The following is a 72,089-nucleotide window of genomic DNA, read 5'->3' as shown; positions in this document are numbered from 1 at the left end:
CATAAAGATGGACATAACTACTGTGAAGGGGCCACAAGAAGGACATATCTACTGTGAAGGGGCACAAAGATGGGCATAACTACTGTGAGGGGGCACAAATGTAAGCATTACTACAGTGAGGGGGCATAAAGGTGGGCATAACTACTGTGAGGAGGCACAAAGGTGGACATAACTACTGTGAGGGGGCACAAAGGTGGGCATAACTACTAAAGGTGGGCATAACTACTGTGAAGGGGCAAAAAAGGTAAGCATAACTACTGTGAAGGGGCACAAACATGGGCATAACTACTGTCATGGGGCAAAAAGGTGGCCATCACTACTGTGAAAGGGCATAAAGATGGACATAACTACTGTGAAGGGGCCACAATGTGAAGGGGCCACAAGAAGGACATATCTACGCTGAGGGGGCATAAAGGTGGGATTAACTACTGTGAGGGGGCACAAAGGTGGGCATAACTACTGTGAAGGGGCCACAATGTGAAGGGGCCACAAGAAGGACATATCTACACTGAGGGGGCATAAAGGTGGGAATAACTACTGTGAGGGGGCACAAAGGTGGGCATAACTACTGTGAAAGGGCATAAAGATGGGCATAACTACTGTGAAGGGGCCACAAGGAGGACATATTTAGAGTGAGGGGGCATAAAGGTGGGATTAACTACTGTGAGGGGGCACAAAGGTGGGCATAACTACCTTGAAGAAGCCACAAGGAGAACATAACTACTGTGAAAGGGGCACAAAGGTGGGATTAACTACTGTGATGGGGCCACAAGGAGGACATATCTACAGTGAGGGGGCACAAAGGTCAGCATTAGTACTGTGAGGAGACACGATGTGGGCATTACTATGAGGGGGCAAAGTGTGGGCATTAGTACTGTATGGTAGCACTAAGAGGAAATGCCCTAGATTGCCCTGTTATACATTGGGATAGCGAGGTCTTACAGGGCCAGCACAGACAGCGCCCCCTGCTGGGAATTTCACAGGTACAGTCACCATCCCTTCCTTATGTGAATATTCTTTTTGCGCTATCACCACAGCGACCTTGTTCCGGATCCAGCGGACATTACACCGACGCCAGCGACGCCCTGGATGAGGTTGGACTAGTTGGTTCTTTCATTTATTGCACGGTGTATTGGTACCGCTGTGTGCCCTGCCCTATGATAGATTTTATTAAGTAAGTAGGACTGGGTGAGTATAGCTATGCATTGGACGGAGTTAGCAGAGCGGCTTAGCGTTAAAAAAATGTGTGATGATGAATCCTTTCCCCAAGGTGCTGGAAAGCCTACCCTAGCTGCACCTCTTCCCTGGGGCCATGCAGCAGTGACTGGTGGACTTTTGGTAAATGGCCAACGATTGGTAATCCCCTATTTTTTGCGGAGCAGAGGCACAGATCGGAAGGTTTTAAGGTCCGTGCCTCCGCATTGCAATAGATTTCCTATTTTTTGTCGTATTTTGAGGATTGCGGACCCATTCATGTCAATGGCTCTGCATCCACACCCGGAGTGCACATGGCTGGTGCCCTTGCATTGCACACCGCTATTTGTACGTTTGTGGACATGAGCCCTTAGTCTCCTGGTGCAATTGCTTTTGCTCTGCCAGCTTCTGCAGTCCATACGAATGGCGTTCTCCTGGGGAAACAGACTTTCTTTTTTCACACAGGCTTCAGCCAGATTCAAAGGCCTCAGTCGCCAACAACAGGCAGAGCCAGACTGACGCTAAACTAGGAGAAAACTAGCTGGACAGGGGCGTGAGCAGTACATCACCCTGGCAACTACATCGAGAGGCTGCCAGATTAACTACTTCCTTGCCTATTTTCAGCCATGTGGGATACATAATGCTTGAAATAAATGACATTAACCCGTTTAGCAAGAATCAACCCATTCAGTAGTCCTCTGGGACACTGCACATGCAACATTGGTATGATGGACACATGATGTTCATTCAATACTGGCATGCTGTGTACATTCTGTACATTTTTTTGGGACATTTTTTAAGGATACAAAGCGGACGTTAAAAACAGGTATAACGGACAGAAAATGGATGAATGGATGGATACAAGGATGCAAAATGGCCGTGAAAAACTGGCAGTTTGTCCAATTTTAATGCAACGTGTGAACATGGACTAGCCCTACCGCTAGGGCTACATGGTGACACAATATTTTGACCCAGTTGCCGTCGTGTCACAGTGAAAGTGATTTTGGGGAATCTTCGTTTTTCTGTGCCATCCATCGCCCATCTTTGCCATGTCACAAAAAAAGTCAAGCCTGCCTATCATTGAAATGTGACCGAGTGTGACCACAACAAAATCCCAGATAATAGGAGGTGCACAAGGATTAGGAGCCTCAAATATGGGGACACTATTCATAGTCGCCCTGCACCCCTTTGGCTATGCATGTGTCAGTAAAAATCAGAACTGCACCTCATTCACAGCACACTAGATAACTAAAAGCTCTTAATATCAATACTCAGTCAACAGCAGCATGTTGTCTTTTACCAGTAGTAACATGACGGGAGCCCTGTATATGTAATCCAAATAAGGTCGGCACTGCTCGAAGAATTTGGCGGTGCACGTGTCTGTGGGCAGGAATCCCAGTAGATAATTCACGAAGAATAAAGACCGGCACTCGCTTGATGAATAATCTTGTTGATTTATTCAGTCACATATTACATCATAGTGACGCGTTTCAGCAACTATGTGCTTTCATCAGACTGGTGTATACATCTTACCACTAGCTCTGGTATACAGTACAGACCAAAAGTTTGGACACACCTTCTCATTCAAAGAGTTTTCTTTATTTTCATGACTATGGAAATTGTAGATTCACACTGAAGGCATCAAAACTATGAATGAACACATGTGGAATTATATACATAACAAACAAGTGTGAAACAACTGAAAATATGTCATATTCTAGGTTCTTCAAAGTAGCCACCTTTTGCTTTGATTGCTGCTTTGCACACTCTTGGCATTCTCTTGATGAGCTTCAAGAGGTAGTACCCTGAAATGGTTTTCACTTCACAGGCGTGCCCTGTCAGGTTTAATAAGTGGGATTTCTTGCCTTATAAATGGGGTTGGGACCATCAGTTGCGTTGAGGAGAAGTCAGGTGGATACACAGCTGATAGTCCTACTGAATAGACTGTTAGAATTTGTATTATGGCAAGAAAAAAGCAGCTAAGTAAAGAAAAACGAGTGGCCATCATTACTTTAAGAAATGAAGGTCAGTCAGTCAGGCGAAAAATTGGTAAAACTTTGAAAGTAAGGGCTATTTGACCATGAAGGAGAGTGATGGGGTGCTGCGCCAGATGACCTGGCCTCCACAGTCACCGGACCTGAACCCAATCGAGATGGTTTGGGGTGAGCTGGACCGCAGAGTGAAGGCAAAAGGGCCAACAAGTGCTAAGCATCTCTGGGAACTCCTTCAAGACTGTTGGAAGACCATTTCAGGGGACTACCTCTTGAAGCTCATCAAGAGAATGCCAAGAGTGTGCAAAGCAGTAATCAAAGCAAAAGGTGGCTACTTTAAAGAACCTAGAATATGACATAATTTCAGTTGTTTCACACTTGTTTGTTATGTATATAATTCCACATGTGTTAATTCATAGTTTTGATGCTTCATAGTCATGAAAATAAAGAAAACTCTTTGAATGAGAAGGTGTGTCCAAACTTTTGGTCTGTACTGTATATGCAAGGGAAGTGACATCACATTGTTGCAATAAACTCCTCCCACAACCAGGTATCTGGGGAGTGTGTGAATCAGCTTAATCTGTTCCGAAATGTATTATCGGAAACATCTAGTTTCGCTATAGAAATAAACAAAAAGGGAAACATAGTTACAGATAATCGCATCACATGAAACTACTGACATTGTAATCTCGATTGAGGCCTTTCGGATCCATGGTTTGTAACCGATGGATCCAATATGCCTCTCTTTTTAAGAGCAATTTATTTCTATCACCACCGCGTCGAGGTAATGTGACACCTTCTATGACCTGATAGCGTCGTTGTGATATAGTATGTCCCTTTTGATGGAAGTGGTACGGTAGTGGGAGTAACAAATTCTCCTTTCTAATTGTCGATTTGTGCTTGCTCAATCGAACTTTAATTCTCATGGAGGTTTCCCCCACATACAATAAAACGCAGGGGCATTTGAGGATATAAATTACAAACCGACTATCGCAGGTGAAGACCCCTCTAATAGGGTTTTGTTCACCAGAATGCGGGTGTGAGAAATAACCACCCTTAATGACACTCGAACAATTCACACAATTCAAGCATGGGAATGTGCCTTGTCTCGGGGTGGATAATGTAGTCTGTCTAGGGCTAATCTTGCTACTACCTAGCACATCATCGGGGGTCTCTGAAATTCATCAATTTGGGGATAGGATCTTAAAACTATCTGCCAATGTTTATTGATATTCAACCACCAGTGGAATCCGTGATGGATTTAACCTCTTGTAGACCTTCAAGTCTATTCCTCTGTTCCTCCAGTAGTTGTCTAGGGCAGTGGTCGGCAAAGTGCGGCTCGCGAGCCACAAGCGGCTCTTTAGACCCTTGAATGCGGCTCTTTGGTGCGGGCTCCCACGGCGAAACCAACCCATCCTGCACTACAGAGGAATCTTGCCTGTGGGACGCATTTGCGTTCCACAAAGCAAGGGAGGGCGTGTTGCTCCTGCATCGGGTCCAGAGTCCTGCCCTTGCACCTCTGTCACTGACCTGACATCAGTGACATTGCTCCGCCTCTCCCTCTCCTCAGTTCTTATGATGGACAGTGACCAGCCACAGGACGGCCAGATGTGGGCGGAGCTATAATAGCCCCGCCCCCTTTTCTACCCGCGATTCCTGCAACCTGAACCTTCCATGCTGCCCAGCATGCTGAACATCAGGTGTATTGCCACAACTGCACCAGTGATGTGAGTGGCAGGGGAACTGGGGTTATATTCAGCTTTCCCAGACTAGGCACATGTGACCTGCAGTACAGTAGGAAAGCTGGGTGAATTATATCATAAAATGTCACCCAGCTTCCCTGCTATCCTGCATGGCACAAGTGCAGAGGCATTAGAGTATGGGGGAGAGGCACAGCAGGAAAGCTGGGTGTCTATATATGTGTATTGTATATGTGTGTGTCCATGTATGTGGTGACTGTGTGCATGAGTGCGCCCCTGTATGTGGTGAGCGCATGTATGAGTGCGTCCATGTATGTGGTGACTGTGAGTATGACTGCGTCCATGTATGTGAAGAGTATGTGTATGACTGCATCCATGTATGTGTTGAGTGCGTCCATGTATGTGGAGAGTATGTGTTGACTGCGTCCATGTATGTGGAGAGTGCGTGTATCACTGCGTCCATGTATGTGGAGAGTGCGTGTATGACTGCATCCATGTATGTGGAGAGTGCGTTTATGACTGCGTCCATGTATATGTGAAGAGTGCGTGTATGACTGCATCCATGTATGTGGAGAGTGCGTGTATGACTGCATCCATGTATGTGGAGAGTGCGTGTATGACTGCAGCCATGTATGTGGAGAGTGCGTGTATGACTGCGTCCATGTATGTGGAGAGTGCGTGTATGACTGTATCCATGTATGTGGAGAGTGCGTGTATGACTGCGTCCATGTATGTGGAGAGTGCGTGTATGACTGCATCTATGTATATGGTGAGCGCGTGTATGAGTGCGTCCATGTATGTGGAGAGTGCGTGTATGAGTGCGTCCATGTATGTGGAGATAGCGTGTATGACTGCGTCCATGTATGTGGAGAGTGCGTGTATGAGTGCATCTATGTATATGGTGAGCGCATGTATGAGTGCGTCCATGTATGTGGAGAGTGCGTGTATGACTGCGTCCATGTATGTGGAGAGTGCGTGTATGAGTGCGTCCATGTATGTGGAGAGTGCGTGTATGACTGCGTCCATGTATGTGGAGAGTGCGTGTATGACTGCGTCCATGTATGTGGAGAGTGCGTGTATGACTGCGTCCATGTATGTGGAGAGTGCGTGTATGACTGCGTCCATGTATGTGGAGAGTGCGTGTATGACTGCGTCCATGTATGTGGAGAGTGCGTGTATCACTGCGTCCATGTATGTGGAGAGTGCGTGTATGAGTGCGTCCATGTACGTGGAGAGTGCGTGTATGACTGCGTCCATGTACGTGGAGAGTGCGTGTATGACTGCGTCCATGTATGTGGAGAGTGCGTGTATGACTGCATCTATGTATATGGTGAGCGCGTGTATGGGTGCGTCCATGTATGTGGAGAGTGCGTGTATGACTGCGTCCATGTATGTGGAGAGTGCGTGTATGAGTGCGTCCATGTATGTGGAGAGTGCGTGTATGACTGCGTCCATGTATGTGGAGAGTGCGTGTATGAGTGCGTCCATGTATGTGGAGAGTGCGTGTATGACTGCGTCCATGTATGTGGAGAGTGCGTGTATGACTGCGTCCATGTATGTGGAGAGTGCGTGTATGACTGCGTCCATGTATGTGGAGAGTGCGTGTATGACTGCGTCCATGTATGTGGAGAGTGCGTGTATGACTGCGTCCATGTATGTGGAGAGTGCGTGTATGACTGCGTCCATGTATGTGGAGAGTGCGTGTATCACTGCGTCCATGTATGTGGAGAGTGCGTGTATGAGTGCGTCCATGTACGTGGAGAGTGCGTGTATGACTGCGTCCATGTACGTGGAGAGTGCGTGTATGACTGCGTCCATGTATGTGGAGAGTGCGTGTATGACTGCATCTATGTATATGGTGAGCGCGTGTATGGGTGCGTCCATGTATGTGGAGAGTGCGTGTATGAGTGCGTCCATGTATGTGGAGAGTGCGTGTATGACTGCGTCCATGTATGTGGAGAGTGCGTGTATGACTGCGTCCATGTATGTGGAGAGTGCGTGTATGACTGCGTCCATGTATGTGGAGAGTGCGTGTATGACTGCGTCCATGTATGTGGAGAGTGCGTGTATCACTGCGTCCATGTATGTGGAGAGTGCGTGTATGAGTGCGTCCATGTACGTGGAGAGTGCGTGTATGACTGCGTCCATGTATGTGGAGAGTGCGTGTATGACTGCGTCCATGTATGTGGAAAGTGCATGTATGACTGCGTCCATGTATGTGGAGAGTGCGTGTATGACTGCGTCCATGTATGTGGAGAGTGCGTGTATGACTGCGTCCATGTATGTGGAGAGTGCGTGTATGACTGCGTCCATGTACGTGGAGAGTGCGTGTATGACTGCGTCCATGTACGTGGAGAGTGCGTGTATGACTGCGTCCATGTACGTGGAGAGTGCGTGTATGACTGCGTCCATGTATGTGGAGAGTGCTTGTATGAGTGCGTCCATGTATGTGGAGAGTGCATGTATGACTGCATCCATGTATGTGGAGAGTGCGTGTATGACTGCGTCCATGTATGTGGAGAGTGCGTGTATGACTGCGTCCATGTATGTGGAGAGTGCGTGTATGACTGCGTCCATGTATGTGGAGAGTGCGTGTATGACTGCGTCCATGTATGTGGAGAGTGCGTGTATGACTGCGTCCATGTATGTGGAGAGTGTGTGTATGACTGCGTCCATGTATGTGGAGAGTGTGTGTATGACTGCGTCCATGTATATGGTGAGCGCGTGTATGGGTGCGTCCATGTATGTGGAGAGTGCGTGTATGAGTGCGTCCATGTATGTGGAGAGTGCGTGTATGACTGCGTCCATGTATGTGGAGAGTGCGTGTATGACTGCGTCCATGTATGTGGAGAGTGCGTGTATGACTGCGTCCATGTATGTGGAGAGTGCGTGTATGACTGCGTCCATGTACGTGGAGAGTGTGTGTATGACTGCGTCCATGTACGTGGAGAGTGCGTGTATGACTGCGTCCATGTATGTGGAGAGTGCTTGTATGAGTGCGTCCATGTATGTGGAGAGTGCGTGTATCACTGCGTCCATGTATGTGGAGAGTGCGTGTATGAGTGCGTCCATGTACGTGGAGAGTGCGTGTATGACTGCGTCCATGTATGTGGAGAGTGCGTGTATGACTGCGTCCATGTATGTGGAAAGTGCATGTATGACTGCGTCCATGTATGTGGAGAGTGCGTGTATGACTGCGTCCATGTATGTGGAGAGTGCGTGTATGACTGCGTCCATGTATGTGGAGAGTGCGTGTATGACTGCGTCCATGTACGTGGAGAGTGCGTGTATGACTGCGTCCATGTACGTGGAGAGTGCGTGTATGACTGCGTCCATGTACGTGGAGAGTGCGTGTATGACTGCGTCCATGTATGTGGAGAGTGCTTGTATGAGTGCGTCCATGTATGTGGAGAGTGCATGTATGACTGCATCCATGTATGTGGAGAGTGCGTGTATGACTGCGTCCATGTATGTGGAGAGTGCGTGTATGACTGCGTCCATGTATGTGGAGAGTGCGTGTATGACTGCGTCCATGTATGTGGAGAGTGCGTGTATGACTGCGTCCATGTATGTGGAGAGTGCGTGTATGACTGCGTCCATGTATGTGGAGAGTGCGTGTATGACTGCGTCCATGTACGTGGAGAGTGCGTGTATGACTGCGTCCATGTACGTGGAGAGTGCGTGTATGACTGCGTCCATGTATGTGGAGAGTGCTTGTATGAGTGCGTCCATGTATGTGGAGAGTGCATGTATGACTGCATCCATGTATGTGGAGAGTGCGTGTATGACTGCGTCCATGTATGTGGAGAGTGCGTGTATGACTGCGTCCATGTATGTGGAGAGTGCGTGTATGACTGCGTCCATGTATGTGGAGAGTGTGTGTATGACTGCGTCCATGTATGTGGAGAGTGCGTGTATGAGTGCGTCCATGTATGTGGAGAGTGCATGTATGAGTGCGTCCATGTATGTGGAGAGTGTGTGTATGACTGCGTCCATGTATGTGGAGAGTGCGTGTATGAGTGCGTCCATGTATGTGGAGAGTGCGTGTATGACTGCGTCCATGTACGTGGAGAGTGCGTGTATGACTGCGTCCATGTATGTGGAGAGTGCGTGTATGACCGCGTCCATGTATGTGGAGAGTGCGTGTATGAGTGCGTCCATGTATGTGGAGAGTGCATGTATGAGTGCGTCCATGTATGTGGAGAGTGTGTGTATGACTGCGTCCATGTATGTGGAGAGTGCGTGTATGAGTGCGTCCATGTATGTGGAGAGTGCGTGTATGACTGCGTCCATGTACGTGGAGAGTGCGTGTATGACTGCGTCCATGTATGTGGAGAGTGCGTGTATGACCGCGTCCATGGCTGCAGTATGAAAGGTACAGAGGCTAAAATACTTGTGGATATGTAGAGGTAAATCAGACGGGTCTATTACAATTGCGGCGCATGCAGTACTTTTTTGCAGAAGCACCACGGAAGCACTCTGTAGCACTCATATCCTGGATCCTGGACCCATTCACTTCAGCATGCGCTTCCTTCCTATATATTTTAGGTTTTAAAAATGTGGCTCTCCAAAAAAATTTCAATCGTGGTTTTGGCGATATTTGGCTCAGTTGACAAAAAAGTTTGCCCACCACTGGTCTAGGGTAACCCCTCTCTAGTCATTTCTTCTAGTCGTGTTGTCAGGGTATCCGGATTACTGACAATCCGCTTTACCCGCTGATATTGTGAGAAGGGGATAGATTTCTTTCTAGACTCTGGATGACTACTAGTGAAGGAAAGTAGACTGTTCCGATCAGTGCTTTAGAAGGAAAGGTCAGTTTGAGTATGCCCATCTTCCCCTAGTAGGACCCAGGTATCTAGAAATGAAATCTTATTTTTATCAAAGTGTATAGTGAACTGTAGTTCCTCCCGAATGGAGTTAAGATATGTGGTGAAAGCCGTGAGGGATCGAACGTCGCCACACGCAAAAAATGTCATCGATAAGTCGACGCCAAAAGACACAGTGTTGCTGGTATAAGTCATTACGGTAAATAAAATTACTCTCAAAATAAGACATGTAGCAATTTGCGTATTGGCGGTGCGACGTTCGATCCCATCGCGGTCCCACAGCGCTGCTGGTAGAAAGAATCCTGGAATAGGAAATAATTTCTCTCAAGTACAATTTTAAGAAGTGATAAGAAGAATACCTTTCCAGTTGTGTGATATGGAGTAGTATTTGGTAATTCCCTAACCGCTTCCAGGCCCTTCTCCTGTGTGACCGAGGTATATAGACTGCATACGTCAAATGGGACAAGTATGCAGTCATTATCAGTCACTAATGTGCCTACTTCAGGCAAGAAATGTCCCCTGTCACGTAGATAGGAAGGAGATTTCTGAGTCAGAGGTGTCAATACCTTCTCTAGGAAAATCGCAGGGGGAGAGAGGATGGAGTCAGTGGCTGCTGGGATGGGACGGCCCGGAGGCTTTATAAGAGATTGTGGGAGCCCTGTATAGTCTGATACGAGAGGGGTAAATTCTGGTATCAGGTGTAAATCATTTGAATTGCCGTTTACAGCGCACTAGATAACTAATACTATATAAGAATAACAGATCCGTCAACAGCAGCATGTTGTCTTTTCCAGTAGTAACATGACGGGATCCTCATACAGTCAGTGAAGAAACTGGTGTAAGGGCTCTTTCACACCTGCGTTCTTTTCTTCCGGCATAGAGTTCCGTCGTCGGGGCTCTATGCCGGAAGAATCCTGATCAGGATTATCCTAATGCATTCTGAATGGAGAGAAATCCGTTCAGGATGCATCAGGATGCCTTCAGTTCCGGACCGGAACGTTTTTTGGCCGGAGAAAATACCGCAGCATGCTGCGCTTTTTGCTCCGGCCAAAAATCCGGAACACTTGCCGCAAGGCCGGATCCGGAATTAATGCCCATTGGAAGGCATTGATCCGGATCCGGCCTTAAGCTAAACGTCGTTTCGGCGCATTACCGGATCCGACGTTTAGCTTTTTCTGAATGGTTACCATGGCTGCAAGGACGCTAAAGTCCTGGCAGCCATGGTAAAGTGTAGCGGGGAGCGGGGGAGCAGTGTACTTACCTTCCGTGCGGCTCCCCGGGCGCTCCAGAGTGACGTCAGGGCGCATGGATGACGTGATCGCATGGACACGTCATCCATGCGCATGGGGCGCTCTGACGTCATTCTGGAGCGCCCTGGGAGCCGCACGGACTGTAAGTATACTGCTCCCCCGCTCCCCACTACTACTATGGCAACCAGGACTTTAATAGCGTCCTGGGTGCCATAGTAACACTGAAAGCATTTGGAAGACGGATCCGTCTTCAAATGCTTTCAGTTCACTTGCGTTTTTCCGGATCCGGCGTGTAATTCCGGCAAGTGGAGTACACACCGGATCCGGACAACGCAAGTGTGAAAGAGGCCTAAATTATGATATCAGGTGTAAGTCACTTGTATTTCTGCTTACAGCGCACTAGATAACTAACAGCACATAGGAATAACAGATCCGTCAACAGCAGCGTGTTGTCATTTACCAGTAGTAACATGACGGGAGCCACATACAGGCAGGGAAAAGACTGTGTGCGACAAGAGAGTGTCAATTCCGCTATCAGAACTTGAATTGCTGTTTACAGCGCACTATTTAGCTAATAGCACAGAAGAATAAGAGATCTGTTAACAGCAGCATATTGACTTTATCCATTAATGACATGATGGGGGCCCCATAGTCAATGAAGAGACTGTACTGAAACAAGACGGTGGAAGTTCTAATATCAGGAGCATTGCTGTTTACAGCACTTTCTTTTTTGGAAAACTGTCAATAAAGTGGCCAATCCCTTTAAGTTCAATCTACTTAGGTGGCCCTAGGAAATCCAGGGTTCGGTGATGTAGCAGAGTCAGATATGCGGTAGAGAAGCAGTGGTGAGGAGAGTAGGGTTTTGTAATGTGATGTGCAGAGGTGGATTTTTTCCGATCTCACTGGACTTTCCCTTTAAGCCAGGCTGTACACACTGTATACAGACCTCCACAATACAAAGCACTTCAGGACTATTCACAGAATTTTTCTCCTATATATAAAGATTTTTCTTTCCAGACAGAGTCAATATTTGCGAACTCGGCTTCTGTTGTATGTTAGGCAAACACAAACCTTTGATCGAAGCCACCTACCCCTCACCCTCGCGTCTGCCGGAAACATGAGGAGTCCAGTTCATGCACTTCTATAAAGCTTGTGAGTAAATGAAGCAGCGCTATACGTTCCACCTATTGACTCAGTGACGCCTCCGTCAGGCGTCATTAGTAGCGGCTTTACAGAAAAGATCAGAGAATGACAATGAGTGAAAATCCACCCTGATATAGCAGTCACCACTAGAGGGAGCTCAGGAGCTTACCGCATACTGATATAAAACACAATAATAAAGCAGAATGCAGGAAGCTCCCACTAGTGGTGAGTGAAGGCATAACTCTATGTATACGTAGAAACTCTCCTTTTAGACTTTGATGTATTCCACCTGCACACACAATGCAGTCTCAAAGGCTTAAAGGGGTATTCCATCTACACAAGCAATGCAGCCTCAAAAGCTTAAAGGGGTATTTCACTTGCAAACACAATACAGCCTCAAAGACTTAAAGGGGTATTCCACCTGCACAAATAATGCAGCCTCAAAAGCTTAAAGGGGTATTTCACTTGCACACACAATACAGCCTCAAAGACTTAAAGGGGTATTCCACCTGCATACACAATGCAGCCCTCAAAGACTTAAAGGGGTATTCCACCTACACGTACATAGCTGCCTCAAAGATTTAAAGGGGTATTCCACCTGCACAAACAATGCAGCCTCAAAAGTTTAAAGGGGTATTTCCCCTGCATACACAATGCAGCCTCAAAGACTTAGAGGGATGTCCCATGTACACATACAATGCAGCCTCAAAGGCCTAAAAAGGGGTATTCCACATGCACAGACAATGCATCCTCAAATACTTAAAAGGGTATTCCACCTGCACAAACAATGCAGCCTCAAAAGCTTAAAGGGGTATTTCACTTGCACACACAATCCAGCCTCAAAGACTTAAAGGGGTATTCCACCTGCATACACAATGCGGCTTTAAAGACTTAAAAGGATGTCCCATGTACACATACAATGCAGCTTCAAAGACTTAAAGGGATATTCCACCTGCACACACAATGCAGGCCTCAAAGACTTAAAGGGGTATTCCAACTACACGTACAATGCTGCCTCAAAGGCTTAAAGGGGGATTCCACCTGCACAAACAATGCAGCCTCAAAAGCTTAAAGTGCTATTTTACTTGCACACACAATACAGCCTCAAATACTTAAAGGGGTATTCCACCTGCATACACAATGCAGCCTTAAAGACTTAAAGGGATGTCCCATGTACACATACAATGCAGCCTCAAAGGCTTAAATGGTTATCCCTACACACACAATGAAGCCCTCAAAGACTTAAAGGGGTATTTCACCTGCACACACAATGCTGCCTCAAAGGCTTAAAGGGGTATTCCACCTGCACAAACAATGCATCCTCAAGGGGTATTCTAGAGGTGAGAATGTACCACCTGTCCATGCAACAGGGTGACACTTGTTAGACAGGGACAAGTCCAACTACTGGGACTCCTACCAGTCGATGAATTGGGGGACCCAAGTCCACACCAATCCAGTGGAATACCCCTTTAAATGATTAATTTGGCTCTGCAGCTGCTATAGGGCCCGACAGCTAAGGGGCCCAGCCCTAGTAGATGCTCATCGTCATCATGGTAACGTGGGGCCCCATTTCATGTTATGGTATGGGGCCCCGCAGTATTTGTTACACCCCTACTCAAGAAACCAGTAATTCCTTGGGAGAGCATTAAAGGATCTTATGTGATCCTGTCCCCTGAGGTTGTAATCAATCATCCGGGGGATCTGAGACCCCTAGATGTTACCACCGCTCTCTTCTTACACAACAGATTGGGGTGTGAGTGGAGTAGATGAGGGAGCTCACCAGGCTGTCAATCTCATCAGCGCCCTCTTGTGGTCAAGAATCTAAACACAATCTGCTGGTGATTGTAAAAGCTCAGTGGTGGGGGTGCAATTATTTCTGATCCCGAGTGATCGCACCGATCAGTGATCAATGTATGATCAGAGTCAATATATTCTCACATACCAAAAAATGGCGCAGGCTTGTTTAGTCTCTGGCTTCTCGTCTTTATAAAAATACAAATGACCGTCTGAACTACACTGGCTGAACTCCGTACATGATACACTGTTACCTGCACTGATACATTGTAGCAAACTATCAAGACGGAGCCACAACTGAATGTGGAAGAGAGCAGCCATGCTTGTGTAAGGCCCCTTTCGCACGAGGCAGTTTTCCGCGCGGGTACAATGCGTGACGTGAACACGTAGCACCCGCACTGAATCCTGACCCGTTCATATCAATGGGTCTGTCTACATGAGCGGTTTTCTTCACGCATCAGTTCTGCGTTGCGTGAAAATCGCAGCATGTTCTATATTCTACATTTTTCACGCAGCCCTGGGCCCATAGAAGTGAATGGGGCTTTAGTGAAAAACGGAAGCAAGTGCGGATGTGATGCGTTTTTTACTGATGGTTGCTAAGAGATGTTGTTTGTAAACCTTCAGTTTTTTATCACGCGCGTGAAAAACGCATCAATACGCATTCTACCCGCGCGGAAACAACTGAACAACTGAAGGCAATCGCAGACAAAACTGACTGAACTCGCTTGCAAAATGGTGCGAGTTTCACTGAACGCATCCGGACCTAATCCGTCACGGCTCGTGTGAAAGAGGCCTAAGGGAATGCCCCCATAACAGAACTGTAGTGTCCCATAATAATAACACAGTGCCTCCATAATAGTGACAGACACAGTGCCTCCATAATAGTGACAGACACAGTGCCTCCATAATAGTGACAGACACTGTGCCTCTATAATAGTGACAGACACAGTGCCTCCATAATAGTGACAGACACAGTGCCTCTATAATAGTGACAGACACAGTGCCTCCATAATAGCGACAGACACAGTGCCTCCATAATAACGGCAGCCACAGTGCCTCCATAATAGTGACAGACACTGTGCCTCCATAATAGTGACAGACACAGTGCCTCCATAATAGTGACAGACACTGTGCCTCCATAATAGTGACAGACACAGTGCCTCCATAATAGTGACAGACACAGTGCCTCCATAATAGTAACAGACACAGTGCCTCCATAATAGTGACAGACACAGTGCCTCCATAATAACGGCAGCCACAGTGCCTCCATAATAGTGACAGACACAGTGCCTCCATAATAGTGACAGACACAGTGCCTCCATAATAACGGCAGCCACAGTGCCTCCATAATAGTGACAGACACAGTGCCTCCATAATAGTGCCAGACACAGTGCCTCCATAATAGCGACAGACACAGTGCCTCCATAATAACGGCAGCCACAGTGCCTCCATAATAGTGACAGACACAGTGCCTCCATAATAGTGACAGACACTGTGCCTCCATAATAGTGACAGACACAGTGCCTCCATAATAGTGACAGACACAGTGCCTCCATAATAGCGACAGACACAGTGCCTCCATAATAACGGCAGCCACAGTGCCTCCATAATAGTGACAGACACAGTGCCTCCATAATAGTGACAGACACTGTGCCTCCATAATAGTGACAGACACAGTGCCTCCATAATAGTGACAGACACAGTGCCTCCATAATAGTGACAGCCACAGTGCCTCCATAATAGTGACAGACACAGTGCCTCCATAATAGTGACAGACACTGTGCCTCCATAATAGCGACAGACACAGTGCCTCCATAATAGTGACAGACACAGTGCCTCCATAATAGTGACAGACACAGTGCCTCCATAATCGTGGCAGACACAGTGCCTCCATAATCGTGGCAGACACAGTGCCTCCATAATAGTGACAGACACAGTGCCTCCATAATAGTGACAGACACAGTGCCTCCATAATCGTGGCAGACACAGTGCCTCCTTGTAATGACTGGTAAAGTACCTCTATAATAGCCACAGTGCCCTCATGATAGACGACCACTCTGCCCCTAACTGCGACAGCTCCAGTGCTTCCATAGTGGTGACAGCCGCCCAGTGCCCAGAGTACCCCCATCTTTCCCACTCCTGACCTGTGTGACATTCTGACACCTAAAGCTCAAAGATGATTGGCTGAACTGAGTGAAGCAGCACTAGTGGTACCCCGTGACTGGTGCACCCCCCAATGTTAAAGCGTAGTGAAATATTTATCCATGAGATGCCAGTGTGTGCCTGATGTGCCACCTCACTACACTTCCCACCACTGCTACATTCTATACATGAGCCCCTGTGTGTTCTGCACCCTCAGCCCCCTGGCAAACAATGGGCATAGTAGAGGTACCCGGGTATCACCATATAAGAGTCTGAGAGAATCCGCAGCCCTGTGCTGCCATGCGTCAGCCCCATTGTGTCCCCTGCATTATCCCCAGCCCCTGCTAGGTTGTATGGGGAAGGGGCAGAGGGCAGGCGGCCCTTGGTGCACCAGTGCCAGCCCTCTGCAGGGACACAGGCTGCTCCCACTGGAGCTGTTTGTTCTGGGCCAGGAGCCTGTGGGTGGGAGGGATCACGTGATCCTGTGGAGTCAGAGCAAAAGTTTTCCCTGCAACTCTGAAAACTTTGCAGAGATCATCAGTAGCAGCAGAGAAGGGTCAGAGACAGGAGCCACCTGCCCTGCTGCTCCAGCTACTGACCACCCAGCTCTATGGGCACTGCCCTGCCTGGATGGGCACTCAGCACCACAGGGGCTGTGACCTGGAATAAAATCCCCCTGGCACCGGAGGGATCTGGAGACATGATCCAGGCTTTCCTGCGGAGTTCCTTGCACTGATTACTTAGAGGAAAGCTGGTGAGTCCCACAAGTGACATCTGTAGCCGGCAGCACACCACCAGGTGGGCTGTATACAGGAGCAATGCAGATGTAGCAGAGCTGAATTTGTCCTTGACCTGTTTTGCTTCTGCATAATGCAGTAAGTTTACCATGTGTTACCGGGAGTTGATTACAGTCAGCACCTACATTGCAAATGTAGTAGAGCTGAGTTTGTCATTGACTGATTTCTGTCATGCATAATGCAGTATGTCTACCTGGTGTCACCTTGGGTTGACTGTTATCAGCAGCTAGATTTCATGTGTAGCAGCCCAGAGTTTGTCATTGACTAGTTCCCGTGGTGCCCAATGCAATGAGTCTGCCTGGCGTCATCACTATGATTAGCATCTACATTTCAGATGTAGCAGAGCTGAGTTTATCATTGACAGGTTTCTTTTGTGCATAATGTATACAGGTCACCTGGTATCCCCATAGGTTCACTATGGTCAACACCTACATTTCAGATTTAGCAGAGCTGAGTTTGTCATTGACAGGTTACTTTTGTGCTTAATGCAGTAAGTCTACCTGGTGTCTCCATGAGTTGACTATGATCAGCATTTGCATTTCAGGTGTAGCAGAGCTGAGTTTATCATTGACAGGTTACTTTTGTGCATAATGTATACAGGTCACCTGGTATCCCCATAGGTTCACTATGGTCAACACCTACATTTCAGATTTAGCAGAGCTGAGTTTGTCATTGACCACTTTCTTTTGTGCCATATGTGGTTTCCTTGGTGCCCAATGCAATGTCTACCTGGTGTCACCATGACTTGGCTGTGGTCAACATCTGTTATTTCAGATGTAGCAGAACTGAGTTCATTAACAGTTTTTTTTTTTTGTTTAGTTTTTTTTTGTGCTTAATGCAGTAATTCTATCTGGTGTCGCCATGGGTTGACTCTGGTCAACATCTATATTTCAGATGTAGTAGAGCTGACTTTGTCATTGACCAGTTTCCTTGCTGCCCAATGCAATCAGTCTGCCTGGTGTCACCATGAGTTGACTGTGGTCAGCATCTATATTTCCGATGTAGCAGTGCCAAGTTTGTCATGATCCGCATGATGCAGTAAGTCTACCTGGTGTCACCGTGAGTTAACTATGACGTCTACATTTCAGATATAGCAGAACTGAGTTTATCATTGACAGGTTTCTTTTGTGCGCAATGCATTAAGGACACCTGGTATCACCATAGGTCGACGACGTTGTTGATCAGCATCTACATTTCAGATGTAGTAGAGCTGAGTTTATTATTGACCACTTTCTTTTGTGCCTAATGCATTAAGGCCACCGGGAGTTGACTACAATCAGCATCTACAATTCAGATGTAGCAGAGCTGAGTTTGTCACTGACTGTTTTTCTGTTGTGCATACTGAATTAAGTCTTCCTGGTGTCAAAGTGAGTTGACTATGATCAACATTTACTTTTCAGGTGTAGCACGCTGGGTTTGTCATCTGTAGTTTAGCAGAGGGCTGCAGGTAAGCGTATTGCGTTATCGTCATAGGATTATTCAATTTGGACACCTTTCTTACACCGCTGTTCCTCCCTCCAGCGGCTGATAGCAGAGGGTCTTGAGCCCCACCGGATCAGCTGACATTGGTGAGGGGCGACGGTATAGGGAAAACAAAGCATGGCTGGACGGACACACATTGAAATCCGTGTCCTTTGTTTCTAGTGGACGCCTGTGGTGCTGCAGAGAAGCCAAGCTCTCCTGGGGCATGTGAAAGCAGGGGCTCCACATCGGACCCCCATTCATCTCAGAGAGGGATGCAAATGACCTGGCAACAATGCAGCCCCAAAAAGAGTTCAATGACCAATTCAACTCTGCTACATCTACAGCTTTAATTATGGCGCTTATATAAAAATAGTAATGCTGACTGGTTGACTGACAGAAATTTTTAAGATCCGTTTTTATCACTGCACAGGAAGCAAAATGCATCTGTGTGCAGATGTAGCAGAGCTGACTTTGTAGCCCTCTCGTTCAGGTTCATCATAGCTATAAGACCTTATGGACCCGACGATATCCATTTCCACAAAACACGGATCTGCAAAATATGGAGACCGTGTGCATCCCGCAATTTTCTCATTGCAAAAGCGGCAGGGATAGGACATGTTCTATCATCGGAGGAACAGCCGCACGGATGCGGACACATAACATGAGTGTGCTGTCCGCATTTTTTGTGGACCCATAGAAAAGAATAGGTCCCAGAGCGGTCTGCAAAAAAAATGCGGATTGGATGCATACCAAAACTGTCCATGAGACCTAAAACAAATGACAAACTCAGCGCTGCTATATCTTTTTGGCAATACAGGAGGAAACACCTTGTTGAAGGAATGCTGGTGAGGGCCACAAGAGAAGGGCCTATACATTAACCCGTGCATCTAGTATAAAGGTCACAGTCCTCATCTGAGGAATTTCTGAAGGATATAGATAATGTATGAACACCCAGCTGCGGACTGTACGCATGTAGCAGAGCTGGATATGTTGCCATTGAACTGTGGCCATGGGGAATATTTAAAAAAGAAAAACGTTCACATCAACCAATCACAGCGCAGTTTTTCGGCACTTGAAAAATGAAAGCTGAGCTGTGATTGGTTGCTGTGGTTGCCTGGAGTAAAAGGAGAGGCACAGGCCCCTTAAAGGGGTTGTATGATCTTGGATAATGGGGGTATATCACTAGGATATGCCCCAATGTGTAATAGGTGCGGGTCCCACCTCAGGAGCCCGCAAAGTGAAGGAGGGCGCATTGCACATGTGTGACCACCCGCCTCATTTCTATGGGACTGTGCTCGGCTATTTCCGTGAGCCCCATAGAAGTGAATGGAGCGGTGGCCGCTCTTGCGCGGTACAATTCCCATTTATTTCAATGGGACTTCCGAAAAATAGCCGAGTGCGCCGGTTAACTATTTTCGGCAGTCCCCTATAAATGAATGGAGGGGGCCGCACTTGCGCAGTGCGCCCTCTTGCATATTGCGTGCTTCGTTATAAGGATAGGTGAGGGCCCCAGAGGTGGGACCCACGCTTATCAGACATTGGGGGCATATCCTATCCTAGCGATATGCCCCTAATGTCCATGATGATGCAACCCCTTTAATACATTTTCCGCGACTGTGCCTGTCCGTGCGCCAGGAAATTTAATCTATTGTCCGCCAGCTACATTCTGGGGTTGATTTCCGCTATAATTGATTCCAGTTTCTGGATTAAATTATAATAAATCTGTCGGCCGAAGGCCAAGCCCTTGTGCTAGTCCATTCCCACTTTTCAGGAAAAATGCCAAAAACTGCATAAACGGACAAAAGTCGCAAATTTTGGGGCTTGCATCACCAGTTGTATACCTCAGTTTTCTGGTGTAAAGCCTTCAAAAAATTTACCCCTGTGTGTTTTCCTAATAGTTAAGCAAATTTGCCTAAATTTGAAAATAAAACTAGGACAGAAAGGCAGACAATCTATCACAGTAAGTGGCAGCAGGCCTCTGTGTAACCAGTAGGCCTCAGATCCTGTTGCCCATAGAACCAACCAGAGATCAGCTTTCATTTCTTAAACTGCTCTGGAAAAATGAAAGCTGAGCTCTGATTGGTTGCCATGGGCAACAACGTCAGCCTTACTGTTTTGATAAATGAAGTTTGATCTGGCGCATCCACATAGACATTAGAGCCACCTACCGACTGGAATACTTTAAACCAATGTTTTGCGCCTAATTAACGGCACATGATCTGGCGTATTTTATGGCTCCACTTAGCCACACCCCCTTTTTCTTGAAACTCTTCAAAATCATCTTGCGAGCCATAAAAAATGTCTAAAACACATAAACAATTTAGTGCATGGTAGTTTTTCATGCCATTTTAGCCACAGTTTTCACGACTTTGCTCGGTCTCCCTCGCTTGCTTTGTCTTTCTCTGCAGTCCCATGAATTGTGCCAAATGGCAAACTTGACTCTGCTATAGTACATGCCTTTGTTATGAAAGAATCTGTTTAAATGCAGATGAAGCAGAGCTGAATGTGCGTCACATGTATCTTTTCTGGGTTGTAATAGGTCTCAGTTACTATATTTTTAAAAAAGTATGTCACATTGTGATATCACCTCGAATCGTGTCAAATGCCATACTCAGCTCTGCTGAACTTTAGCCTTTATGCAGATGAGGCAGGGTTCGAGTTTAGGATTTCGAGTTTGTCATAAGTAACATCATGACAAAATGTGCCAAATGACAAACTCTATTTTTTTACATCTGCAAATAATAAAAAGAACTGGCTAGTATGCAGATGCAGCAGATCTGAATTTGTCATTTTTAACTCTTTGGGCTGCATTTTTGGTTTTCAGTGTATGGCTATAAACTATGTAATAGCACTAGAAAGTGTGGCAAATGGCAGCACTGCTAGGTTCCTGCATTGGTAACACATCATAACAAGATGTAATAGATGTTTATGGTGTGCAACACAGATATTAATATGGATTGTGCCAAATGACAAACTCAGCCCTGCTCCAGGTTAATAACCATCTGAAATGGCTGGCAGTGCATGTGTAGCTGCTGGTAGTAGATGGTTGGCTCTACAGCTGTAGGTGCTGGTAGTAGATGGTTGGCAGTGCATGTGTAGGTGCTAGTAGTAGATGGTTGGCAGTGCATGTGTAGGTGCTAGTAGTAGATGGTTGGCCGTGCATGTGTAAGTGCTGGTAGTAGATGGCTGGCAGGGCATGTGTAGGTGCTAGTAGTAGATGGTTGGCAGTGCATGTGTAGGTGCTAGTAGTAGATGGTTGGCAGTGCATGTGTAGGTGCTAGTAGTAGATGGTTGGCAGTGCATGTGTAAGTGCTGGTAGTAGATGGCTGGCAGTGCATGTGTATGTGCTAGTAGTAGATGGTTGGCAGTGCATGTGTAGGTGCTAGTAGTAGATGGTTGGCCGTGCATGTGTAAGTGCTGGTAGTAGATGGCTGGCATTGAAAGGTATAGGAGGTATAGGTTGTGGTAGTAGATGTTTGGCAGTGCATGTGTAGGTGTTTGTAGTAGATGGTTGGCAGTGTAGGTGCTGGTAGTGTAGGGTTGGCAGTATATATGAAGGTAATAGATGGGTGGGCAATGTATATGCAGTATTCCTGGTGGTGGTGGAGCAGTATATATGAAGGTAGTAGATGGGTGGGCAGTGTATATGGAGTATTCCTGATGGTGGGGGTAGGGTTGGGCGATATACCGGTATCACGATATACAGCAAGTATTAGAAAAACGGCGATATGGCGATATCGCTGTTTCCTAATTACCGCAGTATTTCGTGACATCATAGAAGAGGTCATGTGCGCTGACCGCTTCTATCTGCGTCCGCGGCCGCCCGCCCCAGCATGAACCGATACTGGACATTTGCAGAGTACTTGTACTCGTGCAAATGTCCCCAATACCTGCTGGCCGCCTGCGGCGGCGCTCTTAGCAGTTCGGCGTGGGGGAAGGAATTCTGTGACTCGCATTCCCGGCACCCGACCTCTGAGAGGACGCTGTGATCCGCGCAATTAACCCCTCAGGTATGGCACCTGAGGGGTTAATTGCGCGGATCACAGCGTCCTCTCAGAGGTCGGGTGCCGGGAATGTTCTTCAGTCTCTGACTCTGCATTGGTGGCAGTGGGCAGTGCGCCCCCCCTCCCCAGTATTAATCATTGGTGGCAGTGGGCAGTTCCGACCGGAGTCCCAGTAGTGTAATGCTGGGGCTCTGATCGGTTACCATGGCAGCCAAGATGCTACTGAAGTCCTGGCTGCCATGGTATGTTAGTGAGCAGCATTATACTCACGTGCGCCGTGGCCGCCGGGCGCTCCTTCTTCTCATAGGTCTGTGCGGCGCATTGCTAATGCTATAAGCATTAGCAATGCCCCGCACAGACAGAAGAAGAAGCGCCCGGCGGCCACAGCGCACGTGAGTATAATGCTGCTTACTAACATACCATGGCAGCCAGGACTTCAGTAGCGTCTTTGATTAATTTCAGTAGCGCCAATGATTAATACTGGGGGTGGGGGGGTTGAGTTACCAGAGGGGGCTAATAAGAGGGAGAGGCTGGGGGGCACATGAGAGGCTGATTAGAGGCTGTGGGGCTGATTAGAGGCTGGGGGGCTGATCAGAGGCTGGGGGCTGTTTTTTGGACTTTTGGTTGGTCAGTGGTCACAAAATAAATGTGTTATTTATTTAATTGTTATAATTGGTATCAGTAATTAACGTCTCCTTGTGGCTGCCTGGCTGCCCCCATACAGTATAATGTCTCTTTGTGGCTGCCCCCATACAGTATAACGTCTCCTTGTGGCTGCCCCCATACAGTATAACGTCTCCTTGTGGCCCCAAGTGATTTTTTCTTCTAAATGGGCATTTATCGCGATATATATCATTATCGCGATAAATTTCTTAATATCGTTATCGTGGGAATATTTTTGATATCGTCCAACCCTAGGTGGGGGCAGTATATAGGAAGGTAGTAGATGGGTGGGCAGTGTATATGGAGTATTTCTGGTGAGGGGCAGTATATATGAAAGAAGTAGATGGGTCGGCAGTGTATATGCAGTATTCCTGGTGGTGTTGGTGGGGCAGTATATATGAAGGTAGTACATGGGTGGGCAGTGTATATGGAGTATGGAGTATTCCTGGTGATGGTGAGGGCAGTATATATGAAGGTAATAGATGGGTGGGCAATGTATATGGAGTATTCCTGGTGTTGGTGGGGCAGTATATATGAAGGTAGTAGATGGGTGGGCAGTGTATATGGAGTATTTCTGGTGGTGGTAGGGCAGTATATATGAAGGTGGTAGATGGGTGGGCAGTGTATATGGAGTATTTCTGGAGGTGGTGGGGGGCAGTATATATGAAGGTAGTAGATGAGTGGGCAGTGTATATGGAGTATTTCTGGTGGTGGTGGGGCAGTATATATGAAGATAGTAGATGGGTGGGCAGTGTATGCGGAGTATTTCTGGTGGTGGGGGCAGTATATATGAAGTTAGTAGATGGGTGGGCAGTGTATATGGAGTATTCCTGGTGGTGGTAGGGCAGTATATATGAAGGTGGTAGATGGGTGGGCAGTGTATATGGAGTATTTCTGGAGGTGGTGGGGGGCAGTATATATGAAGGTAGTAGATGAGTGGGCAGTGTATGCGGAGTATTTCTGGTGGTGGGGGCAGTATATATGAAGTTAGTAGATGGGTGGGCAGTGTATATGGAATATTCCTGGTGGTGGTGGGGGCAGTATATATGAAGGTAGTAGATGGGTGGGCAGTGTATACGGAGTATTCCTCGGGGTGGTGGTGGGGCAGTATATATGAAGGTAGTAGATGGATGGGTAGTGTATATGGAGTATTCCTCGGGGTGGTGGTGGGGCAGTATATATGAAGGTAGTAGATGGATGGGTAGTGTATATGGAGTATTCCTCGGGGTGGTGGTGGGGCAGTATATATGAAGGTAGTAGATGGATGGGTAGTGTATATGGAGTATTCCTCGGGGTGGTGGTGGGGCAGTATATATGAAGGTAGTAGATGGATGGGTAGTGTATATGGAGTATTCCTCGGGGTGGTGGTGGGGCAGTATATATGAAGGTAGTAGATGGGTGGGCAGTGTATACGGAGTATTTCTGGTGGTGGTGGTGGGGCAGTATATATGAAGGTAGTAGATGGGTGGGCAGTGTATATGGAGTATTCCTCGGGGTGGTGGTGGGGCAGTATATATGAAGGTAGTAGATGGGTGGGCAGTGTATATGGATTATTACCGGTGATGTTTGGGGCTGTGTATGAAATATGCTCTTGGTAGTAGCTTAACCCGTTCCCTCCCCCCACAAATACATATATACTTCTCTTTTATCTCTTTTTGCTCTTTGTTAATTACATGACTGCTACCATGTTGGTATACCGCGGCTGACACGATCGGCGTCCTCATCCACCATTGATGCATCTTTCAGTCCTTGGCCTTGTGTAACTTTACTCGGTAACACAAGACACAACGTCTTTCTTCTCCGCCCGTCAGATGACAGCTTGTAATCCCGCCTGGAGGTGAATTGCTTTTTATTGTCATTTTGAAGGTTTTGACGAGTGCTATTCCGTGCCGCATCCCTTCACTCATTTCAATGGGTCTGTGAAACGCATCAAAACGAATTGCACCCGCGCGGAGACAATGAACGCAATCGGAGACAAAACTGACTGAACTTGCTTGCAAAATGGTGCGAATTTCACTGAACGCATCCGAAGCCAATCCGTATCGTTCATGTGAAAGAGGCCTTGCAGACGAGCGTGTCCGGATTAGATCCGGATGCGTTGCGTCTGCGATCAGGGAAAATTGTGCCAGTAGGTACGCAATTGCAGTCAGTTTTGACTGCGATTGCGTTCCGATGTTCAGTTTTTATCGCACGGGTGCAATGCGTTTTGCACGTGCGTGATAAAAAACTGGCTGTGGTACCCAGACCCGAACCCGGACTTCTTCACTGAAGTTCGGGTTTGGGTTCGGTGTTCTGTATATTTTATTATTTTCCCTTATAACATGGTTATAAGGGAAAATAATAGCATTCTGAATACAGAATGCATAGTAAAAATGTGACTTTCATTTCTATGGGGCCTGCGTTGCACAAATAACGCAGAATATAGAACATGCTGTGATTTTCACGCAACGCACAAGTGATGCGTGAAAATCACTGCTCATGTGCACAGCCCCATAGAAGTGAAATGGTCCGGATTCAGTGCGGGTGCACAGCGTTCACCTCACGCATTGCACTCGCACGGAATTCTCGACCGTGTAAAAGGGGCCATAGGGTTGCATATCACTAGATTTCTGATCTGATTCGACACCCGGGACCCCAGCTGATCAGTACAGCGCCATCTATTGTATAGTGGCCGTACTTGGCATTGCAGCCCATTCAGTTGGATAGGACTGAGCGGCGCCTAGGCCTAAAGTAAGTTGTGCAAAGGCCTCCACAAATGGCTGATCATGGGGGTCCTCTGGGTCAGACCCCCACCGATCAAATACTTAGGATAAGTCATCAGTATAAACCAGTCTGAAAACCCCTTTGAAAGGATTTTCTAACATTCAAAAAAAAATTGCTGCTTTTTCCCAAAAATGGCGCCACACCTGTCTTCAGGTTGTGTGTGGTAATACAGCCAGGAAATCTTCTCTACTTTGTGATAACTATTAAATTGACCATCGGCTGACGGTTTCTGCAGACGACATGGGGCCTAAAAAAGGCCCTCCAGGGCTATCCAGTGACAGTACCCGTCTGGGTATACCTTACATATGTCCAATGAAATATCTGCCATTGAAATATATAAAGTACACCAAAACGCTTGAGCTTTTGTACAGCGTTTTTTTTCTGGTTCGATTAGAAAAAAATCATGGCTTCTTTCCTCCAGAAACAGCGCCACATCTGTCTACAGGTGGTGTGCGATATTGCAGCTCAGCCACGCTCACTTCAAAGGATCTGAGCTGCAGTACCAGACACAACCCATAGTCCGGGGTGGTGCTGTTTCTCAAAAAAAGCCATGTTTTTTTAATCTTGAACAACACCCAACCAGGTGTCCTATAAAAACACCCAACCAGGTGTCCTATAAAAAATATTCTACATTTTTTTTTTGTAAATACCTTTGTAATTGCATGTAATTAAAAATGTTTTATAGCCACTGAGTTATTCAGTAAAATGTATCTGTATAGCGCCACCTGCTGTTAGTTTTTTTCTTATTTCTCTGTTCACTTTGCTGCAGTAGTCGCACATGCTCAGTTCCATCCAGCTGCAGCCATATCTACTGTTAGTAACTGTGACAGTTATAGGGAAGAAGCTGCAGCAGAAAGGAAACGCACACTGAGCTGTGGTAGGGAGAGAGCTGCTGAGGAAAGGACTCACCCCCTGAGCTGTGGTAGAGAGAGAGCTGCTGAGGAAAGGACTCACCCCCTGAGCTGTGGTAGGGAGAGAGCTGCTGAGGAAAGGACTCACCCCCTGAGCTGTGATAGGGAGAGAGCTGCAGAGGAAAGGACTCACCCCCTGAGCTGTGGTAGGGAGAGAGCTGCAGAGGAAAGGACTCACCCCCTGAGCTGTGGTAAGGAGAGAGCTGCAGAGGAAAGGACTCACCCCCTGAGCTGTGATAGGGAGAGAGCTGCAGAGGAAAGGACTCACCCCCTGAGCTGTGGTAGGGAGAGAGCTGCAGAGGAAAGGACTCACCCCCTGAGCTGTGATAGGGAGAGAGCTGCAGAGGAAAGGACTCACCCCCTGAGCTGTGGTAGGGAGAGAGCTGCAGAGGAAAGGACTCACCCCCTGAGCTGTGGTAGGGAGAGAGCTGCAGAGGAAAGGACTCACCCCCTGAGCTGTGGTAGGGAGAGAGCTGCAGAGGAAAGGACTCACCCCCTGAGCTGTGGTAGGGAAAGAGCTGCAGAGGAAAGGACTCACCCCCTGAGCTGTGATAAGGAGAGCTGCTAAGGAAAGGACTCACCACCTCAGCTGTGGTAGGGAGAGAGCTGCAGAGGAAAGGACTCACCCCCTGAGCTGTGGTAGGGAGAAAGCTGCAGAGGAAAGGACTCACCCCCTGAGCTGTGGTAGGGAGAGAGCTGCAGAGGAAAGGACTCACCCCCTGAGCTGTGGTAGGGAGAGAGCTGCAGAGGAAAGGATTCACCCCCTGAGCTGTGGTAGGGAGAGAGCTGCTGAGGAAAGGACTCACCCCCTGAGCTGTTGTAGGGAGAGAGCTGCAGAGGAAAGGATTCACCCCCTGAGCTGTGGTAGGGAGAGAGCTGCAGAGGAAAGGATTCACCCCCTGAGCTGTGGTAGGGAGAGAGCTGCTGAGGAAAGGAGTCACCCCCTGAGCTGTGGTAGGGAGAGAGCTGCAGAGGAAAGGACTCACCCCCTGAGCTGTGATAAGGAGAGCTGCAGAGGAAAGGACTCACCACCTCAGCTGTGGTAGGGAGAGAGCTGCAGAGGAAAGGACTCACCCCCTGAGCTGTGGTAGGGAGAGAACTGCAGAGGAAAGGACTCACCCCCTGAGCTGTGGTAGGGAGAGAGCTGCAGAGGAAAGGACTCACCCCCTGAGCTGTGGTAGGGAGAGAGCTGCAGAGGAAAGGATTCACCCCCTGAGCTGTGGTAGGGAGAGAGCTGCAGAGGAAAGGACTCACCCCCTGAGCTGTTGTAGGGAGAGAGCTGCAGAGGAAAGGACTCACCCCCTGAGCTGTGGTAGGGAGAGAGCTGCAGAGGAAAGGATTCACCCCCTGAGCTGTGGTAGGGAGAGAGCTGCTGAGGAAAGGACTCACCCCCTGAGCTGTTGTAGGGAGAGAGCTGCAGAGGAAAGGATTCACTCCCTGAGCTGTGGTAAGGAGAGAGCTGCTGAGGAAACGACTCACCCCCTGAGCTGTGATAGGGAGAGAGCTGCAGAGGAAAGGACTCACCCCCTGAGCTGTGATAGGGAGAGAGCTGCAGAGGAAAGGACTCACCCCCTGAGCTGTGATAGGGAGAGAGCTGCAGAGGAAAGGACTCACCCCCTGAGCTGTGGTAAGGAGAGAGCTGCAGAGGAAAGGACTCACCCCTTGAGCTGTGGTAGGGAGAGAGCTGCTGAGGAAAGGACTCACCCCCTGAGCTGTGGTAAGGAGAGAGCTGCAGAGGAAAGGACTCACCCCCTGAGCTGTGGTAAGGAGAGAGCTGCAGAGGAAAGTACTCACCCCCTGAGCTGTGGTATGGAGAGAGCTGCAGAGGAAAGGACTCACCCCCTGAGCTGTGGTAGGGAGAGAGCTGCAGAGGAAAGGAGTCACCCCCTGAGCTGTGGTAGGGAGAGAGCTGCAGAGGAAAGGACTCACCCCCTGAGCTGTGGTAGGGAGAGAGCTGCTGAGGAAAGGACTCACCCCCTGAGCTGTTGTAGGGAGAGAGCTGCAGAGGAAAGGATTCACCCCTGAGCTGTGGTAGGGAGAGAGCTGCAGAGGAAAGGATTCACTCCCTGAGCTGTGGTAGGGAGAGAGCTGCAGAGGAAAGGACTCACCCCCTGAGCTGTGATAGGGAGAGAGCTGCAGAGGAAAGGACTCACCCCCTGAGCTGTGGTAGAGAGAGAGCTGCAGAGGAAAGGACTCACCCCCTGAGCTGTGGTAGGGAGAGAGCTGCAGAGGAAAGGACTCACCCATGAGCTGAGCTGTGGTAAGGATAGAGCTGCAGAGGAAAGGACTCACCCCCTGAGCTGTGATAGGGAGAAAGCTGTAGAGGAAAGGACTCACCCCCTGAGCTGTTGTAGGGAGAGAACTGCAGAGGAAAGGACTCACCCCCTAAGCTGTGGTAGGGAGAGAGCTGCAGCAGAAATGACACGCTCACTTGAGCTATAATAGGGAGAGCTGCAGAGGAAAGGACAAGCCACCTGAGCTGTGATAAGGAGAACTGCAGTGAAAGGACTCACCCCCTGAGATGTCAACTTGAAATAAATCTAGCAGAGCAATTGGAGCAATGCATGGGGAGATCTCTGTTTCCATGTGAGGTGCAGGGCTGGTTCTAGCTTTGTTAGAAAGAGGTTGTCATGTTCTATATGATGTTAGATTTTTATTTTTTACAATAATCCTGGGATGACCCTTTAATTCCGAAGAACTGCGTTGCTCTTTAAGGGGTTATAGCTTTCCCATGCTAGAAAGTGATATTTTCCTTTAATCCCTAAATAATCCTAGTTCAAGGACTTCGTCTATAGGTGTGACCCTAAGACCTCTTTCACACAAGCGAGCGTGACGGATTAGATCCGGATGCGTTCAGGGTACGTTCAGTGAAACTCGCACCATTTTGCAAGCAAGTTCAGTCAGTTTTGTCTGCGATTGCGTTCAGTTCAGTTTTTTTCCGCGCAGGTAGAATGCATTTTAATGCGTTTTTCACGCACGTGATAAAAAAATTGAAGGTTTACAAACAACATCTCCTAACAACCATCAGTGAAAAACGCATCGCACCCGCACTTGCTTCTGGATGCGATGTGTTTTTCACTAAAGCCCCATTCACTTCTATGGGGCCAGGGCTGCGTGAAAAACGTAGAATATAGAACATGCTGCGTTTTTCACGCAACATTGAACTGATGCGTGAAAAAAAAAATTTGCTGGTATGAAAGGGGCCTAAAGCTATCCGTTCCACCTTGTCAGATTTCAAAGGACAATCCGGCACGCCCTGTCTCCTTCAATTACCCATTAAAAGCTCGTAACATCGCTGAGCGCTTTTCTTCCCCCTGCAGCTGTTTCGCTTACCTGTAAACTTCTTAAAGGGCAAGTCTGTCATCAAGTCTGCCCGGCGGCAGGCTGCCCCTTCTGGCGGCGGCACTGCTGAATACCTTGTGCAGAGTGCGCGTCATTCACACACAGCGTAATACACCAGAACTGTATTTATCAGGGACTGGGTGCAATTGAGCGGCCATTGTGAGGACCATTCGGCTTCACTTCAGCAGTCGGCCCCCCGACAAAGGGAGCTGCTTCGGTTATGTGGCTTTTGTGTTTAAAAGACTCTTGTGCGGTTTTCTTGTTTGCGGAGTCTCCGTCAGTCAGTCTCTTTGGCACCTTTTATACTTTTGCTTTTTGTTGTCTTATATATCCTATTGTATATCGTTATTGAGTCTACTGGACTGGTCTTTAACTTAGGGGAAAGCAGCCAAAATAAATAAAAGACCCTTCTAGACTGGGGCACATCAATGAGTTCTATAAACTTATCAGAAAGAATTATAGCTGCTTGGATTTTAACAAGCCTCATCTGCACACTGTGGAAAATTTCCATAAGACAGACCATGCTACACCTTGGAGAAAGGGGGGCCCGACTCTGAACTCTTTCTTCTGTTCCCGACATGAAAACACTACATTTTCATGCAGCCGCCACTAGGGGGAGCTAGGGGAAACAGATTGTTGCAGCTTCCATTGCATTCAAAAATTCATATGCACTGAGCTCCCCCTAGTGGTGGCTTTAGGCAAACAGTTTTTGAACACATTCTAGGAGGGAGGCTGCAGACATAGAGCTGTATGGGGAAATTTATTAATGTAATTATATCCGTTGTCTGGTGTAAATGCATTGAGAAATACACTGCTCAAAAAAATAAAGGGAACACAAAAATAACACATCCTAGATCTGAATTAATTAAATATTCTTCTGAAATACTTTGTTCTTTACATAGTTGAATGTGCTGACAACAAAATCACACAAAAATAAAAAAAATGGAAATCAAATTTTTCAACCCATGGAGGTCTGGATTTGGAGTCACACTCAAAATTAAAGTGGAAAAACACACTACAGGCTGATCCAACTTTGATGTAATGTCCTTAAAACAAGTCAAAATGAGGCTCAGTAGTGTGTGTGGCCTCCACGTGCCTGTATGACCTCCCTACAACGCCTGTGCATGCTCCTGACGAGGTGGCGGACGGTCTCCTGAGGGATCTCCTCCCAGACCTGGACTAAAGCATCTGCCAACTCCTGGACAGTCTGTGGTGCAACGTGACATTGGTGGATAGAGCGAGACATGATGTACCAGATGTGCTCAATTGGATTCAGGTCTGGGGAACGGGCGGGCCAGTCCATAGCATCAATGCCTTTGTCTTGCAGGAACTGCTGACACACTCCAGCCACATGAGGTCTAGCATTGTCTTGCATTAGGAGGAACCCAGGGCTAACCGCACCAGCATATGGTCTCACAAGGGGTCTGAGGATCTCATCTCGGTACCTAATGGCAGTCAGGCTACCTCTGGCGAGCACATGGAGGGCTGTGCGGCCCTCCAAAGAAATGCCACCCCACACCATTACTGACCCAATGCCAAACCGGTCATGCTGGAGGATGTTTCAGGCAGCAGAACGTTCTCCACGGTGTCTCTAGACTCTGTCACGTCTGTCATATGTGCTCAGTGTGAACCTGCTTTCATCTGTGAAGAGCACAGGGCGCCAGTGGCGAATTTGCCAATCTTGGTGTTCTCCGGCAAATGCCAAACGTCCTGCACGGTGTTGGGCTGTAAGCACAACCCCCACCTGTGGACATCGGACCCTCATATCACCCTCATGGAGTCTGTTTCTGACCGTTTGAGCAGACACATGCACATTTGTGGCCTGCTGGAGGTCATTTTGCAGGACTCTGGCAGTGCTCCTCCTGTTCCTCCTTGGACAAAGGCGGAGGTAGCGGTCCTGCTGCTGGGTTGTTGCCCTCCTACGGCCTCCTCCACGTCTCCTGATGTACTGGCCTGTCTCCTGGTAGCGCCTCCATGCTCTGAACAGTACGCTGACACAGCAAACCTTCTTGCCACAGCTCGCATTGATGTGCCATCCTGGATAAGCTGCACTACCTGAGCCACTTGTGTGGGTTGTAGACTCCGTCTCATGCTACCACTAGAGTGAAAGCACCGCCAGCATTCAAAAGTGACCAAAACATCGGCCAGGAAGCATAGGAACTGAGAAGTGGTCTGTGGTCACCACCTGCAGAACCACTCCTTTATTGGGGGTGTCTTGCTAATTGCCTATAATTTCCACCTGTTGTCTATTCCATTTGCACAACAGCATGTGAAATTGATTGTCACTCAGTGTTGCTTCCTAAGTGGACAGTTTGATTTCACAGAAGTGTGATTGACTTGGAGTTACATTGTGTTGTTTAAGTGTTCCCTTATTTTTTTGAGCAGTGTATGATGTTTTCAATGAGTAAATGAGTATGGATCACCAGCTTTTCCAATAAAGTGGGTGAGGTGGAGGACGATGTTTATTACAATTTTTTTTTTTTTTTTTAAGATTTCAATTTTTTCTGCTTAATAAAAAAAAAAATCCCGGACATTGCGCTGCTTCAGAGAGTTTACCGAAGGTGAACTGGACAACTGGGTGGGGTGCGGCGACCCAATGGGGTCCTATAAAATCAGTGTACACCCCTTTATGCAGCACGTCAAATTCTGCTGTGGATTCTCACCATAGATTTCACCCCTTTGTCCTCATGCAGCTGAACAATCCACCACAAATCCAGTGGCGGCCTTTGCTGCCAATCCGATATGAATCGTCCTGCTCTGTGCCTGCTGTTTAAACCCAACATACAAGTCCTTAAAGAGCCCACACCCTGCTCACATAAGTCTGCAGATTCCAAGTGAATAGTGCAGGTGTCAGATTTTATCTACGTGTCTAGAATAGAATGGACCATTTGTCCCTCTTCTCCCCAAAATTTCCCTTTTAAAATTACAAAAATTCCCAACAGAAAACCTAAAGGAACATAAATGTTATCATGTCAGAGGCACCTCATAGATGAGTTATCTGCAAAGGATCAGCTGCACCTAACAAAGACATGAGCCAAATAACTGCAAGAATATCTGTAGAATTCTTTAAAAAATTGCACCAAAAACAACTTTCAAAAATATCTCCAAAAATAATTTCAAAAGTATCAAAAAAAATTTGCAAAAAACATTTCTAGAACTATCATTAAAAATAAAATCATCCAAAATTATCGAAACTATTGTCACAGTCAGGCCTCATACACACGACCATATGTAATTTGCAGTCCACAAAAAAAGGATCTGCAAAAAAATACAGATGACACCCGTGTGCATTCTGCATTTTGCGGAACGGAACAGCCGGCCTCTAATAGAACAGTCTTATCCTTGTCCGTAATGCGGACAATAAAACGACATGTTCTATTTTTTTGCGTAACAGAAATACAGACATACGGAAATGGAATGCACACGGAGTAACTTCTGTCTTTTTTGAGGACCCATTGAAATGAATGGTTACGTATTCGGTCCGCAAAAAAAAACGAACGGACGTGGAAAGAATAATACGTTCATGTGCATGAGGCCTCATAGAATAAAAAATGTCTCCAAAAAGGATACCAAAAATATAATAAAAAGTATTTTCAAATAATATCTCCAGAAATATCATAAAGATATCTCCAAAGTTATCAGCAAACATATTATCACAGTCCTAGAATGAAAAATATCTCCAAAACATCATTTCAAAAATAACCTCAAAAGTATGTATTAGGCTACATGCACACGACCGTTCCGTTTTTTGCAGTCTGCAAAACACTGATGGCGTCCCTGCGCGTTCTGCAATTTGCGGAACAGTACGGACAGCCTTTAATATAACTGCCTATTCTTGTCCACAAAGCGCAGACAAGAATAGGACATGCTATATTTTTTTTGCGGGGCCACGGAATGGAGAAACGGATGCGGACAGCACACGGAGTGCTGTCCGCATCTTTTGCGGCCCCATTGAAGTGAATGGGTCCGCATCCGAGTCACCAAAACTGCGGCTCGGATGCGGACCAAAACAACAGCCGTGTGCATGAGGCCTAAAACATATAGTAAGAAAAAAAAAAGTCACCAAAAAAATTTCAAAACCAACATCAAAATATCTCAAACCATGGACAAAAATGTCTCCATAAGGCCTCTTTCACACGGGCGTTGCGGGAAAATGTGCGGATGCGTTGCGGGAACACCGCGCGAGTGCAAAACATTGTAATGCGTTTTGCACTCGCGTGAGAAAAATCACGCATGTTTGGTACCCAAACCCGAACTTCTTCACAGAAGTTTGGGTTCGGTGTTCTGTAGATTGTATTATTTCCCCTTATAACATGGTTATAAGGGAAAATAATAGCATTCTGAATACAGAATGCAAAGTAAAATAGGGCTGGAGGGGTTAAAAGAAAATAAATAATAATTTAACTCACCTTAGTCCACTTGATAGTGCAGCCGGCATCTCCTTCTGTATTCTTTCTTCAGGACCTGGGTAAAGGACCTTTGATGACGTCACTCCGGTCATCACATGATCCATCACCATGGTAAAAGATCATGTGACGTACCATGTGATGACCGGAGTGACGTCACCAAAGGTCCTTGACCTATAATGAATGCTCACCACAGGTCCTGTTCAGTAAAGGAGACAGAAGGAGATGCCGGCATCGCGATCAAGTGGACTAAGGAGAGTTAAATTTTTTATTATTTTTTTTTAACCCCTCCAGCACTGTTTTACTATGCGTTCTGTATTCAGAATGCTATTATTTTCCCTTATAACCATGTTATAAGGGAAAATAATAATGATTGGGTCTCCATCCCGATCGTCTCCTAGCAACCGTGCGTGAAAATCGCACCGCATCCGCACTTGCTTGCGGATGCTTGCGATTTTCACGCAACCCCATTCACTTCTATGGGGCCTGCATTGCGTGAAAAACGCAGAATATAGAGCATGCTGCGATTTTCACGCAACGCACAAGTGATGCTGTTCGCCCCATAGAAATGAATGGGTCGGTATTCAGTGCGGGTGCAATGCGTTCACCTCACGCATCGCATCCGCGCGGAATACTCGCCCGTGTGAAAGGGGCCTAACAATCAAACACACCACCACAGTCATACCATAAAACAAGAAACAATTCCAAAAATATCACAAAAAATATTTTCAAATAAGCTCTAGAAATATCATCTAAAATATCTCAAAGATTATCTTAAAAAATATAGTCACAGTCGGAGGATAAAAAAAAAATTATCCAGACATAATTTAAAAAAAACAACCTCAAAAATATCTCCAAAGATATAATAAAAAAATCTCCAAAAATAATTTCACAACAATTATCAAAAATGACTCCAAAATGTAATAAAATATCTTTAAAAATAATTCACAAAATATAAACAAAAATATCTCCAAATAGAAAACAGAAACTGTTTTACATAAATATTTCCAACTAATCACTTTTTAGGCCAATGATCCAATTTTTTTTACTTCTCTAATAGTTCTTCGAGGATGTCCATACTGGCCAATGTTTTCCCACAGTAAGTACACAGACTGGTAGGGCAAAAGTTGAAAGAGGTGAAAGTGTGAAAAAACGGCTAGAAATACCTTTTCTGGTAATGGAAACAAAGGCTGGAAATTCTTGATGCTAAGAAAATATTCTGCTTCCTTTTATTAAAGCGTCTCGTGCCAAACTCGACTCTTTCCATCTCATCAAAGGTCCCAAAATACACCCTTACAAACCTGGAACTCGACAGACTTTTGTCACTGAGTGCCACTGTTTGTTGTACCTATTTGGAATATGTTGGCGAATAAAGATCGGGATTGTTGAAACGTCTACGCCTGGTGCTGGAGCTTTTTTTCTATTTATGTAGACTTTTTAATGACACTATTTATGCCAAAAATATCCAACGCACTGATAAAAGGCTAAAGATATTTAATATATTTCTATGTAGAGAAGTTCCACTTGCTACGAAAGCCTATTATACCGGGTTTTTGTATTCTAAAGAGGAGTAAACTTTGGTGTATTTCAATGGGGTCCATGACCAGAATCGGCCCATGTCCCCTCTGTCAAATACAGTAAACACAGTACAGGTCAAAGAGAAATGTTCTGCTGCAATGCGTTGTTTTGACTCAGCGCCATTGCATCATGACTATAGTGGTTGGTAAGTGACCTCTGACCTTTGTTGATGAAGGGCCAGACCACCCCCAGATCTGAATATTTTGAAGAATTTTTCATGCCCATCCATTAGAAATGTGGTCCAATCAGGAAACCGGACATTCACTTTAAACAAGGTTTTCCATAATGTATAAACACTATGTGAAAGTCTTTTTAAGAAGAGTTCCCCTTTAAACGTGTTTTTGCATTTTAGTTTACACGCTAGGGAGAGGCATGTGACTCATAACAAGGAGTCGGAATGTATTATTTCAGAGAATATGTACTCTGCCATGCCACATTTTTTATGTCTTAGCAATGGATTTCCACATTTTAGGTAACAGCGCGACCTGTCTCCCCAAAAACCTTTGTTCTTTGCTAAAGAATTGTTCAGTTCCTTGGCTGCTAATCCGATCCTCAGTGAAGCCTGCCAAAAAAAATAAAGTATATGACCGCATTGTTTTAAACTTTCTTTTTAGACTTATTTCAATTGTTCTTGATAGAAATTTGATGAAATGTTTCAGACTTCAAATTGGACATTGATCGGATATTCTGTAGTTACATCAAGTGGATGATGATAGCAGCAGAAGAGGAGGAAGCTGATTTTGCCAAAGGCAGTGACCTAGGTTCTCATGAGATTATAGTTGTGAAGTTTACTAAGAACAGGACTGTGAAAGATAGGAACAGCGTCATACAGTAGACCGCAAAAGAGCTGTAACCATTTAGATGATGGGAATTATGGCAGCAGTAGTAGATGAGCGAGCTGATCTTGTGGGAGCCAGTGACCTGTCCACTATTATGTTGCTTAGGTCAAGACTGTACGAAAATAGATGATGGTTTAACACTCTGTAGTCATACAGATCAAGGTATTGATCACAGCAGAAGGAGAAGAGTGAGCTGGTCTTGTGGAAGGCAGTGACTTATGTTCTCATGAGATTATTATAGTGAGGTTTCGCGGGGATAGAGCTGCATGACATATGAACAGTGTCATAGAGTGGTCATGGACAAAACTGTTTTTGCCAAATGCGATTGTGGGAATGATTACAGCAGCAGAAGAACATTTTGCTGGTCATTGGGGGTGGCAGTGACTTATGTACTCATGATATTATTGAGATAAAGCTTTATGAGGACAGAGCTACATGAGACAGGTGCAGTGTCAAAGCATGGGCATGGACAAAGCTGGTTTTCCCAAATAAGATTGCGGGAAAGATTCTAGCAGCAGGAGAGTAGTGAGCTGTTGTATGGAAGACGGGGACTTTTGTTATCATGAGATTATTATTGGTAAGGATTTGTGGGTATAGCGCTGCAGGAACAGTGTCATAGACTGGTCCACAGTGTCATAGACTGGTCATGGACCAAACAGCTTTTGCCAATTGAGATCATGGAAGTTGAGACAGCAGCAGGGGTAGAGTGAGCTGGTCTTGGGGTAGGCAGTGACTAATGTTCTCATGAGATTATTGTGGTGAGGTTTTGCATGGACATTGCTGCATGAGACAGGAACGGTGTCATAGCATGGGTATGGACAAAACTGCTTTTACCAAATGAGATGACCAGAATGATTAAAGCAGCAGGAGAAGAGTGAGCTGGTTTTATGGAAGGCAGTGACTTATGTTCTCATGAGATTGTTATGGTAAGGTTTTGTGGGGACAGAGCTACATGAGATTGTGGGATTGATCACAACAGCAAAAGCGGTAGCCATTTACATTATGGGAATTATGGCAGCACTAGTAGATAAGTGTGTAGATCTTTTGGGAGTCCGTGACCTGTCCACTTAATGTGATTACATTACTTAGGTCAAGACTGCACATAGTAGATGAGAGTTCAACACTCTGTAGTCATATTGATCAACGTAACGATCACAGTAGCAAGAGAAGAGTGAACTGGTCTTATGGAAGGAAGTGATTTATGTTCTCATGAGATTATTATGGTGAGGTTTTGTAAAGCTAGGATCGCATGAAACAAACTGTATTGAAGAGCATTCAGCAATGGAATTACCTATAACCAACTATGGAAATGATGACCGTTGGGGAGGAGTGTGTTGATCTTGTAGGCAGCAGCGACCTGTGCATTCATCTGATTATGGTACTGAGGATAACACCTTGAAGCCACTTGGAAAATAGTAATGATTAGAGTATCAGGTAAAAGTGGGATTATCTTGTGGAAGGCAGTGACCTATCTTTTCATGATTTTATCATTGTGAGGTTGACTGCATGGGACAATGTAATAGACAGAGTAGTTATAGAGCAACCATTAGCTAATGGGATAATGGAAATGAGAACAACAGCAGGAGAGGAGTGTTTTGATTTTGTGGAAAGCAGTGACCTGTCCACTTGTGATTATGTTACTGAGGAAAAGAAAGCATGAAGTGGACAAGATATAACACTCTGTAGTCATATAAATAATGGAATCTATAATAGCAGGAGAAAAAAGGTGTGCTGATTTTGTGGAAGGCAATGACCAATTTTCTCATGAGAACGGTCCCATAGATTGAGCAGTGAAGGAGCAACCTGTAGGCAATGAGATGATGGAAATGATAGCAGCAGGAAAGTAGTATGCTGATCTTGTGGATGGCAGTGACCTGTTCACTATTGTGATTATGCTACTAAGGACTATACACCATTAATAGACAAGGATAGAATACTCAGTAGCAGTGCCATGCACAGAACATAGGAAGCCTTATAGCAAATATCAGACTGGTGCTGGCTTCTGTCATCAAAGACAGGATGACCTGTAATCTCCTTCACAGTTCCTCATCTCCTTCACCAACCTAATAGCAAAAGAGATTGCACCAAATAGGACTAGGACCCCTCACTTTAAAAACCTGATAGCAATTGCATGGGCTGTCTTTGTGGTACGTACACCCTTGCTCTGAAACCATATACAGCAGATAAAGAGGATGGTCACAGCAGCAGAAGCAGAGTGGGCTGATGTTGCAGGAGACAGTGACCGAAGTTCTCATAAAATGATTGGGAAATTTTGAAACTATAGAATGTGTGTAGTAGGCAGCAATTAAATAACTTTTGTAGCCACTGAGATCATGGCAATTATGACAGCAGTAGGAGAGGAGTGTGTTGACATTGTGGGAGACAGTGACCTGTGTTCTTATGGGAATATTGTAGTAAGATCAATGTTTTTTTTTAAGACCATACACAATAATCCTTGACCATCAGATCATGGAAATGGCGAGAGCAACTGGAGTAGAGTAGAGTATGCTGATCCTGAGAGACCTGTCCATTCATGTTGATACCACCTAAATGATAATGACAGTGTTTGGCGGACAGCCATGTTGGGAGATGTAGTATAATGTCCAGTAGCTGGGTCATATTGGGGGTTGTAGTGTACCGTGTTCAAAGTAAAATAGAATTGTATTATAGTTATGTCCAGTGGTCGGGTCATGTTGGGGGTTGTAGTGCACTATGTACAGAGTACAATAGAATTGTATTATGGCTATGTCCATTGGTCGGGTCATGTTGGGGGTTGTAGTGTTCTATGTACAGAGCATAATAGAATTGTATTATTGTCATGTCTATTGACAACCCGTGCTTTAAGGACTTTGGAAACAGCCACGGAAGTGTTAAAGTCGCTGAGTTCTGTTAATATGTTTTTCTCCCTGTACAATGCTGATAACTCACATAGTCACCATAGAGAGCACCCTTGACAAGGTTATATCAGCATTGATATCGATGCACAATATCTAGATCCTGTCTGTTTCCGCCCTACCTGTTTGACATTCTTCAGAGCAAAAGCAAATACATCATTTACCTATATCTGAGCCGCTCACATACATTTCCCATGAGATATATATGTAGCTTTATACCTTCCAGCCACTTGGGCTACATGCACACAACAGTGAAAAGTGCAAAAAAAAGGTCATTAGAAACTGACACATTGTATCAATTTTCTGGCCAAATATCCGTTTTTAGTGTTAAAAACGGCCATTAAAAACTAATACATTTCATTTGGTTTTTTTTTTTTTTTTTTTTATAAATATTTTATTGTTATAATACAAAAATTTAAATCCATATTACATACTTGATATTATAAATTCCATAGATCCGCCAATTCTGATCTATAAACATAGTTGACAATAATTTCATGCAGATATCCATAATAATGTCAGTATTTGAAAATCAAAGGGAGGTCTCCTACTGTGGAGGGTGACAGGGCTCACCCGACATCCTAGGCTTAATAATGCAAATGGAAAAAGCAACTCACTTAGCCCAGGTTCTCCATTCGCTACAGGGATAGGGGCCCGAAATCCAGACAGCCGCCCGGCAGCGAGCGCCACTCGCGCACGCCCTCCCCCAGACACGGGCAAGTACGAGCGGAAGGACTGGCACTCATGTGGCCGATCGCTTTATGCTCACATGCTGCCTAAAGGCGAGCTTGCAGCGATCTTTAATCGCAGGCATTTGATAAAGCAAAAACCAGAGAGGGGGGTCCAGCAGTCTTTTGCCACAGTGGTAGAAACCCACTCATATATTTTACTGCCTCATCCCCATATGATTAAGTCAGCTATCAGTTGCATGGTTCACCATACTTTGCGTTTATTCGCATTGATATTTCATGCGGCAGAGAACTCGATCCGAGTGTCACTCAGCAATTAAAAAGGATATAAGCAAAAAGCAGAGCCAGATACCTGCTCTGTCTCTTTAAATGAGCACATAATAGCGCGCCCACCGCGTGAGTCACCTCCCTGCCCGCAATCGAGCCCCATGTCTGACGGGAAGAGCCGTATCCCGAGCTGCGCCCGATACCCGGGTACCTCCAGACCTCGAGCCACGGTCCCCTACCCATGTACCGCTCGATATTATACCTGGATAAAAAATTTCCACCATTATTTAATACCGGGAAGTCCCCCCTCCTTCAGTCCTGGAGACCCTCCCATGCTTCCAATATACCTCCACATTCTTAATCAATATAATACATACAGAAAGGCCGGACAGCTAGAATTTTCCCCAGCTCCCCCCATAAACCCCCCCCCCCCCCCCCACCTTGCAGGAAAAAAAAAAAAAAAAAAAAAAAAAAAAAAAAAAAAAAAAGGAAAAAGGGATCATAATTAATTAGTCGTATCCCAATCTTTCCATAAGCTATTCCACTTTAAATAGGATCCTCTTTTTTTGTATCTTCTCGTAACTTTTCACTTTCTCTACCAAGCCCAGCCAGTTATTACAGTCTGGGGCGGAAGAACAAAACCAGGATCTAGAAATCAGGAGCCTAGCTAAGAACATCACCTTAGTCAACAAATGGCTTTTTATGGGTTGATAGTTAACCTCAGATAAATCTCCCAGGACCCATATCCTGGGAGACAAGGGAACCACAATTCTAAGTTTACGCGCCAGATTCTTTTGGACCAGGCTCCAATAACTACTCACCATTGGGCAGTCCCAGAACAGATGTAAATGATCTGCCTCGGGCTCGCCACAACGGGGGCAGTCAGAGGAAGCCCTGAGTCCTCTTCTGTATAACCATATGGGTGTTACATAAATTTTGTGCAAAATATTAAATTGTACAACAGTGTGGTTAAAATTATGTGAAACCAATTTTAAACTTTCCCCTATATTCTCCCAGTTAGGAGGGCCTGCCTCTGAAAGGAGAGAAGACCAGGCTCTCTGTCCCGGAGAGTAAACATCCAAAAAAAAATTATCCATTAAGTGTCTGTAACAGTGAGATAGTTTAATTCTCGTGACAATTTTCTTACAAATTAAGTCCTGTAAAAATACAGAAGTATCTATAATAAAAAGGTGACTATTCAAAGTATTAGAAAGTGCTGACCTCAGTTGGAAATATGCATACCAAGCCACCTCGCCTAAATTTGCCCTTAGTTCCATAAGGGGCAAAATTTGTCCTCCACTAACTACTTGATGTAAGTATTGCACATTTTTGGTCCTCCAGTACTGGCGGCAACTTAAGTCTTTTGAATTAAGAAGTTTTTGGTTATGCCATAATGGGGTGCAAATAAGCGATGCCTTAACTCCACACCAGCTCCTTATGGCCGACCAAGTCTTTATAGCCATTCTGCAGAACAGTGTAAACCCTCTAATTGAATTTGACAAATAATCAGATTCCAGTACGGTAAAAAAATCGGAAAAACCTGCATCTTTCACCACTTTACTGCAGAAGGGGCTATTTTCCCAATCATTAAAAAGGCAGAGTTGGGAGGCCACAAAGTAGCCCCTAAAATAGGGGAGGTTAAGACCTCCCCGATTGTAGGGCATAGAAAAATAGAGTGCCTTCAATCTCACGCGCTTCCTCCCCCATAATAAATCATTGAGCACCCGCTCTATCAATCTAAAGTGTTTATCTGTAATCCATATAGGCGAGTTGCGCAAGACATAAAGAACCTGGGGAAGCACTACCATTTTTATTATTGAAATTCTATCCGCTCTTGCTAGAAGAATTTTTTGCCATATCTTAATTTTTGCTCTTAGCTTTACTAACAAAGGAATTAGGTTAAGTTGTAAATATTCTTGAAGTTTAGCAGAAACTGTTATCCCCAGGTACTTTATTGAATCAGAGATCGTTACCTGATTATTAAATTCGCCTCGCAACTCATCTATAGGAAGAAGGACGGTCTTATCCCAGTTGATCTCAAGTCCAGATAACTCGGAGAAGTGGCCAACCAAGTCCATTATACGAGGAAGAGTCGTATCTGTTTGATGGATGAAAACCAGGATATCATCTGCGTAAAGAGATACGCGGTCATGCTGCCCCATTATGCCAAAACCAACCACCTCCGAGTCCTGTCTTATCAAAGCCGCTAAAGGTTCAATATAAATATTAAATAAAAAGGGGGAAAGGGGACAGCCTTGACGGGTACCTCTTCCCAAAGTGAAACTCTCTGTCGTCGAATCATTGATCCTGATCCTGGCAACTGGGGAATTGTAAAGTAGCTGGACCATCGCCATAAATCTTGGGCCAAAGCCCATTCTTTTCATTACCTCCCAGAGAAAAATCCACTCCACCCTGTCGAAGGCTTTAGTAGCGTCCAACGACAGGATGGAGCGGGCACCACGCCCTGGGGACTGAATATTCATAAATAGCCTATGCAGATTGTGATGAGTACCCCTATTTGGCATAAAGCCATTTTGATCTGGGTGAATAATCGTGGGCATAACCCGCGAAAGCCTCCTAGCCAGAACTTTTGATAGTAACTTAACATCGGTATTTAATAATGATATTGGTCTGTAGGAGCTCAGTTCTGCCGGGTCTTTGTCCTTTTTTAGAATTAAAACAATAAGAGCCTCCATCATAGAGTGTGGTAGTCTCCCTCCCTGTGTTGCCTGGGAGAAAACCTCTAGCAACTGAGGGAGGATGACATCACTATACTTGCGATAGACCTCGTATGGAAGGCCATCCACTCCTGGCGATGAGTTCCCCGAGACAGACCCAAGGGCCTCCTGCAGCTCAACAAGAGACATCTCCTCCTCGAGACACTCCCTCTGAACTTCATTCAAAGTAGAAAACGAAATCCTCTCCAGGAAACGCATCGCCAGTTCAGCTGACAGACCAGGGGAGGATCTATATGTCTGGGCAAAGTATTGTAAAAAAGTATTCTCAATTCCCTCTAAATCTGTTATGGTTTTGCCCTCTACATTACGGATCGAAGTAATGGATAGTTTTTTCTTATCTTGTTGTGAAATAATTCTAGCTAAAAGTTTCCCCGGGCGTCCAGACTCGATGAAGTAATTAAGCCCCTTAAAAAATACCCTGTGGTTTGCTTTCTCTGTTACATATTTCTCCAGAGAGCAGCTAGCCTTCTGCATCTCTTCCCTGTTGTGTTGAGTTGGATGGCTAGTATATCTCTCAGTTGTAAGTACAGCAATCTGAACCAATTCCTCCTCTTTCTTCCTAAATATTCTCTTTGCTGCGACAATCTCACTTATAAAAACCCCTCTCAAATATGCTTTCGAGGCATCCCATACTGTATTGATACTGGCGGAGGGAAGATTGACCTCCCAAAAGGAGGACATCAATAGTTTAATCGACTGCAGGTTGTCCATAATAGTAAGCCAGTATGGATTCAACTTAAATCCTAGCCCCCTAATATCCTTATTCTCCCCGCTGGAAACCTCAATCAGTACGGGTGAGTGGTCCGAAACTGTTCTTATTCCGTATCGCATCTTGCAGATATTACTCAAGTTGCTCTCATTGGTGAGTGCTAAATCGATCCTAGACATTGCTCTACCCCCCCTGCTGACACAAGAATATACTCTCTTTCCACCGCCAAGATATTCCCATATATCCACCACTCCAACCTCTAAACAAAATTGAGACAGCGGGGAATTACAGAAATTCCTCCCCCTTTCTGCATCTATTGAAAATCTATCTTTATTAGGGTCAAGGACCGCATTGAAATCCCCCATCAGGATTAAGCGGCATTCTGGTCTTTTTTCAAAAAATAGCATTAGTTGAAGCAGTGGGTACATTGAGAATGGCGGAGGTATATAAAAAAAGGCAAGAATATAGCTGTCGCCATGCAGCTTACCATGCAAGAAGATAAATCTACCCTGAGCATCTATGTAGGATTTTATAAGGGTGAAATCTATGGAGTTATGAATCAGAACCGAAATACCCCTAGAGGAGCCAGTAAAGGTGGAGTGATACGATTGGGACTGCCATCCCGTTGTCAGACGGAACAAGGTTTCTTTAGTTAAATGGGTTTCTACTATACAAATAATTGCTGGAAGATATCTTTTTAATGCATCCATGATCGCTTGCCTTTTAACTCTTTCCCCAAGTCCTCTGACATTCCAAGCTACTATTCTAGTGGACATCGCTCACCGAAAAGAAAAAAAAGAAAAGAAAAAAAAAAAAAAAAAACATTCCTGCAAGGTGGGTACCCCTCCCCCCCCCCATCTATTGATCCGCCCGAACTACTCAGCGAACCTCTAACCACCGGCCGTTCTCCCCCAGCCTGGCCCCCCCCCTTCCATCCCTCCGATCATAGTAGTACACAATTTCAAATGCCTATTTGATCCATCCAGTCTGATGCCTGTTGTGGTGTCTCAAAAAAAAGAGAGGTCCCATTGTGAATTACTCTTAATTTCACAGGATACTGTAGGGAATATTTAATCTCCTTAGCCGCCAAGCGTTTCTTTATCTCTATAAAGCTTTTCCTTTTTTCCTGGGTCTGCCGCGCAAAGTCAGGAAAAAAGAGCAGATTAGTGCCCTGGTATTCAATAGGTGTACATTCTCTTGCTCTTTTCAGGATCATATCTCTATCCGCGGATAGTAGTAATTTGATTAACACTGCACGCGGCGGTCTCCCCGGAATCAATTTCCCTCCTGGAATTCGGTGGGCTCTTTCTATTTGAAACATAGAAGAGAAATTATCGCTGCCGAGACTATGCATAATCACATCTTTAAGTTGTTCCTCCAGCTGTCGGCCTTCCACTCCTTCTGGGAAACCAATTATGCGGACATTGTTGCGCCTTGACCTATTTTCTAAGTCCTCTAGTTTGTTTTGAAGTGCTTGATTTTCTGAGGCTAGAAGCAGAGTTTTAGATTTTAACGTATCCATGTCCGTTTGCAAAAAGTCGACAGTTTTTTCCACACTAAGGACTCGGTCCCGGATCTTTACTAGGTCTTCTCTTATTAATGAAATATCGCTCTGCACTGACCCCAATTGGGTGGACATTTCTTGCACTAAAGTGCCATTATTTTCCACAGCGCATAGGATTTTGTCCAAGACAGATGGGTCGTATTCAGTTCGCATTTGTGCAGAGAGACAGTCCTCGCCTGCCTCCTGGTCTGCCCCCTCCAGTCCATCCTCAGAAAGTTCATCATTTTGGGAAGTTTTAGCGAATTTTTTCAGTTTGGCAGGGGGTTTAGTTTTGGCTAGGTTCTTTTCATTTGAAAAGGGCGATTTCAGAAACTTGTCGATTTTGTTCTCTGGGGTCTTAGTCCCAGACTTAATTGAAGAGGAATCAACTGAGCGTCGCTTTGGGGGCATTCTCCCCAATTCCCCCCCCCCCTAACCTTCTGCTTAAGTTTCTGCTTTAGTCTTCCTTTCCCTTCTCCCCCTACCAGGTTTTCATTTTTATTTTATTTTTATATATATTTTCTTTCACCTATTAACCCTTTTTTCTGTCTCTTCTTTCCCTTTTTTTCCCCCTTTTTTTTTTTTTTCCTTTTTTTTCTTCCCTTTGTGCCCTCTTTTCCCACTTTTCCTTTCTCACCCTGTCTCCTCCTTGCCCCCTTTTCCCCAGACGGCACAAGATTTCAACATAAACAAAACTATGCCCTCTTCACAGCAATATACACTGCTATCCCTCTTGCAGCAATATAGCAGAAAAATCCACAGTACGGCAGGTATAGAATAACTGAATGGAAATGCTATTCTCACGTGTCCGGAGGCCTAATCCCGAAGCACGCCGTGACTGTGGCGGTGCAGTGGCGAAGTAAAGGGGAGACAGCCGAGGTATCCAACAGTTGAGATATCCAACAGGGCGGCAGTCCGGTAGCAGGCAGGAGCAGGAGCGGCAAGGTGGAATCAGGCGGTCCAGTGGCAAGAAGAGCAGGAGGCAGCAGATGGAGCCAGCAGCCAGGCAAGACCAATCGATCGGAGCCGGGGAGACAGAGCCGAACGACAGCACGCAGACAGAGCATTTGGTTTTTAGTTGAAAAGTTTTTAGTGCCCTCAATATATATATATTATGCCCCCCATAGTGCCCCCAGTATAAATAATGCACCCCCTTGTATGCCCAGTAGTTATAATGGCCCCCAGTATAGATATTACACCCAAGTTGTCCCCCCATATTGTCACGGATGGTGTTGCAGAAAGCTGGAACTTATAAATAAACATCCGACTGGCTTGATCCCAAACTAAGGAGCATATGGGTGAGCCCTATAAAACCCCTAGAGCTCTCCCTGACTGCTATGCCCATGCAAAGATCTTTATGGTAGACGATTGCATGTCCACGTACCTAATACTATGTGACACCTGAAAACCCTATAATAGTCAGGGGACACGACCACCGGCTCCCTGCACTTAATACAGACGGAGTCAGGGTCACCTAGAATCAAGCCAGCAAGGAAACACAAATAAAGGAAAAAGACTTATCTTGAGGAATCAGCAGCAGCAGCCTCCAGCAGTAACACAATACAGGAAGTAGTATAAACCGCAAAGTGAGGCAGTATGGGATGGAATATAAAGAGAGGCAATTAGTGTAAATAGGTGACAGCTGGGAGAAGGAAAGGAGAGGACAAAGTGAAACCAAAACAAAGAACATCATGCAAGAGGTAGAGAAGAACGTCTGCCAGACTTTCTCAGGGAGCTGGCGGTGACACATATATATTGCCTCTGCCTTTCCCCCACCCCCACTTGCACACCCATTAGTTATGGTTCCCCCCAGTTGTGCCCCAGTATAGATATTACACCCCAGTTGTGCCCCCTTATATAATGCCACTGCCTTTCCCCCACTTGGACATGATGGAAAACTCGCTTCACACTGGAGGCTGCAGATGCTCCCAGTGTCGTGACATCACATGAGCCGTCACAGCACTGGGAGCACAGGTCCATCGAGAGAAAATGAATGAGATGAGAATGTTATTTTATTTTGTCAACCCCTGAAAGGCCCTTTTTCAAAGTGTAGCCATTTTTAACAGCTGTTAGATGGGTGCATGCCTGTCTAAATGACTGTTAAAAATGGGCCCACTGATTTCAGTGGGGTCTGTCTAGCCGTGAAAAGAGCCCAAAATAGGACATGTCGTATATTTTGATGGCTGTTAAAAAAAACGGCCATTTGAAAAGCCCTATAGACACCAATTTTTCCCATTCGTGTGCATGTAGCCTTAAAGGGATTGCCAGGATTAGAAAAAACATTTTGAAATAAGCTAAGTTAATTCTGGGGGCTACCCTGTTTAGGACCCTCATTTATTGTCCAGAGTGGAGAGCAGCTAGGAATAGTGTCTCTCTCGGGTGGACGCACCATGTCCATGCATTACACAGACAGACCACTGATTTCAATGAAAAATGCGCAATACCTCGCTTAACCTGCGGAGGCTCTGCAGGGAAATTGGATAGATGCTGCTGAGTTCCCCTCACAGATCACAACTGATAGCTGGGTGGTATCCAACAGCAGGACAACCTGTGATAATGCCTACCTCCCAATATTGCTGATGAGAGCCAGCCCAAAAAAATAAATATCTAGATTTCCAGCTATACTACATACTTGCCTCACGAGAGAATAAGGCAGCAGTATACATGCTCGACCTGCCACTTCATTCATAAGGGCACACAGGGCCCCCAGTCTCGTGATCGGTCATGGTCCCAGTGGTGGACCCATACCAGTCGCTGCCAACAGCTGATCAGTGGTGGTGTGAGGTTGTCATACCTCCACCAAATCTCATATTGATGACCTATCCTATGGATAGGTCAGCAATATCTTAGTCCCGGAAAACCCTTTTTTAGAAAAAGTCCTGAAATATTGCACATTGGTCGATGGTTCCTCCTAAACGGCTGTCATTGATATGTCACAGCTCGTTATCATCACAGGCAAGATTACAGTGACTTATAAAACCTCTATAATAAAGATTCAGGCAGACAAAACAGAATGCACCATTGACGATAGGTGATGAGATATCCCAGCTTCTCTTCCCCCTCCCTGCACAATGACCTCTTCACGTGTCCCAGAGCATGAACCACTCATAGAAGTCAGTCATTCCTCTATATCCAGGTGCCTGATATAAAATAAACCTCTGGACAAGTACCTTGGGTAAGATATAAATATGAAAAGAAAAAAAGAGAAGAAAAAAACATACAATCGGAAAATAAAAACAGATTCAAAAACATGGCGTGATTCGGTAATAAAAATTTGGGGTAAACATATACAACAAGTACTAGTAATCTCCAATCGGTGGCACTCGAGCTGTTAGGCTTCTTTCACACGAGTGAGTTTTCAGCGCGGGTGCAATGCGTGACGTGAACGCATAGCACCTGCACTGAATCCTGACCCATAAATTTTTTTCACGCATCAGTTCTGCGTTGCATGAAAAACGCATCATCTTCTATATTCTGCGTTTTTCACGCAGCCCTGGCCCCATAGAAGTGAATGGGGCTTCAGTGAAAAACGCATTGCATCCATAAGCGAGTGCGGATGAGATGCGTTTTTCACTGATGGTTGCTAGGAGATGTTGTTTGTAAACCTTCCGTTTTTTATCACTCGCGTGAAAAACGCATCAAAACGCATTGCATCCGCGCGGAAAAAAAAACTGAACAACTGAACGCAATCGCAGACAAAACTGACTGAACTTGCTTGCAAAATGGTGCGAGTTTCCCTGAACGTATCCAGATCTAATCCATCACGCTCGTGTGAAAGAGGCCTTACAGAACTACAACTCCCAGCATACGCTGACAGCCAGCAGTGGTCAGAGCATCCTGGGAGTTGTGGTTCTAGACCAGCTTGAGAGCCTCCAGCTGGAGACCACTGTCTGATGTGATTCTGGCTGGGGTTGACCTGTGTTGTAATGCTTATATCTAATATACCGCTGCGTCTACGGGTCCAGAGTCCATCTTAGGACTTAGTGCAGACCATCTGTTCTGCCGGTGAAGCCTGGATGACTTTGTGTAACTCTGCAGGAAGGACAAGACAATTGTGTCCAGCAGAAAAGGCAACAAGTCAGAGAAATGATTCGATGCGCTCTGGAGTCGAGGGAAATTCCCGCCAGCAGGTTATTGTGATGCGATAAAAGAAGATCTCATTAAGATACTTTAATTGCATCGAATAGGCGTGCAGTTTACTCAGCAGCAGCATCCTATACAATGGCCACCGCAGCGCCTTCATGGAACTTACCAGCGCCTGGTCAATACAGAAAATGTGTGTACAGCAAATGCTGCGCTCCAAAGCAAACTTCAATCAGTTCCAATGATTAAATGTGAAAGCGTGCCTAAAATCTGAAAAATCGTGTATCAAGGCTAAGGTCTACAGCAACTGCTGTTCCTATATTGTATTAAACGTCTACCACAGCCACACGTTATTGTCATTAATGATATAATTGAGTAGAAAGGAAGAATATAAATAGTTTCCTAAATAATACAATTATTTTACATTTTGTATGTTCTTTCCATCATGTTGCAGGTTAGATCATCTATACGGCACCTCAAATTCGCCTTTTCCTGTGCTCATTAGTGCCCCCTGCTGAGTAATGTACTGATGATCAGAACGAGTTAGTAAGGGGATTGAAAACTTCTCTGAGCACAGTTTAAAGCTCTGGAAAGTAGCAGTTACATTATCTGTCCTGAAGCACTACAACTAATGTCTTTACCAGCACAAACTGCTATAATATTACCTCAATAATATAATTCCTATATCATACTCGCTATTGGAAAGAAAGAACACATCTTTTTATTAATTATCTCTTTGTACAACAATACAATTAATATAATACTGGTCCTATGTACAAGAGTATAACTACTATACTATAATACTGCTCCTATGTACAAGAGTATAACTGCTATAATACTGCTCCTATGTACAAGAATATAACTACTATAATACTGCTCCTATGTACAAGAATATATCTACTATAATACTGCTCCTATGTGTAAGAATATAACTACTATAATACTGCTCCTATGTACAAGAATATAACTACTATAATACTGCTCCTATGTACAAGAATATAACTACTATAATACTGCTCCTATGTAAATGAATATAACTACTATAATACTGCTCCTATGTACAAGAATATATCTACTATAATACTGCTCCTATGTGTAAGAATATAACTACTATAATACTGCTCCTATGTACAAGAATATAACTACTATAATACTGCTCCTATGTACAAGAATATAACTACTATAATACTGCTCCTATGTACAAGAATATAACTACTATAATACTGCTCCTATGTAAATGAATATAACTACTATAATACTGCTCCTATGTACAAGAATATATCTACTATAATACTGCTCCTATGTGTAAGAATATAACTACTATAATACTGCTCCTATGTACAAGAATATAACTACTATAATACTGCTCCTATGTACAAGAATATAACTACTATAATACTTCTCCTATATACAAGAATATAACTACTATAATACTGCCTCCTATGTACAAGAATATAACTACTATAATACTGCTCCTATGTGTAAGAATATAACTACTATAATACTGCTCCTATGTGTAAGAATATAACTACTATAATACTGCTCCTATGTACAAGAATATAACCACTATAATACTGCTTCTATGTACAAGAATATAACTACTATAATACTGCCTCCTATGTACAAGAATATAACTACTATAATACTGCTCCTATGTACAAGAATATAACTACTATAATACTGCCTCCTATGTACAATAATATAACTACTGTAATACTGCTCCTATGTACAAGAATATAACTACTATAATACTGCTCCTATGTACAAGAATATAACTACTGTAATACTGCTCCTATGTACAATAATATAACTACTGTAATACTGCTCCTATGTACAAGAATATAACTACTATAATACTGCTCCTATGTACAAGAATATAACCACTATAATACTGCTCCTATGTACAAGAATATAACTACTATAATACTGCTCTTATGTACAAGAATATAACTACTATAATACTGCCTCCTATATACAAGAATATAACTACTATAATACTGCTCCTTTGTACAATAATATAACTACTGTAATACTGCTCCTATGTACAATAATATAACTACTGTAATACTGCTCCTATGTACAAGAATATAACTACTATAATACTGCCTCCTATGTACAAGAATATAACTACTATAATACTGCTCCTTTGTACAAGAATATAACTACTATAATACTGCCTCCTATGTACAAGAATATAACTACTATAATAATGCCTCCTATGTACAAGAATATAACTACTATAATACTGCTCCTATGTACAAGAATATAACTACTATAATACTGCTCCTATGTACAAGAATATAACTACTATAATACTGCCTCCTATGTACAAGAATATAATTACTATAATACTGCTCCTATGTACAAGAATATAACTACTATAATACTGCTCCAATGTACAAGAATATAACTACTATAATACTGCCTCCTATGTACAAGAATATAACTACTATAATACTGCTCCTATGTACAAGAATATAACTACTATAATACTGCCTTCTATGTACAAGAATATAACTACTATAATACTACCTCCTATGTACAATGATATAACCACTAAAATAATACTATAATAGTTTGGCAGCATAGTTGGTGAATGTCTGTCAGTGCACTTTGTATAGTTCTATTCTGTGTAAAGCTCTGGAAGAATTTATCATAAATACTTGAAATTCAAGACTTGCAAACAATATTCTGCAATTATTTTTGTATGCGATATTGGTCGGAAATATGTTAGAGGAATTTCCATCCATATTTCATATGCGCTTCATTATGTTCTCGTGGGAATTGGAGTGACTCATCCAGGAATGAGGGGGCTGCAGGATAAGATTTTCCCCCTAATTTCTATGTAGGGTCACGGCTACATAGCTACATGTCTCCTGTGAGAGGTTATTGTCCTGGATAATGTATTTTCCAAAAAACACGTTCCCTGAAAATGAGAAGTGTGAGGATTGTGACTCATAGATTCCATCTGAAAAGTCTGGGCTGAAGTAATACATTTGTAGTCCGGTCCTTTAAATGCATCTACCATGCCTGCACAAGATGGCTTCAGGATAGGCCGTCAATATCAGATTGGTGGGGGTCCGACACTCCGCACCCTTGCCGATCAGCTGTTCTGCTGGAGCTCTGTTGTCAGAAGTCGTCTCTCACTGACGTGAACGGGAGTAGCGCTACAGTAACCACCTCCGTCCACTACACAATGGACGGAGCTCTGTAGTTTTGGCGCCGACTTCCGGGACTGTTATTGCAGAAAAGCCAATTGGTAGCAGTGCTGGGTGTCGGACCCTCTCCAATCAGATATTGATTGATGGCCTATCCTCAGGATAGGCCATCAATATAGAATAAGTGGACAATTCCTTGTAGATAAGCCCCACATATGTCTCTACCGAAACAGAGGTACAGTCAGGGCCGGTTTTAGACAGTGTGGCCCTGGGCAAAATTTTAAGTGGGGCCCCAAAATAAATATTGCACAAACAACACATTCACGCATAGCCTGCCTGCACTGATTGCGGATTACACATGGTTTTTCCACGCAGATTCACGTGCAGAGAAACGGCAGTGTAATACAGTACCAGCAAGGTGTATAAGATTATCTTTAGGATAGGTCATCAATATCAGATCGGCTGGCGTCCATCTTCCAGGACCCCTGCCGATCAACTGTTGGGCGTCCAGTGATGTCACTGTATATCAGTCACATGGCCTAGTTGCAGTTCAGTCCCATTCAAGTGAAAGGAGATGAGCTGCAATACCAAGCATCGCTGCTGTCTAATGTACGGCGCTGGTAACTATAAAGAGAGCGCAGTGCTCACCGGAGCTCTGGTAAGCACAGCGGCCTCTTCAACCAGCTGATCAGCAGTGGCGTCAGGAGTCGGATCCCCGCTGATCTGATACTGATGACCTATCCTGAGGATAGACCGTCCATATCAAATTCCCAGGTAAATTTTTTAACTGAATAAAACAAGAAGCAGCTTGGAAAGACAAACATATATAGTGTAACTCTCCTTTAAAAACACTTTCTACATGTCATAGTATCCACCTACCTCTTACATCCAGTGACATCTCCTGTCATGTAGACCTTCTCTTTCCTCTTCTCCTCCGTTAGACAGCCATGACAAATTCTTTCAGCCGCATCTCGTCTCTACAGAGTTTGTAACACAGACACGTTAGATTTCAAAAATTTTCCATCAACCTCCCCATCCTGGTGTCCCCACAGTGTCATCCTGCTGCCACTCCCAACACTGTGCCTGTTGTGCCCCCCAATGTCCCAGGTACTCTACTGCTGAAAAAATAGTGACCCTAATAGACATAATGGGGTCATTTATCAAACTGGTGTAAAGTAGAACTGGATTTCCAAAAGAGCTGTCAAAAATTAAAGGTGGAATCTGATTGGTTGCTATGGGCAACTAAGCCAGTTCTACTTCACACCAGTTTGATAAATTACCCCAAATGTCCCTATAGTGTCCACAGCAGCTATAATGTCCCCTAGAGTAACCCAGTAATAATACCCTATATTGTGCTCCAGGTAATAATCTCTGTATAGTGGCCCCAAAAATAATAGAATTGCCCCTACAGTGTCTTCCCAATAGCAAGACCCCCCACGCTGCCCCCATATAGTAATCCCCCATAGTAATTTGCCCCCCACACAGTAATTTACCACACATAGTAATTTCCCCCACACTGCCCCCACACAGTAGTTTCCCCACACTGTCCCCACGGAGTAATTTCCCCCACACTGCCTCCACACAGTAGTTTCTCCCACACCGCCCCCACGGAGTAATTTCCCCCACACTGCCCCCACACAGTAGTTTCTCCTACTCCGCCCCCACGGAGTAATTTCCCCCACACTGCCCCTACACAGTAGTTTCTCCACACAGTAGTTTCCCCGACACTGCCCCTACACAGTAATTGCCCCCACACGGCCCCCACTCAGTAGTTTCCCCCACATTGCCCCATATAGTAATTTTCCCTCACATAGTAATCCCTCCCATAATAATTTGCCCCCACATAGTAATCCCTCCAATAATAATTTGCCCCCATATAGTAATCCCTCCCATAATAATTTGCCCCCACACAACAATCTCACCCTAATATTTTTCCCCCACATAGTAATTTACCCCCATACTGCAATTTTTCCCCCGATGTACTGTCTCTTCACATGTCTCCCTGTGTTTCCCCCCTCCATGTCCCCCAAAGTTGGCACTTCACTGTGCTGCTTCCCAGCACAGGCATGCGCGATGACGTCATCACGCACACGCCTGCGCTGGGATTTCACTACCGCATAGACCTCAGGCCTACTAGGGGCAGGGAACTATGCACTCCCGTGCCCCGCCACAGTATGTGGGCGTTCGGTTCGGCATTGGGCCCCCCAGCAGTACTGGGCCCAGGGATGCGGACCCAAACGTCCCTATTGTAATCTGCCACTGACTTGAAGGGGGCCCCTTTGGTGATGGGGGCCCAGGGCAATTGCCCAGTTTGCCCCCTTCCCTAACGCCGACCCTGGGTACAGTTGAACCTCATGGATTTCTATGTGTGCCCTATTCTAGCTTAATACTGCTCGGACCAAATTGTGTACATTTCCAGATAAATGAAATCCCTCGACCTTCGGGGTTCTTGTTCTTGGTGCTGATATTTCTTGTTTTAACTTTCCCATTTCAAAAAGTAAAGGCTCAACCGTAATTCTTGTCCCGTGTCACGCGTAGCTACATGATAAAATGGGCCGATTAACCTCAAACCTGTAAGAAATACAGTCTAATGGGCTTTGTGCTCTGTCGGTGGGCCTTTTCTAGGAGAATGGCCTCGAGGTACGGTCATCAACAGTCTAGCAGTTTGACCCTGACTACAGGCATTTAGGTCAAAAATTCCAGAAATTTATTTTATGGTGTTCTTCAATGTATACAGACATGAAAAGATGAGGTTTGACCCTGCAGTTGGCTTGTATATAGCTATATTTATCCGAAATTACTCCAGGTACATGATCCTTCCCCTCTATAGTTTGTGTCTGTATTGCACTACCATATGCAACCTGTGAATAGGTGCGGCGCTGTTTCTGGAGTATCCATGGTTTTGTCATCCTGAATAAGCTTTTTAAGACACAGAAGTCGTGGCCCTCATTTCCGCTTGTTAAAGAAGTTATCAGGCACTATAACATCACTGGTCTACACTTAGGATAATATGTCATCAGTGTGTGGTGGCTACAGTGATGGACTGTTGCACTCCTGCTAGGGGGAAGGGGATGGGAAAGGGTGGACTGGGAACATAGAGTGGCCCTGGAAAAAAAAAACCTTAAAGTGGCCCTAAGTTGTAGGTAAGTCCAAGTTGACAGAAGGTGGGACAACACAAGTAGGCAGGGCCAACACAAACAGTACTGTAGCACAAAATACCGCCCCAGCAGAACCAAATACTACAGTGCAGCATAAAATACTGCCCTATCACCATACTGAGGACGGTGATACCAGTGAAATCAGGATGGCACCTGAGGCTGCTGGCCAGGGGCATAATAAGTACATGATGCTGCTAGCATGAATTAATGCTGAGAGTATCAGATGGTTATGTACCCACCCAATGGCAATGAGGAGAGCTCGGACGGCCCCCTAGGTTCTATGGCCAGTCTGCGCATGGGGATGGGCAAGCAGGATCATTTTTATTAGGTAGATCTTTAAAACAATGTATAGACTCTTTGAATTTTAACCTGGGACTTTACAAATAACCATGGGACCTAAATGCAAAATTGCGAATGGGACCCTACTCCACCAGCAGTGAGGTCAGAAATGCTCATGGTTACGGTACTTTGGTATCCACTTGTTGCAAGATATTTTTCCCTTAGGGTCCATTCACATGTCCGCAGTTCTGGGTCCTCATTGGACCTATTCACTTCAATGGGGTTGCAAAAGATGTGGACAGCACACCGTGTGCTGTCCGCATCCGTAGTTCTGTTCCACTGCGCCGTAAAAATGACAATACTCATAGGGCCGGCAATGTGTGGTCCACAAAATGCGTACCGCACACGGCCGGTATCTATTTTTTGCGGATCCGGACAGCAAAACACTTACGGACGTGTGAATGGACCCTTAAGCACAAGCATAATGCACATTACAGGCAAAGCAGTGTCTCTGCATACAGAATGCACAAAGTGATGTCACCATACAGGGATAATACAAACAGCAATGTCAGAGCATAAAGGTAATACACACAGTGATGTCACAGCATAGTGATAATGAACACCGTGATGTCATTATAGAGAGAGTTCACATATACATGTTACTGTTAAAGTTTTTTTTTTCTAGAATTTTTATATTGATGGCCTATCCTCAGCGGGGGTATTATGAGTCAAACCCACACCGATCTGCTGTGCGAAAAAGGCTGCGGCACTCTATAAGTGCTTTGCCCTCTTCCCAGGCCATGTGACGTCACTTTCATCAGTCACGTGGGCTAGGCACAGCTCAGTCCCATTAAACACGAATGGGACTGACCTGCAATACGAAGCACAACCACTATCCAATGGACAGCACTGTGCTTGGTAAACCGAGAGGAGGCCGTAGCACTCACCAGAGCTCTGGTAAGCACCAAGGCTTCTCAAATTGCTGATCGGTGGGGGTGCCAGGAATTGGACCCCTGCCTATATCATATTGATGACCTATCCTGAGGGTAGGCCATCAATATGAAAATTCCAGAAACCCTGTTTTTATCTGCAGAAAGTGAAAAAAGCAATGCCACAATAGAGGGACAATCCACTGTAGGACTGTATCAAGTAACTATTGGGGACCATAGCAAAACTCATCCAGTTGTCCTTCCCCTTCAATCATCCATAGTCGTCACTACAGTAACTGCACTTTACTTCTGTCACGAGGTGGGCCTCTTGTTGGGCCCCATGACAGCTTTAGATAGTACTGTTATATTTTTTTTTTATTACACTAATTGATCAAATGTTTTTTTTATTTGCAGATTGAAGAAATAGTAATGGCAGAACAGGTGTCGGCAGCTTATTTCCTCCTTTTCCTGATCTCCTGTGTGGAGTCTCATAACTCTGGTTCAAAACCAACTTGGCCAACGTACAAAGTTCCAGTGGTTCTTCCTCAGTCGACCACTGGCCTTAAGAAACCTCACTTTAATGGAGAGGCAAGGCTTGATGTACCAGGTTCCTGTGGGTCAGAATGTCACAAACAGTTCCCAATGCCTACTTTGGATGAACTGAAGGGCAACATGGCATATGAGACCTTATATTCCAACGGGAGCCGCACTTTGACCGAAGTAGGGATTTATGTTTTTCCCAACAGAGCAGACAGTGAAAGAAGCCACGGGAAGTCCCGTCGTAAAAGGCAAATCTATGGTTATGACAGCAGGTTTAATATCTACGGGAAGAACTTCTTACTTAATTATCCCTTTTCAACTTCTGTAAAGTTGTCAACCGGTTGTACTGGCACGTTGGTGGCAGAGAAACATGTCCTTACTGCCGCCCACTGCATTCATGATGGCAAAAATTATGTCAAGGGGGCACAGAAGCTCAGAGTGGGATTCTTAAAGTCTAAATTCAAAGATGGAGGTAAAGGTCTCAAGCAAACAAATTCTGGATCTAGTGAAAAAATGAAATTCCAATGGATTCGAGTAAAAAGAACCCATGTCCCAAAAGGATGGATTAGAGGTAATTCCAATGACATTGGCATGGATTATGACTATGCTTTACTAGAACTTAAAAAACCCCATAAAAGAAAATTTATGATGATCGGTGTGAGTCCAACTGGCCGACAGTTGCCTGGTGGAAGAATCCACTTCTCCGGCTTTGACAACGATAGACCAGGGAACCTAGTATATCGATTCTGTGATGTCAAGGAAGAAACCTACGACCTACTTTACCAACAGTGCGATGCCCAGCCGGGAGCCAGTGGTTCAGGAGTTTACGTCAGGATGTGGAAACGAGACAAACAGAGGTGGGAACGGAAGATTATTGGAATTTTTTCTGGGCATCAGTGGGTGGACAAAAACGGGGACAAGCAGGATTTTAATGTAGCAGTGCGTATAACACCTCTTAAATACGCCCAAATCTGCTTTTGGATCAAAGGAAATTATATTGATTGTAGGGATGAATAATGTGGTTCTACTAACCAAATTTTTAAATAAACAATTGCTCTGGGTATATGAATGGCCAACGTATGAATGTACTGTTCAGCCAATGCAACCTTTTCTTCTTCCTACCTTTGTCAATGGAGATGTGATCTTTCATCGACGTTGAAGGACAATGGGAACGTTTCAACTTCTTTCGACTAGCTTCTTTCACGCTACTAAGTCAACTGATTCTACCAGACGTGTATTGACGAATTGAGGTTTTTGTTCTTTTTGTGTCTCTCTTCGAGACCTAAGGATAGCTAATGAAGACTGTCACATAAAGTCACGTTGATTGGGGGGGGGGGGGGCTTCATTCGAAAGGCTGGATAAAAGTTGAAAAGTTTTTTGACAGTTGCCTTTCGCTCTATGATATATAGTAGACACTTTTCCCTTGCTTCATTCTAAGACTGTAAATGTGTCTCTTTTATAAATTACTATTTTCCTACTGAATTATTATCACTGCTGTAGAAAAGTCTTTTTTTTTTACTATGCATATTTGTTCCCTTAAGTAGCTTTTCATCTCAGGGTGTACAAAATATGCAGGGGGAAGCTTAAATGTATTATTAGGATGTCATTCTTCATTGAACTCATTGAGCGGTATTTTATTTAAAAAAAATATTCTTATCCAACATATTCAAAATTTGTGAAAGGGAAGAATGTTCTTGTCGGAAAAAAGTTTGAGAAAGTGTCATCAAAATCATACCGAGAACAAAAATTAAAATTTATCAACCACTATCTCGAGAAAACAGACAGTGGGCTCCATGAAAAATTATTTTTCCGATGTTGATTTTCAATGTTTTGACTTATGCCAAATATTCAAATTGAACGGGCTACCATTCTCTTCCAATATCCTCAGCAAAGGATTATTGGGATTCTGCGTCTCTCCCGACATAGAATTTTATTCACCAATGGGGGGATCGCTACATTGGGCCATATCACTAGTTAAAAAGGTTCACTGGCTAATTCTAAATTTTTTGTTTAAATGGTGTCTTCTACTTAGCTTATTTTCTTGTCTCCCATCAGAAGGGTGAAAGATATGGCAGACAGATTGGAGTGAACTATTGCCAAGGCACTCGGAAAAACGTCTGTACAGGAGAAGCTATGAAGTCATACAGTCTGTCCCTGGGTTTTCCACAATTAGAAGAACATAGCTGTCTCTTTTTTCTCCCCCTAGAAACAGCACCACTCAAGTCCACAGGTTGCATCTGGTACTGCAGCTTAGCTCTATTGAAGTGATTGGGGAAAAGTTACCATCACACACAACCAATGGACAGATATGTCTCTGTTTTTGGAAGAAGACAGACACGTTTTTCCAATCTTAGACAACCCTTTACCACTTCTGGCAAGGGAGAAGAACATTAGAGGAATCTATATAATCTTATCAAATGTAAGGCTTTTGGCTAAGAGAAGTTAATGACCCTAGGTTGTAATACCAAGTACAGCCACAATACAGTGTATGGCACTGTACTTGGTATGCTGTGAGGAAGCCAGAGAGGTGCCGCCTCTTCATACAGCTGATCGATGGGGGTGCCAGGTAATGGACACTCACGGATCGAATACTGATGACCTATCCTTAGGATAGGACATCAGTATTAAACTCTTTAATGAGGCAATTCCTATGTTATATAATATCTAGCATATTTTGTAATAAATAAAGCAGTGTGGAGTACTAGAGTGGTCATCCTGGTACCCTTGCCGATCAATCGATTGCAGAGCACACAGTGCACCAAGCACAGCGCTGGACATTTAATAGTGGCTGTCCCTGGTATTGCAGCTCAGTCTTGAGCTGTAGTTACAAGGGACGGACACTACACCAATCCTAAACTGAGATCATCAGTATAAATGTCCTGGAAAACCTCTTTAGAGGAAAATTGAAATAATTTTACAAAATATAAATGAAGCAAGTTTTGAAAAACGTTTTAAAAATAAAGTTGCAGTTTAAATTACTAGTTATCAACTGGTGCTAAAGGCGTTAGTACTTAATCTACATGCATGATTATAAAATATTAGAATGACCTTCGAATATCTCCAAAAAAATAAAAATAAAAAATACATTTTAAAAGCTGAAAAAAAAATGAACCTATAGAAAAGTTGCAGAAGTGCTTTGAGGATGGAATTACATAGAATGAACCTCTATGAACAGGTCAAGACAAACATTGGACACTTTGTATTGTCACACTGAAATTCCAGACATATTTCTCTGATGAGAAGAGACGGCTGCAGATTGGCGAACATTACTTTAGGTCCATCACTTCTGGTCTGAACTTGCAGAATAGCCTATAGTCTGGCCATAACCTCCTGACCCACGTTACCCAAAGTGCAGGATTGTACATGGAAGATTAGATGGTGACTGATCCACTGTAAACATGTAATGATGGTATCACCAAATTGGAGGAGACTAATGACTAATCTTAGGATAAAAGCCTAGTGGTGACTAGTTAGATATGTAAAATGGACTTAAATGGACGTAAAAAGACGTTTTTTAGGGCATGTTGATCTAATATAATGATTAACTCAATTAAGACCCCGATTCTAGTAGCTAACGAGACATCATCGATCGGTGGTTATTATGGCTCCACATCAGGCCAAGTAAAAGAAGCCTTAGAGCCATTGCCGTACCAACTATCGAGGCAGACCATGCGACTGCACAGGCGGAGGGGTATCCAGAGCTGAACTGCTTCTTCTGTTCCCAACATAGATTCACAGCATTTTCCTTCAGCCACCACAAGAGGGAACTCAGTGAAAAGAGATTATTTACAGCTTCTTTTGAAATTAATGGATCAATTCCTATAAGTTGACCTCCCCCTAGGTCTGGAGGCAGACAGTTTTAAAATATTGTATCTGTACAGAAGCCGTATACATAAAGCTGTATGGTGGAGATTTCTCGATGTGTATATATACCAGTTGTCACTAGGTGTTGTTTCTCTGGAAGGGATGGTAAGACATGGTGCATGCCGATGGTCTCTTTATATACTGAATTAGAACCCTCTAGTGCAGTGGTTCTCAACCTTTCTAAAGCCGTGACCCCTTAATACAGTTCCTCATGTTGTGGTGACCCCCAACCATTACATTTTTTTCCTTGGTACGTCATAACTAATTTTGTTACTGTTATGATGACCCACCAAAAACACGCACAGACACCAATACACCAAATGTTAATTCAAATACACAAGTATTCATTCATAACCACAGAACTTTAGCATAAATACAAAATATTTGTAAACCAAATAAATAACTTTAAAATAAATAATAAACAACAAATACCCCCTAAAAAATAAGTGGTGCGCACAGTACCCCTCAAATAAATAACTCAGTGGTGCTCACAGTACCCCCCCCCTTCCCCGCCCAAAAAATAAAAATAAATCAGTGGTGCTCAGGGTACCCCTCAAATAAATAAATCAGTGGTGCTTCAAGTCCCCCCCAAATAAATAAATCAGAAGTGCTCAGGGTCCCCCAAATAAATAAATCAGCGGGGCTTCAGGTCTCCCCCAAATAAATAAATCAATGGTGCTCAGGGTCCCCCAAATAAATAAATCAGCGGTGCTTCAGGTCCCCCCCCAAATAAATAAATCAATGGTGCTCAGGGTCCCCCAAATAAATAAATCAGAAGTGCTCAGGGTCCCCCAAATAAATAAATCAGCGGGGCTTCATGTCCCCCCAAATAAATTAAGCCTTGCTCAGCCAAATAATTAAAATAAAATTAGCCAGGCTCAGCCAGGCTCAATTAAATCATTGGTGGCAGTGGTGCTTAGCGGCGGTGTCATTAACGAAAAAACTCGGACCTCAGCAGACAGACGGCCCGACTTACCCGTCCAGACGTCAGGCTCCTTCAAGCACAGGCAGTGATAGGACATCACTTCCTGTGCGCGAGGATAAGGGGCCGCTGCCGTTGTGCGGGCGACCCACAATAGGAAGCCTCAGGCGACCCCCCGGAAAGGGCCGATCGACCCCCAAAGGGGTCGCGACCCCTAGGTTGAGAACCGCTGCTCTAGTGGAAGGGTTGGAGTGGAAAATCACAGCCTAAACAGAGACAATGTTGCTATTTCAGGCTGTCATAGACTTGTATAGAGGTTCAATGCAAGTCTATGGAAATGTCTAAGCAGTTTTTTCAGACATAAACAACAGACCTAAACCAGACAGCCAAAAGGTCAGTGTGTCTGTTTTACCCCCCAGAGCTTTGCATAAACTCTTACAGTAACTGTGGAAGATTTCTAATTTCTCAGTGCATAGATAGAAAGTCCCAAAGTCTTTCAGTATTAGCTGGCTGTGTATTAACCCTTTTCGCAGTGCAGATATAGTGCAATAACAGTACAAATCAAAAGGATACATTACAATAAACATAAAATGAAGTTCAGCAATATGAAACCGTAGAAGTGCACACACCAGTATAAATCACAGTGCAAGTCAACCCTTCCAAGTGCAATAAAGCAATGCATTGATGACTTTGCATAGTAGCAAAAGAGACAAAAGTCCACAAACATCCATAGTCTGCTCCAGGGCACCACATATAGTGTTCAGAATGAGCTCCATATTTATGAAGGACCTGTTTCAGTTTTTCCGAAGTTGGATAAATTTGGTGAGGCGAATAACGTCTTTTTCATTCTTTTTTGTTTTATTCTTCCACTTCCGAATCTTAAATCTGTCAGTAGTCTGGGGAGTCGTGCTTTGCATTCCTCCTTGCCTGGGAGTATTTGAAGCTTGCATACTGGGAAACTGGTTGAGGTGGGTGAGGAGTCAATGCTAAGTTTTGCTATGGGACCATAAAAAAATCTGTGTACGCTCATGGTTAGCGGCACTATATGCTACAAGTTTCTTAGCAAATAGATCACCACATATGTCCATTGAAAATAGAACTGAATTGACCCTAGGACCCAATAATTGCCTTAATTATTTTATTTTTCCTCCCTATGATCAAGAGGAGTGAGATCACCATTTTTATTCATACAGGGGGTCCCCAGTGAGGTCTCTCCTAATGGAGGATAGCCACTCGCGAAGGAGGACCTGGCATATCGATGCACTTCACTGATAACTTATTCATTTTCATTAGAACTTTGCTATGCTTTGTTTGCCCTGTGGTGGCGCTATAGAGTAATCTATTCAGTTTGTTCAATCTCATATTGTTCTGCCGATCCAGCATACAGTGAAAGCCTTCTTCTGGATGTCATTCTCTGTGTTATTAAAGAAAAAAAAGGTTCCTGTAAAAAAACGGCAGTTATGCACATTTAGCATCCGTTTGTGCCATTTCCGCCTGAGATCCGTTTTTGTAGATGAAAAAAAAAAGTGTGGGAAACCAGAGTGACATCCATCACTGCTTTTGAAATGGTGTCCATATTCGTTCTCACCTATATTTCCCAGAAACTGTTGTAAATAAAGGCTTTGTGCACATTTGCAACCAACTTTATAGCTCGCATGTATCTAAAATGAAAAACAAAGTAACTTTGAAAAATGTTCATAATTCAAAATTTCCTCCTATGGTGTGCATACAGCTCCTTGTGCAGACCTATATATGTCTGTGATTATGGACTAGAGACCAACCCTGTGTAGAGTGACACTACAGTTGTACTCCCTCCATACATTCATTCTGTAGGTTGTCAGAAGAAGGGGATCAAATTACACAGGGACTGTCAGACTACACAGGGATTGTTTGTAGTCTGTAACCATGGAGACATAGCACCTGTGTACAAAAAAAAAGAATTTGGAGATAAATCCTGTGTGCAAAGTTGTTTTATTACTTATTTTAGATGCACTAGGGACAAAAAATAGCTGCAAATGTTTACATACCCTTTAAGAAACAGACGGACGTGGGGGGGGGGGGGGGGAGAACGTATGGAGTTGCTAATAAAAAGAATTAACGAGCAGCATGTTGTATTATGTAATCCTTCTGGTTAAACCTACTTGGTTTTTTTTGGTGCTTTTATATTTATTCTCTTTTTGTAAATTTTATGGCATTGAGCAGCATTGATGACGTGTCACACATATTGGGGGGAATTTATCATGTGGGGAATATTTGGTCTGCATTTTTTAAATGTCTTATGTTGTTTGAGAAATGTGTCTTATCCTTGAACTTTTTTTTGAACTTTTGTCTAGAAATGCCACTCCTACTGGAGGGCGGAGGAGGAAGAAATCTGGAGTAGAGATGAATCTGGAATGAAACCCATTAACATAGTTAACCATGCCCACTTTTCCTACTCATATTACTATCATACTGGAGTGAGTGGTGTAAAAATGCAATAAGTCAAAAAGTTTTGCGCAAGTGAGCCCAAAAAGTCCCCTTTTGCTACATTTTGAAGGGAGAATTCTGGAGTGAAGGCATGATAATCGCATGTTTTATTGTTATGCATTGATTCCTATGTGTTCATCATCGTCCCGGCGAAAAAGTTCTCAAAAATGTGTACAAAATATTTTTGTATGTAAATAATTGTAAGGATCATTGCTTGGATGTAACGCTTAATATAATGGACTTTCTTTTTGATTGTAAAACACTGAAGAAAGTTCTGATAAAATGAAAGAAATCCATCAATTGTGTGCGAGGCCTGTTTTTTTTTCTGTGTGTATAAGTTTTTAAAAATATCACCTAATAGGTTTAGGTAGCAGTGCTTGGCTATGTGACATTAGATGTGATCGCTTCCAGCGATGCCCACCTGATCATTTACGAGAGGGCAACAACATCACTGGGCGTAGGGAGAAGAAACAAAGGGAAGAGGTAATTGAAGTGTTGCTCTGTGAAAATTCCTGAAATATGGTTTAAACTTTTTTTCACATTCTGTGTAAAAATATATACACTGCTCAAAAAAATAAAGGGAACACAAAAATAACACATCCTAGATCTGAATTAATTAAATATTCTTCTGAAATACTTTGTTCTTCACATAGTTGAATGTGCTGACAACAAAATCACACAAAAATAAAAAAATGGAAATCAAATTTTTCAACCCATGGAGGTCTGGATTTGGAGTCACCCTCAAAATTAAAGTGGAAAAACACACTACAGGCTGATCCAACTTTGATGTAATGTCCTTAAAACAAGTCAAAATGAGGCTCAGTAGTGTGTGTGGCCTCCACGTGCCTGTATAACCTTCCTACAACGCCTGTGCATGCTCCTGATGAGGTGGCGGACGGTCTCCTGAGGGATCTCTTCCCAGACCTGGACTAAAGCATCTGCCAACTCCTGGACAGTCTGTGGTGCAACGTGACGTTGGTGGATAGAGCGAGACATGATGTCCCAGATGTGCTCAATTGGATTCAGGTCTGGGGAACGGGCGGGCCAGTCCATAGCATCAATGCCTTCGTCTTGCAGGAACTGCTGACACACTCCAGCCACATGAGGTCTAGCATTGTCTTGCATTAGGAGGAACCCAGGGCCAACCACACCAGCATATGGTCTCACAAGGGGTCTGAGGATCTCATCTCGGTACCTAATGGCAGTCAGGCTACCTCTGGCGAGCACATGGAGGGCTGTGCGGCCCTCCAAAGAAATGCCACCCCACACCATTACTGACCCAATGCCAAACCGGTCATGCTGGAGGATGTTGTAGGCAGCAGAACGTTCTCCACGGCGTCTCAAGACTCTGTCACGTCTGTCACATGTGCTCAGTGTGAACCTGCTTTCATCTGTGAAGAGCACAGGGCGCCAGTGGCGAATTTGTCAATATTGGTGTTCTCTGGCAAATGCCAAACATCCTGCACGGTGTTGGGCTGTAAGCACAACCCCCACCTGTGGACGTCGGGCCCTCATATCACCCTCATGGAGTCTGTTTCTGACCGTTTGAGCAGACACATGCACATTTGTGGCCTGCTGGAGGTCATTTTGCAGGGCTCTGGCAGTGCTCCTCCTGTTCCTCCTTGCTCAAAGGCGGAGGTAGCGGTCCTGCTGCTGGGTTGTTGCCCTCCTACGGCCTCCTCCACGTCTCCTGATGTACTGGCCTGTCTCCTGGTAGCGCCTCCATGCTCTGGACACTACGCTGACAGACACAGCAAACCTTCTTGCCACAGCTCGCATTGATGTGCCATCCTGGATAAGCTGCACTACCTGAGCCACTTGTGTGGGTTGTAGACTCCGTCTCATGCTACCACTAGAGTGAAAGCACCGCCAGCATTCAAAAGTGACCAAAACATCAGCCAGGAAGCATAGGAACTGAGAAGTGGTCTGTGGTCACCACCTGCAGAACCACTCCTTTATTGGGGGTGTCTTGCTAATTGCCTATAATTTCCACCTGTTGTCTATTCCATTTGCACAACAGCATGTGAAATTGATTCTCACTCAGTGTTGCTTCCTAAGTGGACAGTTTGATTTCACAGAAGTGTGATTGACTTGGAGTTACATTGTGTTGTTTAAGTGTTCCCTTTATTTTTTTGAGCAGTGTATAAATAACTTTTCCAAAAAACGTTACACCTTTCCCACACACTGCATCTTTATTTCCTGATACAAAGCTATAAATTTTGTTTCCTTCCATATAACTTTTCAGTTAAATAAAAAATGAAAAAAGAATATTTATTTTATGCCTTGAGTCACCACTAGGGAGAGCTCACTGTATACAGATGTATACAGCTACCACTGTATGCCAAAATCTGCTTGTCTCCCCTTAGTGGTTGTTCTTCCTGTGGATGTTTTGCTATGTATCCATGCTAGGCATTTCTCCATGAGACAAACACATCAGCCAATCTCACTCTCAAAAATTTTATAGAAATATATCTTTTGTCCTAAGTGTAGAAGCTTCTGTGAGGCCCAACAACCAAAAGAGACCCATAAAACACTAAAATAAACTTTTGATGACCTAAATTCACCTACTGTTGGCGATTCATCGCTACATGGTGGCGATGAAGCATGCTCCATTCCAGTTGTAGCTGTGGGGCCTAGTGGTTTCTTGTTACATCTCTTTGGATTTGAAAGCAGAACCCTAGTGAAGCCTTCTTTTACCTAGGCAAAATTTTTGGTTTGATGACCTAAATTGCCACCCATTCTGGAACCCAGCAACCAGACCACATGTTGAGTGAGGCTTACCAAGGGTCCCTAGACCAGACCCTGTAATTTACCCAATATTCGGAACTAGACTCCATAACCAAGATTTCAGACCAGACCCAAAACATTCAAAACCCAAACATAACATTTGTTTTGATTCCTCTTAAAAATATGAACAGTCCTGACAAATTCATTTGGCAGCCCTGGCAGTGGGACACTGTGAATATTCGATTTGCAAATATTAATCGCGAATATCGGCACTTCGAGAATTCGCGAATATTTAGAATATATATATTCGTAATTTCGAATATTCTAGGGAGGGATTATTGTCTGCATCTTTTGTACGTGAAAAAAACAAAACAAAAAGCAAAAAATAAGTCTTTGCCCCTGTATTAGTGTTATTGTTTTAGGGTTTTGTGTCTATTTTTTTTCTTTTTTGCCCCATTGTCCCCAACCCAATAAAGTTTGCCCAAACTCCCTCATTATTTTCTTTCTTTATTTTTTTCTGTTGTTTAAAAACATTGTGGGCACGGAGTCCTCTGCATCGGCTTTGAGCAGCAGCAGCTCTCCACCTCCTGCAGGACCAGCCCCCAAGGACTGACCCTGATGCTGTTTGACAGCAACAGTGAGAGAAACATCTTGGGGGTGGTAATGCAGGAGAGTGAGCTAGAGCTTGGTCCGGATGGTCCGGATCTTTTGGAAGGAATGTAGGAGGAGGAGGAGGGGGTACTGCCCGTCAGTACCCCATCCCTTTAAACTGGTGCGGGTGGTTTCAGCCACAGAACCCCCGCACCTAGTCATACCCAGGCGTCAGCGAGGGGACAGCGGAGCCAGGTCAGGGGCTCCACATCTGCTGTTCCCCTCAGTCAACCACTGGTCGACCTTGGGTCTGACATTACAGGCGATGACGAGGAGGGTGATTTTGAATGGGTGCCACCTCCCTTGTCAGATGACGGCAGTACTGATGAGGAAGGTAGGCACCCAAGGCAAACGGTGCGCCAGGTCACCAGGGAGCCCAGTGGCAGGGGCTCCACTGGTAATGGCGGCACCCAGCCTTAACAGGCGCAAGCCAGCACCACCCCATCTGACAGGAGGTCGGTGTGTAAGTCGCCTGTTTGGGCTTACTTCACCCCGGCAGCAGACGATGAGCCAATTGCCATCTGTCAGCTATGCCATTACAGGGTGAGGAGAGGGAGGTCTGTTGCTCAGTTGGGTACCATTGCCCTTACTCAGCACCTGAGAGTCAACCACTGGTGGGAGTGGGAACAGATGCAGGGTGATCGCAGCAGCGCCAGCAGCAGTACGCAGGGGACAGCAGCTCCTGTCACTGTCCTGCAGCCACTCCACTCCCTTTCAACAATGCATTCCCACTCCCCCACTACTGGCAGCCAGACCTCTGCCTCCTCTGCACCCTCCTCTATCGCCTCCACTGCCGTCTGGCGCTAGCCGTCGGTTGCAGACGCATTTCAACGCACCGCGCCCTACTCCCCCGGGGACCGACGTGTGTGTTCACTCAATGGGTTCCTGGTTATCGCCCAACATCTGCTGCCCTTCAATATTGTGGACTGCAATTCATTCCAGCAGATGTTGGAGCAGGCCCAACCCAGATGGCGTGTCCCCATCCGCCATTTCTTTGCCAGGACCAGTGTCCCTGCCCTACACCAGCACATTGTGCAGAATGTATCCCTGTCACTGGATCACGCTGTCAGCGACAGGGTACATCTGACAATGGATGCCTGCACCAGCAGACATGGGCAGGGACGATACATAAGCTTTACTGCCCATTTGGTGTCCCTCCGAGGCACCGGGGAGGGATCATCAGATGTGGCGGCATCTCAGTTTGTGGTGCTGCCCCGGGGGGGCCAGGGGAGAACTGCTGCTCTCCCTCAAGCCACTGTCTCCACCGCTGCTGAGCCCCCCAGCAAGCGTCCCCCGTAGCTATGCAAGTGTGGGGAATGTCCGCTGCCAGGCTATTCTCCAGCTTGTGAGTTAAGGGGAACAGAGACACACTGGACCTGATGTTCTGACCGCCCTCCAGGCTCAGGTCCAGAAATAGCTGACACCCCGAAGGCTCCAGGCAGGTATGGTTGTCTGTGACAACAGCAGCAACCTCCTCGCCGCCCTTCATGCTGGCAGTCTCACACACGTGCTCGGCATGGCACATGTCCTCAACCTTTTGGTGCAGAAGTTCCTACACACATACCTATGGTTGAGCAACATCATGCCAAGGGTATGTAGGATTGCCGGCCACTTCCGACATTCCCCAACCACCACCGCGTCGCTCTCCAAACTGCAGCAGGACAACAGTCTACCACCTGACAGGCTGATTGTGGACAGCGTGATGCGGTGGAACTCCAACCTCCACATGCTGGAGAGGTTGTGGGAGCAACGACAGGCAGTGAAAGAATAACTGCTGGACCAAGGCACTTCCGGGCCATCACACCCACTCCCCTACATCACCAATGCGGAGTGGGGTAGATACACCAGGTCTGCCACGTGTTGGCCCCATTTGAGTAGGCAACCAAGATGGTCAGCGGAGAGCATGTCTGCCTCAATGACGTGCTCCCCATAGTGTTCCTGCTGGCCAGGACACTAGGTCGCTTGCTCGAGGCTGGGGAGAGTGCCTTGGTGGAGCAAGAAGAGGCAACAATGCTCCACCAAGACCAGGACGAGGAAGAGGAGGAAGAATGTGTTTAGTTTGCTGTCGTCCAGGAGCCTGGGCCTGGTCAGGAGGGAGAGCCGGTGAGGATGGCTCCATTAGTCCGGGGGTGGGGTGGCTCCCACAGGGAGCAGCAGCAGGAGGACCAAGATGTCATGGTCCCGGGCAGCCGAGAAGAGTCATAACGGGCTGTCCTCTTCCCCATGGCTGCCCACATGCTACAATGCCTCAGAGGGTCCCCCGGATCAGGAAAATCAAGTATAGGGATGAGTTTTGGTTGGCCACCCTTTTAGACCCTCGCTGCAAGGGGAAACTGGAGCAGTTCATCCCAACCAGCCAGAGGGAGTCCCGTCTGCAAAACCTGCGGGCCTGTCTGCTCCTCCGGCTGGAGCAGGCAAAACCTCAGCCTCACACTCCAGTTCTCCCCGCCTATCTCACCCAGCAGGTGGCTGGCCCAAGCACCTCCAGCCGAGCAGGTAATCTTATGGGTGAGATGAGGCTGTTCTACCAGCCTGCGTGATCCAGTAGCAGCAGCAGCAGAAGTCACCACCAGCGGCTGGCCCGCATGGTGGCAGACTACATGGGGTCCGTCGGTGCTTCCGACAGCATGAGCACCGACGACCCCATTGAGTACTGAGTTTCCAGGCTAGACACCTGCCGTGAGCTCGCTCAGTATGCGCTGGAAGTACTGTCTTGCCCCCACTCCAGCGTACTGTCTGAGTGGACATTCAGCGCGGCAGGTGGGGTGGTCACCGACAAGCGGACCCGTCTGTCCACTGACTCCGTGGACAGACTGATATTTATCAAAATGAACGAGTTCTGGATCGGCAGTGACTTCTTGGCCCCCGCCATCGGTTCTGGGCGCTGAAGGGTCCATTGTCCACCCCTCTCCTTGATTCTCCCTCCCAAACTTCGTTGTTTTTTAACTTATGTACAGTCCTGATCAAAAGTTTAAGACCACTTGAAAAATGGCAAAAAATGATATTTTACGTTGTTGGATCTTAACAAGGTTCCAAGTAGAGCTTCAACATGCAGCAAGAAGAAATGAGAGTGAGACAAAACATTTTTTGAGCATTCAATTAATTGAAAATAACGATTAAACTGAAACAGGCTGTTTTTCAGCTGATCCAAATTTTAGGACCACATGCTTTTAAAAGGCCAAATCTGTGCAAAGATGTGGATTCATTGTCATTTTCTGTCAGGTAGTCACACGTTGTGATGGCAAAGGCAAAAAAACTCTCCCTTTTTGAACGTGGTCGGGTTGTTGAACTGCATAAGCAGGGTCTCTCACAGCGCGCCATCGCTGCTGAGGTGGGAAGCAGTAAGGAATTTCACTGAAGCACTGAGCCGGAGGATCCAATTGACTGTCCGTCAAGACACTGGACGATCCTCGACCCAAATTAAGGCCCTTACTGGTGCTGACTGCAGCCCCATAACCATCAGACGGCATCTGAGACTGAAGGGCTTCAAAAACAAAAAACGTCTTCAAAGACCTCGTCTCCTTGAACGCCACAGAACTGCTCGTTTGGACTTTGCAAGAGAGCAACAAACATGGGACATTCAAAAGTGGAAGAAAGTTTTATTCTCTGATGAGAAAAAATTTAACCTTGATGGTCCTGATGGTTTCCAACGTTACTGGCATGAC

General features: G+C 45.2%; 1 protein-coding gene across 1 annotated transcript; it reads left to right on the top strand.

Annotated features, from left to right (window-relative positions):
• Positions 1–16,553: 16,553 nt before the first annotated feature.
• PRSS23 (serine protease 23) lies at positions 16,554–59,761 on the top strand. Its single transcript, XM_040426368.1, has 2 exons — positions 16,554–16,794; positions 57,669–59,761. The coding sequence occupies exon 2, from the start codon at positions 57,684–57,686 to the stop codon at positions 58,809–58,811; it is 1,128 nt and encodes a 375-aa protein (XP_040282302.1). The 5' UTR covers positions 16,554–16,794; positions 57,669–57,683; the 3' UTR covers positions 58,812–59,761.
• Positions 59,762–72,089: the final 12,328 nt, after the last annotated feature.

This window comes from Bufo bufo, chromosome 3 (genome assembly GCF_905171765.1).
Source record: "Bufo bufo chromosome 3, aBufBuf1.1, whole genome shotgun sequence".
NCBI classification, from domain to species: Eukaryota; Metazoa; Chordata; class Amphibia; order Anura; family Bufonidae; genus Bufo; species Bufo bufo.
This window is presented reverse-complemented; position numbering and strand designations above follow the sequence as displayed.

Excerpts from the sequence above, each read along its gene's own strand:
- PRSS23 (XM_040426368.1), top strand. The coding sequence starts at position 57,684 with ATGGCAGAACAGGTGTCGGCAGCTTATTTCCTCCTTTTCCTGATCTCC.